Source organism: Lacerta agilis, chromosome 2 (assembly GCF_009819535.1).
Source record: "Lacerta agilis isolate rLacAgi1 chromosome 2, rLacAgi1.pri, whole genome shotgun sequence".
NCBI lineage: Eukaryota > Metazoa > Chordata > Lepidosauria > Squamata > Lacertidae > Lacerta > Lacerta agilis.
Window position 1 is genome coordinate 83573709 of NC_046313.1, and position 72089 is coordinate 83645797.

A 72089-nucleotide genomic window follows, 5' to 3' on the forward strand; every position below is an offset into this window, starting at 1 on the left:
TAACGGGATATTTTTTCCAGGTTTCTTACCAACTCCACAGAATGAGGCAAGAGGAAAGAGAGATGTTGTTGTTGTTCAGTCGTTCAGTCGTGTCCGACTCTTCGTGACCCCATGGACCAGAGCACGCCAGGCACGCCTATCCTTCACTGCCTCCCGCAGTTTGGCCAAACTCATGTTAGTAGCTTCGAGAATACTGTCCAACCATCTCATCCTTTGTCGTCCCCTTCTCCTTGTGCCCTCCATCTTTCCCAACATCAGGGTCTTTTCCAGGGAGTCTTCTCTTCTCATGAGGTGGCCAAAGTACTGGAGCCTCAACTTCAGGATCTGTCCTTCTAGTGAGCACTCAGGGCCGATTTCCTTGAGAATGGATAGGTTTGATCTTCTTGCAGTCCATGGGACTCTCAAGAGTCTCCTCCAGCACCATAATTCAAAAGCATCAATTCTTCGGCGATCAGCCTTCTTGATGGTCCAGCTCTCACTTCCGTACATTACTACTGGGAAAACCATAGCTTTAACTATACGGACCTTTGTTGGCAAGGTGATGTCTTTGCTTTTTAAGATGCTGTCTAGGTTTGTCATTGCTTTTCTCCCAAGAAGCAGGCGTCTTCTAATTTCGTGACTGCTGTCACCATCTGCAGTGATCATGGAACCCAAGAAAGTGAAATCTCTCACTGCCTCCATTTCTTCCCCTTCTATTTGCCAGGAGGTGATGGGACCAGTGGCCATGATCTTAGTTTTTTTGATGTTGAGCTTCAGACCATATTTTGCGCTTTCCTCTTTCACCCTCATTAAAAGGTTCTTCAATTCCTCCTCACTTTCTGCCATCAAGGTTGTATCATCAGCATATCTGAGGTTGTTGATATTTTTTCCGGCAATCTTAATTCCGGAGATAAAGGCATTCAATTCTCCACATTCATTTGCAATTCCCCCCCCCCCAAAAAAAAGTCCTCATGAAAATTCACCAGCATTTTAGCCCAAATCTGTCCTAATACACAATTTTTAGTATACAGTTTTGCCTAGGATACAAGCAATTTCCCCTCATAGAATGTATTTCTATATGGTACTGTCACTAATGTGGGCATTTGAAGGGAAGCTTTCCCAAATACACAGATTTTTGTTCACATTTCTGGGTTGAAACGCTGCATTTCAAAAGTCAGAGAAATGCAAATTTAGGATGGTTGTGTTTCAATTAACATATTGGTTCAGCAAGTGTGAATTAGGTAGCTCTGCCTTTAAGTGCAAACTGAACCAATTTTCTCCCCTCGAAATGTCTTGAGATAGCCCTGCAGCCTACTTTTTCCTTAGTTGCTTCAGCTACATACCTCAGCTCCCGCTGTTGTTTCTCTGGGTCCTGAAGTAACCGAAATGCAGCCTGCAGCCCCCTTCTGGTTTGGATCTTCTTCCTAGTTAGGGTCTGCAGAGAGCTATTATGGAATCATGAAGCTATTATGGAATTCTTTTAGAGAAGGCATTGTTCCTGTTTTCTACAATCACATAACTAGCTTTTCGTTGCCTTCTAATTCAACACACATGGAGAATTTTGCACAGTGACAACAAAGTGTGTTTTGTTCTGTGTCACCCGATAAATAATTCGCCATCAGAAGGCTTGGATGCTGTTCTTAGAGTCAGGGATCATTGTTCCACTTGATTCAGGAAGTTGGCAGCCTTCCTTTTCCTTCTTCCCAAGAGAATTGGGTCACTCGAAACATTGAGTAACAGTCAGCCTAGTACCCCCAACAAGATGTTCACAAAATGCCGCTGACTGGCGGGGAGGGAGAGGAGAGCGGTAGCTTAATTTGCTTAATTTGCTATTCGGCAAATGTTTACAGACAACAGCTATTTCTTATTTTTTGCAATAGGTTTGTAACTGTTACTGCTGCATTCCTCCCAGTCTTATCGCTCGTAATCATAACACAATCACTCATGTGATTAGTGCCTGGCTAAACGTCTTGGGTTTTGATGAAGTAATATGTGTAAATATGTGTAAACACCTGTCTGAAGGAGAAGTCTAATCACCGCAGAAGTTGACATGCTGTTACACCGGCTGTTTAACACTATTTAATAGATATGCCTCAAAGTCAAGGCTGAGCTGTCAAATCTTCATGGAACCTAGAGTTTCCTAATGCTCCCAAGGAGCTAATCTTAAATCTCAAAGTCAAGCTAATCCACCTAGATTTCCCCCCAATTCCAATCCCTCTCCTTCATCTCAAACAGAAGTGAGTTCTCCCCATGTTCCGCTAAACGCATGAACAGCTCTTGCATGTTGCATGCATTACGACCTGCATTATTGTATATTTAATATTATATGCACACTGACACATAATATTCTCAAATAGCACATAAACAGATACATGCAAAATGAATACACAGGGTGGTAGCCAATTAAGTTTTACTCAAAGTAGACCCATCGAAATTAATGACCATTAATTTCAGCGGGTCCCCTCTGAGTAAACCTCTGCTGAATACCACCCAGTTCTATTAACGTTCTTCTAAAATTACGCAGCAGAAATATGGCATAGCATGGGGCTTGACTCTTTTATGTGGCCTTTTTTGAATATAATTTTGCACGTAATTAGTCAGCCTTTTTATTTATAACTGGCAGAGTGACAGATAAAAGCATATAGTCAAAATGGAACGGGTGTCGGTGGGTGGTAGCCAGATAATATCAAACAGCATTCAGGTCAAATGGGTGCAATAACAGCAGCAGCAGCAGCAACATGTGGCAGCAGGATATCACCAAAGATAGGTCCAAATGAAATTACCAGGGCAGGGAGTTTCAAATACTCCCTGATTTAAATGACAAAAACAAGTCTGGGTGGGAAAAAAGAGAGGTTCTACTGTGTTTTCATATTTCGTTTATCAGAAACCGACCTCTCCTCTTCAGGGTTGTTGTTTTTAATCAATTATAACTATATCTTTTTAAAGCAAGCTGTTCTTTGACAGATAATTCGCTATCCTTTGTGCTTTGCAGTGCATTGCTAATGTGGCTGTGGATTTCCTCAGTGTGCTGAGTTAGAGGCCATATTTTGAATAAATCTTTTATCTGAAATGTAGCCTGTTCCACACAGTAGGTGTATTCATTAGTATCATTGACAGTATACATAAGACTGGATATACCCTGGTATGTACTTTAGAGCAAGGGTGGCCCTCCAGATACGGTTGGACTTCAGTTCCCATCAGCCTTAGCCCAAATGGCTGATGGTTAAGGGTGATGGGCGTTCGAGTCCATCAACTTCAACACAGATTGCCCCCGTGCCTGCTTCAGATGCTGCCAGTGAACTAACAATTGAACTTCGTTGCTTAACAATATCACAAATGCTAAGTCACTTGGCAAGTATTCTTGCTTTTTTTTTTTTTTACATCAAACATGCAAGTTAGTTAGCATATAGTTTTGTTTGTTTGCATGCCGCTTGGGCCTCTGGTGAGCCTAGGAGGTGATATTGTGCAACAGTTGCGTTAAAACATCCAGTACATTTCTGATAGCTCTGGCTCTTGTTTGCCAGAACAATTGACTCTGAGCGCAGACACTTATCGGCAGAGGCCTAAACAAATTAACTTTATTATTTTTCGCTGACTGAACGTCAAGGTCTTCCAGGGCTGTGGTTGCTGTAGCGACACAAGGGCGCACGCATTAAATGATCAACATCAATGCCAAAGCTATCAGAGTTGAAATGGCCAAAAGTTAAACATTAACTTCAATCTTCTGTTTGCTTTTTTTTAAAAAAAGAGGGAGGAGAGGGAGAGTCCAGATTCATTTAGTTATCAATTGCTCGATGGAACCACTTTGGAAAGAGCTGTGGAAAACATGACCATAGGAATTTTTATATGAATGGCTAACCGCTGACTATACTATTCAGGTATCTTCTCTGTGACAGTAACCAGATACTGCATGGCAAGGTGCAAAAAATAGCCATAATGGACTGTTATGCAATAAATATGAAACGTGAGAATTATGACAACTACGCCCTATAGCGTAAGCCGGGGATTTCATAATGTTCTATCTTAGGAGCATTTCTGTGAGGGATTTGAGAATGACAGCTATATGAAGAAAGATAATTCCTTCCTTATCTTCTATGGAGGCCTCACATCTTCTCAGGATCTGTTGATCACCTGCAGATCCTGCTCAGCGAAAGGGCATTGCTGGTGCTTCCAGTACCATATGGTGTGCATTGCTAGAGCTATACGCATGATAAACAATTAGGGACGCTACTAGCAGCACTGTAACCACTGCTACATGATCTATCTCAGCAGCTCCCGTAGCGCTGTCACTAACTTTATCATGCGTACAGCTCCAGCAATATGCCATACATGGCAAGGTAGCTGACAGGAAAGGGTACAGGTTCATCCTGGGCTTGTTTACTTACTCAAGAATCGAAAGGCCTTTCATCTCCTGATCCCCAGGGTTATCATTTGGAGGCAGTTGCAGTCTCATTGCAATGCCATGTAGAAATCCAAACTTCTCCCCAGTGTCAGCAGCACAGGGCCAACCGATGCTTGTGCACTGCAGTGTCATGTAGGAATCCAACCCTTAATAAGAGATACATGAAGGTGGTTGGCACCATTTTGAAGGGTGTGTTTTTGTAAGCCTCCACACATATGCTGAGTGGTTGCCTGCTTTCTTGTCAAAGACCATCTCTTAGTCAGTACAACATCTGTGGAGGTGTCACTCCACAGTATTGTCAAGCTGGGGACTAGGCCCCATACCACACCTTGACCATTAGGTCTATTTGCATGTGGAGCTGGGTCCTCACAAAACAAGATTGTGGGTTATTCTCATGTTAGGTTTTGTAGTTGCCTCCTCTGAAGGAGAAGGTTAGTAGTTTATGGGTGCTCCTTGCTCTAGCATTGTCACTGGTAGTGATGTGAGGTGAGAATATTATCCGGAGAATATTCTCGAGAATATTCTTTGCGAGCAAATTCTCCAGAGAACATTCTCCACAATCTGTGTTGTGTACACAGCTGCTTTAAATGTACACATCTCAGTAATTGAGAATATTCTCCAAAAGATTATTCTCGAGAATGTAACATGACTAGTCACTGGGGACCCAGGAGGCCTCAGTGGCAATGCCTGTTTCCACGTACAGCTGGTTCACCAGGGGCTGAAATGGTCTTGTGACACTGGTTCATGAACTCAAGTAACTTCACATTTAGACTACTGCAATGTGTACTGCATAGGGCTACCCTTGGAGACAAGCAACTCAATTAGAGACTTATAAACAGGCCATGCTGGTCAATGGCCATAATAAAGATCTGGATTGGATTGAATTATAAACAGGCTAGTGGCAGTGTTACCTACAGTAAGGGTCAGTACTGTGGATTCCTGACAGTAAGGTTATAAAAACCAGCTTTCTATCAACTCAGATAAAGCAGAACTATTTGAATTAGTCTGCAAACAATCTACAATGCAAAATTATTTGTGGAGAAGCAAGGCTGTGAGACTCAGCTTGGTGCAATTCAGCTTATACTGCTGAGTAAACAGACCAGGGGAAAGGCAAAAGCCAGCTTTTTCAGTGGGAATGAGGGAGACGTGCCTTTTAAGTCAGATGTCCCCACTTAAAGAAGGAGGCTTGGAAAGTATGCCTGTTCCAACCTAACAGTTCAGTCAAGCATTTTTAGGTAGTCTGGTGCCAATGCCCATCAGTTTCAAATCAAGAAAAAAAAGAGAGATCTTCCTTCTTCTCCTCATGCCCTGTCCATGGTTCTCATTTTAGCACTGCACATCCAACACGTTCAACTTAGCAGCCTGACAAACAGATGTGCCCTTATCAGCTGTTGGCTCTTCCTTTTCTCATAAAACTAGAAAGAAATGCTTAGCTGATAGTTATGAGACCACCCTTCTTCCCAGTGCTAAAACTCTGTTTACTTGGGTGTTGTTGTTTTTTAAAGGACATAGCTAGAACCCAGGACTTCCAAATTTCATATCTTTCATATAGGAAGTATAAAATAATCAGTGGTGCTTTTTGGAAGAACCAAGAAGTAGCCCACTGTTTGCAAAGACATTCATTCCTGGAACCCATTTTTTAAAAGAAAGAAAAAGGAGAGAAATGCCAAGAGTTCAGTGCCTCTCCATTCCAAAGAAGCACTAAATATAGAGGGTTTTTTAAAAACTATGTTCACAAATAAAACTAGCTATAACTGGTAAAAAGCCATTATTTATCACCCATGTTCTGATGTGAATGACTGCATTTAAAAGTTCTGTGAATCCTAAATGTTTTACAGGTGAAACACAGATGTGTAATTGTTCACTGGAAATGACTTGCTCTTTGCTCTTTATACCTTGGTCTCCTATTCAGCAATGCCTCAGACATGCAGTCTAGAAGCAAAAACAAGAACATGACCTCAGCTGTACAGTCTTGTTTTATTTTTTAGAGTAACAGAAGATGTGTAGCCAAGTGCAGCCATCTTCTCTTGCAGACATTTCGACAGTTTTTGTTAGTTCCAGTGGATGCAGAAATTTCTCACAACTCCTCCATCCGCATTTTAGTGTAAATAGGCCCCGATAAACACATTTTTTTATCATCAGTTTTAACTAGTGTACACATTTATCCTCAACATTATTCATTTTTGTATGACGGTTTCACTAAAATCTTCATTTCTAATCACACTTCCCCCTAATGTATGCATTTTTGTAAACACTGGTTACTCAGACAACTGCAACGCAAAATTCGGCGATGTGCAAATTTCAAAGGGTGGCTGGGAGGTGTAAATTTGAAAGATTCAACTTTAAATGTGTGCTGAATCCGATGTCTCCTCCATCCCTATCTCCAACTTAACACCAGAAGCAGCAGCAGCGGAGTCTTAGCGCCTGCTTCCACCTCCCTCTGCATTTTGAAAGCAACCCTCGGCTCAGCAAACACAAAATATGTTTACTGCAGAAACTTTGCACTTCAACCACTGCACTCAGTGCCCTGCCATGTGTTTGTTCTTTTTATACCTCCACAAGGAACAGATCCTTGCTCTTCTGAGATCGTAGTGGTATAGGGCATTTATTTAAGGCAGATGGAGGGATACTTAAACCCGCTGTCTCATTAGGCTGATTTATTCACTTATTTTTAGATGGGTTGGAAAGACGACATGTGAGCTAGCAGGATCAGGAGGCAAGCCAGAGTGTCGTTCATATGACATGGCCTCAGAGGTGCTAAGGGCTTCCCTATCTGCTACAGGCAGAGAGAGCTCTGAATTCGGAGCACCTCTGGGCTGGCCACCACTAGCTCCCAACCCCAGGGCCTTCTTTTCATTGCAATGCGCAACAGAATATTCGATGAAAATGTGCAATGAAGAGCAGATCATAAATGCTCAAATAATAACAACCCCACTGAGTTGATTTCCCAGCTGCTGAATTTGCACCATTTACATGCAAAAGAGGATCAGAAGCAGGAAGAAGGGCACAGAATGAGCTCGTCCACACTTCTGCTTGTCCCGTGCCTAGAAAGCATGGGTCTGAGAGGTTTTCCGCTTGACCCACACTGCTTAGGCATGGGTCCAAGTGGTTCCCCCCTTCCCCGCTCCTTTCCCATGGAAAACCCACTGTTTAGTGCTTAACTGGAGGATACGTCAATCTGGAGAAAACCCAAATTGCTGTTTGCTCTGATTGAACGCTAAAGAGCAGTTTCCCCCTGAGGAAGAGCAGCAGGACAAGAGGAAGTGTGGGTGTCTCTGAATGCCAGTTGCTGCAGAGAGTGCGGGTACGCTCATTTCTCAATTACAGGCTTCTCACAGGCATCTGGTTATCCACCATGACAACAGTATGCTGGACTAGATGGGCGACTGGCCTGATCCAGCAGGACCTTCATATATTCCTAGTTTCAGAATGCCTGTTGCAAGACTGCCTGGTTAGAGCAGAATCCCTGCAATACCTCTAGGAATGTGGGAGCTGCTTTTATGAGTTAGATCAAATGTCCGTGCACTCTGTCCTGGACCCTCAGCACTTCCAGGCAAACTGTTTACTGAGCATTCGTCCTGATTTAGCGATCACTGACCCTGTCACCCTTCAACCTGTGGAGGTTGACAGGGTGGAGGGGATTCTCTTCCTCATTCTCCCTGCTTCCATGCTCATTTTACACACGAGTATGATGCCTGGATATGATTTTACTAGAGGATAAGCCACACTGGACACAGTGGTACCTAAAGCACCTTTGGACTACCACAATGTTTGCACGGGAGTAAACTGTAATACAGGGAAATACCGGTTGTGCAATTAAAGGTGATTTGGAGCTCTTGCGCAACAAACCTACTTCCCCAGAAGATCAGACTTTTTGCTAGAAGGAAAGGGACAGGGAAATGCAATGTCATCTCAGCAAACGAATCAGAACGGATTCTCAATAAAACAGGTCATCTGGAAGCAACATTAGTTGAGAGAATAGTGCTGCATTCACCACTAATGTCTGTTATTTTTTCTTTATCTTGATTGTTTTGTGGATTTATATATACCCTGCCTTTTAAAAAGTCTTATCAGGTTTTTTAAATAAAAGTACATTTTTATAGAAGCATTTCCTAGAATGCCAATGAGAATAAAAGCAACAATGAAACACATATATAATTAAAATAGCACAGCTAAAGGGATTTTTAAAAGCCAGTCTACTATACATACTATACATAGTTGTTTTGGGTTGGGTTTTTTTAAAAATCAAATCATAAAAGGCTTTTCCAACTATTAAATAAGTTTTCAAAGTGTGCTTCAAAGCACACAGAGAGGGGAACAGTTTCCCCAGGGAAATGGTTATGAACAACTAAGTGTGTGAGTGTACGAGGTATACATTCCAAAGGCAAAAAAAAAAAAAATCCTTTTTGCTTGAAAACAAACAAGCATAGGGCAACTATTTGACCCGTGCTGTTGAAATTGCTATAATTATAAGGTACAAAAAAAGGAACCACAAAAATGTTCTTAAAATACAGTGGTGGTTCCTCCCCTACCCTGGATTTAAACTTGGAGATTTTCAAAAATGGGTGCTTAAACCCAAGACACTCACAGCCAAGAAGAAAGCTATTCCCTCTCGTTTGATTTGGCTATCAGCAGCAGAGTATCACAGAAGTAAGTGGGCATTCCATTTACATACCATAGCTAATAGTAGCCATTGGCAAAACAAAATAAAATAAAAAAAAATTCCTTCCAGTAGCACCTTAGAGACCAACTAAGTTTGTTCTTGGTATGAGCTTTCATGTGCATGCACACTTCTTCAGATACCATTGACAGATACTCCCTCCAGGAACTTGTGTAATTCTTTAAAAAACAGTCTAAGCTAGTAGCCAAACAAGGGTGCCAACTTGAATAAAATATGGGGGGCCCAAGTCAACCCCATCCTACATAAATGATCACAAGACGCAGTCCATGCACACCAGTCGAATGACAATGTGCAGACAATGTCTGGGGAGAAGAAGGGACCTTGGCCCCTAGGAGTTGGCTCCTATGTGGCCAAATGAAGTTATGTGTGAATTCTGTGCATCAGTGATGAGGAATCATTTCAGTCTAAGAGCAACATGCCCTTCTGGGTAACATTCTGGGGGCACCTACCAGTGGGGGGCAGGACAAGAGTCAAGAGTGGGTGGAGCAATACATGTGAATTGCATTCTTATTATTAGTTGTGTGGGTTTTTTTTGTTGCAAGAGTAAACTCAAAGAGACTTACAATCTCATACAAACAAAAAAACAAATATAAAGTAGGCCCTGGAGCAAACTCCTACCCCAGTTGCATTCATTCAGCCAGCAATCAAAACCTAACCCACACGACGAGGAGAACAAACACTCTGACTTGCAGCCAGATATTCCACAGGTCAAACAACTGCTGCAGTGTAAAGCACACACACTTGCTGGCTGGGAGAACAGACCAGGCGAGGGCCAGGATGGTTCAAAGCCAGCCAGCCCCCCCCCCACCGCTTCTCTGTGGGCCGGGCCCCCTGGCGGCTCTGCTATTTAATATCTACATGATATATCCGGTGCTATTTAATATCTTCATCAACTATTAGGAGTGGTCATTAGTGAAGTACCACGGGTATTTGGATGACACTCGGCTCTATTTCTCCATAAAATCTGAATCAGGAAACTCTACTGTACAATCCCTGGGCCACTGCCTGAATGCAGTGGTGAAATGGATGAGGAAAAACAAGCTACGGTTGAACCTTGGCAAGATAGAAGCACTGTGGGTAAGTAGTCCGGTGTCCCAGAAATCGACCAGTTGCCTACACAGAAGGTGGCCTAACACATCCTACCCACTAGAGAACACAATAGCCAAGACTCTCCAAGTTAAAGGCCAAAAGCTTGGCTGAAAAGAAACATTTTGTATGGCTCCAGGCATGCCTCCCCGAGGAGGATATCCCACAAATGGGAAACTACTACTGAAAAGGCCCAGTCCCGTGTTGCCACCCTCTGCACCTCCCTCAGAGACATTTCATATGATATTATTCATATTATTTTACAGCGCCTAACTGCCCTAACTGGTGTGCTGTGGACCATGGGGACACAAAGAGTCAGACGTGACTAAACAACAACAACCGCTCTAGACCTAACTGATCTGCTTGCACCTACTCTTACAAGCCACAGAGCAACCTATCACCATGTCTTGACAAGACAGCACATTGCAGTAATCCAGCCTAGATGTTACTGAGCCACATGTGGCAGTGACCACATTAGCCTTCAGGCTCCTGGATGGTACAAGCATGTTCTTGAAGCCAACCTGACAGTGTCAAGGAGATAAAGTGGACACACACCCCTAATTACACTGGGCACATTCCCTCTGCGATTGGCAGTTGTAAAGATTGGTAGATGAACAATTGGACATGCAAGTGATTCTGTGTAACTCATAGCAAAATATGGCCAATTCATCTGGATACAGTAGTTAGTGTGAGTGCTATGCAGGACGGCTGAGAGCTGTGGTTCCCCCTTCCCCAAATTGCTCTCCAGAGAGGGGTGATCATTAGCCTTTTTGGCACCAGTGTTCCTGTATCTTTTGAGGTGAAAGAGGATTTTAATGGTCAGCATTGCTTGCTGTCATTATTACTATTATGCTATTGAAGCAAACCAATCTGCATAGGGGATTTTAGCCAAACAAGCCCAACAGCCAACAAAACAAAGCATTACATACATCTCTCGTCTGGAAGTTGCTTTTATTTATGTTATTGGAAGTTGTCAGGGTGATGTCTGGGCTCGAGCCCCAAGGTGGAAAAAATCTGGAGGTTGCTACACAGTGGATCTCTTTCCAGTTGGGCGGACTCACGCCTGTTATGCTGAACTGCAGGCTGGGTTGCCTCACAACACCACACATGTTTGGAAAGAGACGGAGGGTTGTCTGGTGCCCTGTGGTTCATTGTGCCAAGGGAACCAGCCATCACTCTTCATGAGGAGAAAAATAGATGATGGCTTTTCATAAGAAAAATTTAAGTCAACCCTGCCCACTTTTCAAATGGGCACATAATGTTTTGGGTTCCCTTGGTACCAGAACAGAGTAATGAATAGTATGTTAAAAGCACATGTTCTTATGTTCTTATAAGAAGAGGCCTGTTGGATCATACTAAAGGCCTATCATGCTTCCTGTTCCCTACAGTGGACAAACACTTGCCTTTGAGAGTGGCTAGGGAAACCCAGCCAGATGGGCGGGGTATAAATAATAAATTATTATTATTATTATTATTATTATTATTATTAGAGAAGTCTTTAAGCAGATGAAGGCAATGGTCCTCCACCACTGTTAACCCAGAGAGTGGTATTCAGTAGTAGTATATTGCCTCTGAGGTTCTGTAACCACCAAGGCTAGGAGCCATTGGTAGAGCAGAGATGAAACGTGATGTGAGAGAAACAGGTTGATAGCTCAGACCAGCCACATGTTCACAGAGTGGCTCCAAACAAGCTGATGTTTCTCAGCCTTGTTTCCATATTTATAAAGCATGAGGTCTAAGTCCATGCTGAAGAAGAAGAAGAAGAAGAAGAAGAAGAAGAAGAAGAAGAAGAATTTTATTATTTATACCTTGACAGCCGAAACAGCATCTTTTGCTAGAGAACTAGCACAGAGTCATTTCCCTAGCCTAGAGAAAGTGAAGACTTTTAAAGGAAGATTAAGCACACTTACACAAGACAGGCCTAGCAGTGAGCATTAGCCATAAAAGTTAAAAATGGAAGGCCCCTCTTTAGAAGCTGTATCAGAAGCCAAAGGGTATAGTCATTACCGTGGTGCCTTTATGGGGTGGCAGGAGGCAGCTTTCTCACAATCTTGGATGGCCACCACTGAAAGTAGATGATGTTCTCAATCACTGAAAGCCTTTGATGGTTCCTTTCCCATACAAAATTCAGCACCACACATAAGCATTGAATCCATTGCCAGTCCTGTGGCTCCTTTGGAACATATGAAAGAGAGCCAGTGTACTGGTTAGACTGCTGGAGTAGGATCTTGAGCCAGTCACTGCTTCTCAGCCTAACCAACTTCACAGGGGTGTCGTGGGGATTATAAACAAGGAGGAGGAGAACCATGTTCACCACCTTGATCTCCTTGGAGAACAAGGTGGGATAAAAATGCAACAAATGCAATAAGTAAGTTTCTCTGAGGCCTTTCTCTGAGCATAATGAAAGCGGAATTGAAACTCTACCTGAATTTTCAGTTCTCATACAGCCTTTGGGTTATTGCCTTAATTCTTAAATCATACAGAGCCACCATCTGCCTTGTTTACTGGGTAGTTTGCCAGATCAATAAATAAACTAATAAATAAACACATGCTTTATTGTTTATACTAAGAAACTCATGGCCAACTGGCAAGCTGCTACACTCCACAGGCCCCTTTGGAGCGGAAAAGTTGTTCAAACTGGACTTCAAATGCAGCAAACACACCAAATCCCAATTCAGATCTAGATTCTGCTTCCCAAAGTTGCTTCCAGTGAAATGCCTGCCAGCTGAATTTCACTGAGAAGGAGAAGTCACACTCGCACAAGCGCTCTACTTGTCTGAGCAGTACAATGTCAAAACCGTAAACTCACACAAAATCTCAGTTTCCCCTCTCACTCTCTGCAAAGGAAAAAAAGGGGCCCCCACAATCCACAGCAAAGCTGACTTGAAAAGAGGGAAGTTGGTTGTTTAGCAGCCATCCCCACATCTAGTGGAATAAAATTCCATTATTTAGTTACACACTGCGTGAAAAAGTTGTATATTCTAGTATTAGTTGATTAAATGCAGTGTGGGTCCCAAACCTCTGTGTTTCAGGCATAACAGTTTCACCAGCACTGATCCCTCAAAAGACCCCTTTTGACCCCTACTCAGTACCTCTCCTCTTTCCTTAAAAATATTGTTCATCAAAATAGTATTATTATTATTATTATTATTATTATTATTATTATTATTATTATTATTATTATTATTATTATTCAGGTTGTTCTATCTAGTTTGTATAGGGGATTGGTTTGGTCTGTGTTATATCCCAAACATTCTCTTCAACCATTAATCCATTTATCCCACTGAAGAAAGAAAGTAGGTTAATTGCACATAATTTGCTTTCCACAAATCTCTGTTGACCAACTGCAGTCTTTAAGCCTTACAGTCGAATCCTGCGGTCTGCTGTGGAAGACAAAAAAATAAGATCTGTGTAATATTACAAATATCAAAAAATGCCACAGATGTTGTATTGGTGTAGCAGCCTAGAATGGTGAAATTGAGTTTGTGCAATTGCAGCATGAACCATTGCAAAAGGGAGCTTATAGTCTTCACAGAGTCTCCACAGAGGATTGTAGTACGCACAAATGGGAATGTTGTTCTATGCACAAACACTATGTGAAATAGCTACGTTACTAGGCATTGCCATAGATCTTATCCAGCTGAAACATTCACAGGCCTGGATAGAGAAATGGGAAGTCATCAGAGAAGCAGGAACTGAGAAGCACATCAAACAAGAGGACAAGTCTGCAAGACCCGTTGTGAAGCACTAAATGATAACCTGGAACCCTACAGATATTGAGACATGTTTCTTTCAAAACTGAACAGCAGCTTACCACATCAGGGTTACTTTCTGTAGTGTAAAAAAGCTCCAGAAGGAACATTCACTCCACGCATGCATGCACAGATGATATTTTTGGAGCTCAGCCATAATCAAGCTGCAAAAATGCCACACTAGTAAATCCATTTAAATTGTGCGTTTCTAAACGATCCTGTCACATAAAGCAATGCCCCAGAAACTTTCCTTGAAAATGATAAATGCGTACTTTCCTGTGAAAAACCTGTAATTTACAGACAAAACAATTGGTTCTAATGGACTGAACATTATTCCTGTTAACAAACCAGAGCTACATTGTATTATAATAGCAGACATTAGTCTCACAAGGAATTGGGGGGGGGGGAGAGACTATTAAAGAAGAGGGAATAAAGCATCCAAATTTAGCAGTGACGATTTCAAGAATGCAGAGGTGCAAAACATCTGGATAAATCCCAGTGGAGTTTTCTGCTACACAGCTCACCAGGACATTTGCAGAAGACGGGAACAGATAGGGTAGCTTATGTGCTGCCCTCTAGCTGTTGACACCTAAACAGTTAAGTCCAGTCAAAGGTGACTATGGGGTGCGGCGCTCATCTCGCTTTTCAAGCCAAGAGAGTCGGCGATTGTCCACAGACAGCTTTCCGAGAGATGTAGCCAGCATGACTAAACCACTACTGGCACATAGAGGATCCTGACGAGTGCCAGAGCGCATGGAAATGCCATTTACCTTCCTGCTGCAGCAATACCTATTTATCTACTTGCACTGGTGTGCTTTCGAACTGCTAGGTTGGCAGGAGCTGAGACAGAGCAATGGGAGTTCACCCTATTGCTAGGATTCGAACTGTTGACCTTCTGATTGGCAAGCCCAAGACGTTTATACCACAATGCCACCCATAGCCTGACAGCACATGAGGCCACTACTCTGCTGAAGCTAAGCAGATTTTATATACTTATATACATACCTATATACCTTTTATACATAATTTAGTCTACCTATTCCCAAAGAGTTTGCAACACTCCATGCTACAGAAATGGAAAGGACTTTTAACTTGAGAACTGTGAAACAGATGGAACAGAAAACCAGAAATTCATCCCAGTTCCCAAACAGGGCAATACTCTGCCTAAATAGGTTTATTGGCTCTAAGTTAAATTTTGCCCCTCAGCGATTCAGTGATCCAATAAACCTGCTGAAAAACAGAACCCTTCAAACTAAAAGGACAGAATGTTGAGCATTTTAACATACCCTGTTTAATTCCAGAGGTCTGGGGGAAAAATTAATGAATGACTAAATGAACAGGAACAGACCAAATGAGGACCACTTTACAACTAGCTTCCAGAAATAGGAAGCCAACCCTATTCAAACACAGCATCTTATATTAATGGGTGACAGTTTCAGTCACTAGATGTAGTGAATGAATGACCACTGCTTCTGTTCTAAAGATGTGTTTTTGAGAGTTTCCAGTTATGCAAAGACAGTAGGCTGGAAATGATTGGCAGACTAAAAGGAAGGATGAGTGAACTATAAGAGCTGTCCAGGTGATCAAAACTTGCCTTATCCATCTCCTGTGCCACCTGACAGTTTAGCCTTCAGGTGATGGTTCTACACACATCCAGTCTACCTAAAATGGTTTGGGCTGCATCTCCTGAGCACAGAATACAAACATATTACAGTGTCCATCATTTCTTAAAAAAATGAACAAGATTCGCACTCCATAGCTAGATAGAAAAACCATATAAAGAATTAGATAAAGGAAATCAATAACCCGGTCTTGTTTTATACAGTGTTTGAGGGAGGCAGGGTTCATGAACACAGGTGACCACACAGAATGGGGCAGGCATAAAACCACACTGGAATGCGGTCACATTGTCTAGAGAACTCCACCACACACCTGCAAACAAACAAAAACCTGAGTCAACAGAGACATGGTCAAATCCTCCTCACCACATGGGCGATTCCTACAGGCAACCAAGTTCCTCACCCAGTTGAATGTCCACCACAGGAAGTTCCTGTCTGGTACACAGTCCTTGTATTGGCACATGTCTCCAATTTCAATATGCAAGCTTGAGGTCTGGTACCTTGCACAGGATTTGACAGGGTGAAACATGATTTTAAAGTTCTAGTCATGGCTTCAGATAACCCCCTGGGTAGGTAATACCTACAAAGTCTGGGAAAAGATACGTTTGTTGGATCGCCTCAGCCTATATGGTTGCATTGAGATGGGGAGTTGGTTGTAGAATAGATACTGCCCAGGCACGTAAGTGTGGCATCCCCATGGCATCATTATCAAATTACCCACAGTACTTCTTTTTGTAACATTTAATCTGAATTTGTCTTTATTGCGGGGAAATCTGATAACTAAAAATAGCCTGTTTTACATCGGCAGTTACTGCCTGTGTGAAAACACATTGTCTTCGGGTGGGTAGATTTTTACAGGCGTGGGTGGCATTTTGGTGGGTGGCATCTCATATCACACCCCTACATTTGCTCCTCACCTGGGCACAACCTGGCCAATTTTGTTGCTGCTGACCCAAACCACCGAGCACACTTGTTTCCACCAATTGCTGCATGCTGAAGGGGTATTCAAATTTTGACAACCTAGTCAAGAGGAGCTGGTTTCTAAGCACAGCACACACACTGGGTTTTTTTTAAAAAAAAAATTGACAAGAGACTTTTTGCAAGACTTTTTTATCACTCTTGTGCAAGCTGTAGTCAGGTAAACGGCATCACTCTTGAACAAGACCTCAGTATATTTTTTTTAAAAAAAATGGAAATGGATATTGCCCCCTGTCCCCAAAAGCACATGCTTCTGTTTTGTCCATTGTGAACCCTGATTGCTAAGGTTGGTTGTAGTATAAACACCGACAACTGAGAAACACTGGCCTATGAGTGCTCCAATTGGAGAACAGCCTTTACAAAAGGTGTCATGGGTTTTGAAGATGCTCGAACTCAGGACGAAAGGGAGAAACACGCTAAGAGGAAGGCATGTTTGGCAAACCCTCACCACGATCAACTCCCGCCCGGATACCTATGTCCCTACTGTGGAAGGATGTGTGGATCCAGAATTGGCCTCCACAGTCACTTATGAACTCACTGTTAAAACTGTGTTTATGGAAGACAATCTTACTCGGCTACGTGTGATCGCCAAAGAAGCAGCAGCAGCAGCAGCAGCTAAGGCTGGTAATCAGTCCCCCATCTAGAAGCACCTTCTTTCTCTGCCTCTTATACCATAAGGCAGGAAAAGAAGTGAAAAGGACACCAAGGACTCAGGCCAAAATAACGATTTGATGGATATAAATTATTCAAGTCTCTTGTAAGTTTTATTCCTTGAGGTTTGTAATACAAATGAGATGACAACGCCAGGACAAGGCCTTGTTTCGGTATTCTTCCTCAGCTGGAAAATTAAGAGACCCTATGTTAATTATCATATCGAAGGTCTGAAGTTGTCTACAGATTTAATCATCTACAGATTTACAAACACATATATGAAATATCCAAAGAAATGTACAAGGAAAGTTAATCTTACCTACTAGTGTCTTAGAGTTTTCAGGTCAAAGTGTACCAATTATTTCGAGTTGAGTGACTCCAAATGCATTTGTGGAATTTAAGTCACTGGTGAAGATTGCAGGACTTCTTCAGCAAAAAGAAAAAGATCGCTCCCTGCATCAAGGAACTTAAGTTTAACATCACTGTTTCTAGGTGGGATTCAATCTCATACCAGCAAATTCAGGTTGGGCAATTCTAGTTGATTAGGAGGTCGTGTGCGGACAACCCCACTTCCCCTGAAAGATCAGGCTTCTTGCATTCAGGGAAGCGACAGGGAGCTGGGTATGTTTAGCCTGGAGAAGAGAAGGTTAAGGGGTGATATGATAGCCATGTTCAAATATATAAAAGGATGTCACATAGAGGAGGGTGAAAGGTTGTTTTCTGCTGCTCCAGAGAAGCGGACACGGGGCAATGGATTTAAACTACAAGAAAGAAGATTCCACCTAAACATTAGGAAGAACTTCCTGACAGTAAGAGCTGTTCGACAGTGGAATTTGCTGCCAAGGAGTGTGGTGGAGTCTCCTTCCTTGGAGGTCTTTAAGCGGAGGCTTGACAGCTGTCTGTCAGGAATGCTTTGATAGTGTTTCCTGCTTGGCAGGGGGTTGGACTGGATGGCCCTTGTGGTCTCTTCCAACTCTATGATTCTATGACAGGGAACTGCCCCGGACAGTGTGGAAGAACACTTGCTTCAAATCAGAAGCAAATCAGAATGAGTGCTGGTGACATCTAATCTCCCTGCAAGCAAATCAGGATGGATGCTCAATAAACAGGTTGTCTGCAAGTGCCCAAAGGGAGTGAGGAATGTGAGCAAGAACCTTCACATGTACCTAAGCTTGCTCACAGTTTGGAATGAGAACGAAGGGGTGCTGCTAATGACCTTGAGGAAAATGTGGCTTTTGTGGAGGGATTGGGTGGGAGCAGGAGAGGGGGCACCCCATCCATGCTGTGGTAGGGGGGTTCCTCACACCAGAAGCCATAATGGGCCAAACACCCGGCGGCCAGAGAATGAGCACTCGTGGCCTTAAAAACCCTCTGCATGTTTCTTGCATGCACTGCATGCACTGCTCTCCCATGGGTGCCTGGCTTCCATTTCTTCCCGACTCCCATCCCCACTTACTTTACCCCCAAACCTCCTGTTCTTATCAATGGATCCCCTATAGCAGCAGAGCAAATTATGCAAAGAAGGAAGCCCTGGGATGCAAAGGCAATTAATTTGTATGATTTATAGGGAGCCCAGATTTATACTGGGCGGAGAGGGTTATTTTGGTCCAGAGCACATACAGATCCAACTGTGTGCGCTCTCAGCTTGTAAACGACAGGGGGTTGGCACCTCTCCCAGCTGCTGGGTCTTTTCTCTTTCCAACCAGCACAGACCCACTCTTCAGTCTGAACTGGTGGACCTGTGTTTGTCATCCCTTGGCATAATAATATTTGCAAAACACTTTGCTCCCCTCCCCCCCCCTTCAGCCCAGGCAGCCACCAGGGACCATCTCTCTGTTTTCCGCTCAGTAAGGCCTGGGACATGCTGTCCATGGAAAAATCACACTCATCAGAGAAAGAGAGAGAGAGAAAGAGAGAGAGAGAGAGAGCAGGAGAGAAAACGAGGCGACTACCTGGCTGCCATTTATAGAATCCTGAATAAGTGCCAATTTGAAAGCAGCCAAGCCCTGGTGTTTATGTCCCTCTTACATTTGCTACGGGATGGTTGATTAAATGCCCGGCGTCCATTTGGCACAATCCCCTGATATTGTAATTATGCTCCAGGGCCTCAGCCAAGCTGTGGCTGAAGACAATGGGGGCAGTGGATGCTGACAAACAAGGTGCTTGAGGTTTTGGGGGTTGTTGTTGTTTCACTGTGTGGAAACCAATGAGAAAATTTTTCGAAAGAGAGACACTGTGCAACTGAAGTGCTCAGCTCTATGGATGTCCAGGAAGCTCAGAATGTTCTGTGAGGTGTTTGTTATGTTCTGCAGGAAGAGCGAGCAGCGTGAAATCCATGCGTGTCAAAAGGAGGTTGCCTAGTTTTCTCTCGTTCGTTGCAGTGTGATTAGGCTGCAATCCTAGACACCATTATTGAAAAGTAAGCCTCGTTGAGCACAATGGGACTCACATCTGAGTAAACAAGCATAGGATTGAGCTGTTAATATATGAGCTTTCGTGTGCATGCACACTTCTTCAGATACACTTCTTCAGTGTGCATGCACACGAAAGCTCATACCAAGAACAAACTCAGTTGGTCTCTAAGGTGCTACTGGAAAGAATTTTCTATTTTGTTTCGACTATGGCAGACCAACACGGCTACCCACCGTTAATATAACTGTTAATATATGTCATTTTTACAGCATGCTGGATAACAAGCTGCAGTGGGTATATTGTTTTCCAGTACTGTACTTTAAACTGAGAAGCCATTGTTAGAAGAAGAAAAAACCAGCCCTACTATCAGGCAGAATGAGGCAGTATCCTCAGGTGGCAATTTCCAGGGGAAGGAGAACAGCAGCGAAAGGTTGGAAGGACAGAGCTGTGTCTGCCCTGAGCCAGTCTTTTGCCCTCAAGCGCAATTTAAGGCACTGCCCCATTACCACTGTTAAAGGGAGATTCAGTTGCCAGCCTAGTCAGCTTCTGACCATGGAATGAGAGGGGACGCCATCTTAACCTTTGCCTCAGGCAGTAAAACGTCATGGATCAGCCCTGGTTCCTAGTCCGCCCTCAAGGGCAGGGTGGTAGTGGTGGAATGGGACAAGAATAATAATTTTTAAAAATGCTAAAAGAAGGTTATTTTAGAATGATTACTTGTCTCCATGGCACCTTCACAAAGACAAACACAGAAAATGATTCCCAAACAGGTGCCAATTTTTTTCAAAAAATTAAGTGGCCCAAAGTTTCAAATTGTGGGTTTTTTTGTTTGTTTTTTAATGTCATTACGAGAGAGAAATTTGCTTGTAGCAAAAAGTGCTCCCATTCAAGCCACCACAGCACAAACCTTTCAAGCATCTGTTCGGTGCAAAGTAAGTTAGTTCCGCTGAGATCAGTGGACTTATTCCCAGATTGGTGTATGGAGCGGCACAGCCTTAACCACTTGAGAGATGAGGGACAGGGGTTTTTGAGAACTTTTTGAGAACTTGAAAGAGAGGGGCAGGACTGTGCCTGGGAGGAGATGTGGTCTCCCACTTGTGTTGGGAGGGTGTATGCCACCTACCACCAAACGGTCCTTCCTTCTTTGGAACTGCCATTGGAAAACCCAGCAAGGCTGTCACCCCTTTGCTCCTAATCTAATGCCCCAAAGCCACTCCAAACTCCACAACCCTTATTTATGTTAATTCTCAGGCCCACAACATTAAACTTAAAGGTAAAGGTAAAGGGACCCCTGACCATTAGGTCCAGTCGTGTCCGACTCTGGGGTTGCGGCGCTCATCTCGCGTTACTGGCCAAGGGAGCCGGCATACAGCTTCCGGGTCATGTGGCCGGCATGACTAAGCCGCTTCTGGTGAACCAGAGCAGCGCACGGAAACGCTGTTTACCTTCCTGCCGAAGCTGTCCCTATTTATCTACTTGCACTTTGACGTGCTTTCGAACTGCTAGGTTGGCAGGAGCAGGGACCGAGCAACGGGAGCTCACCATGTCGCTGGGATTTGAACCAATGACTTTCTGATCAGCAAGCCTTAGGCTCTGTGGTTTAACCCACAGTGCCACCTGCGTCCCTTCTAACTTCCTAGCAAATGCACTAGGGGCTGCAGTTTTAGTTTTGGTTGCGACTTCTATATCATGAACCATTTCCTCACTTAACATACAACAAGTGTACCTCTGTCAGCTTACTGAGGTCTTATAAAACACCAAGGCTTCAGCTTACATAACACAGCAAAGGGTTAGCGTAATCATTAACCTTGCCCCTTTTCTAGTTCACTTTGTTCTCAAGTAACCTGTTTGCCTGGATTAAACATATAGCAATATGTCAGGAGGAGGAGAAGCAGTCCCACAGCGTTCTTCCTACTATTGATCCGGCATGGAATTTGAGGGAGGAAGGACAGGCATTCCCAAGAAAGGTGGCTTTAAAAAAAAAAAAAAAGGACCAAGATCCACTTTCTTCCCTTCCAATAGTTTCAATATGCCCTGATAGGTTCCCCAGGAAATGACCTTAAAAAAAAAAAAGTGCTGTATCACTGGAAAGACCGGAGAGGCTCATTAGCAACATTTAAGCAAGAACAGGAATGTTGCTGGCATTTGATTGGCATCCTATTCTTAAGTGTGTGTGTGTGTGTGTGTGTGTGTGTGTGTGTGTGTGTTGCTAGTCAAGGCAATGGTCATAGAGTAAGGATAGAATTTTGTTTTATGACCTGGAAACTGCAACTAATCCAGAATGTGGCAGCTAGACTGGTGACTGGGAGTGGCCACCGAGACCATATAACACCGGTCCTGAAATACCTGCATTGGCTCCCAGTATGTTTCTGAGTACAATTCAAAGTGTTGGTGCTGACCTTTAAAGCCCTAAATGGCCTTGGCCCAGTATACCTGAAGGAGCGTCTCCACCCCCATTGTTCAGCCTGGACACTGAAGTCCAGTGCCAAGGGCCTTCTGGTGGTTCCCTCCCTGTAAGAAGTGAAGCTACAGGGAACCAGGCAGAGGGCCTTCTCAGTAGTGGCGGCTGCCCTGTGGAACGCCCTCCCATCAGATGTCAAGGAAATAAACAACTATCTGACTAGAAGACATCTGAAGGCAGCCCTGTTTAGGGGAGTTTTTAATGTACCCTCCTGGGCAAGGTGTGTGGGTGAGGAGGAAACTCACTTTGTATTCTGAACAAGAATGCCCTGGAGAAAACTCACAGTTCAGATGTGATTCCTTCTTCTCAAGACATTGCTACATTGATATGCTCAGGATATTATTTTGCATGCCACCCCAATCCCAGAGTGGTACGAGATTCCAGAGGTTCCGGGTGCTTACCCAGGCTTTGTGTTTCCTTCTGGAAATGAGGCACAACGGAGACTGCGGTGTCTTTATGAGATATGGTTTATTTGCACATATTTACAACTTGAGCCTATGATGGAGGGGTTCACAATGTCTTGATTCCTCCATAGGCACAGCCCAGGATTCCAGCAGAGATCCAATATGGTGCTGCCTGCTGCTTTGCTTCTCAGTTGCATCACTCAGTCGCATCACCTCTCTAAGCTAAGCTCCGATTTTATCTTCTAACTCTGAGCTGAGGGAGGGGCCCCAACCATATGCCATCTCACATCGAGTTTCTTTGACCCTTTGTAGTCTTAATGGCTTGTCTCCCAGGAGATTTCCTGGACCTGGGAAGCTTAGCCCGGACGTGCATCATTTTACGCTTGTCTACCTTGAATTGTCATAGCTTTGCTTTCTGTGCAAATGCCAGTGCTAGCCAGTGGTCATACCAGCACACTCAAAGGGGAATGGGCTGTAGCATTTGCTTAGCATGCAGAAGGTCAATCAATGGCATCTCCAGGTATGGATGGGAATGTTCCCTATCTGAAACCCAAAAAAGCTGCAGCCAGTCAGTAGAAACATTAAGTAAGATGGACCAATGGCCTGTGCCGGAAGTGAAACAGCAAAGATCATTCTGTGTGCAAATTAATGGTTAATTTTGTTTAATGTTGTTTGTTGTCAACTAGCGAAGAGGGGAGTGGGAGGAGGTGTTACTACTTAGCAACCATGCAGAGCGACATGTTTACCAAGGTTGCATGTGCTCTGATTGGCTGTGTGGTCCTGAGGGATTTTTCCTCTGTATGTTTGGTTGTATGTCTCCCTGCTATGCACAAGGTCTGAAGTAAGAAATACAAAACCTCTCTGTTATTGTTCAATTTTCTCAGTAAAGTGTAATCAGGGTTTCTTTTCTCTTTGGATTTTGTGTCGTTTAAGTTAATTTCCTAGCAGCCCAACTCAGTATAAGGCAGCTTCCTATGTTTCGAAATGTTTCGAAACATTACTATTCTTTCCCATCCACACTGCCAAGGGGCTCCATGGACTCCTGAAGAATAGGATTGTAAAAACCAAGAAAAGCACATCACATCACTTGTAAAATTTCAATTTTCTTTTTATTGTCAAAGTAAATATATTTTATGAAGAACAAAAGAAAAAAATATACAGGATTGTAACTTATGTACACTGGCTTTAAAGATATTCTTTTGTTTCAAATTTACACAATTTTCTCATACGTTATTAAAAGATATTTTATATAGATATGCAATATGTACAGTTTTATTTACATACATTCATAGGATGTGAGATAAAAACCAGTCAATAGAAGAAAGATTTGTTTATACTTGTTTCTAAGACGACAAAAGGAATGCATTCCTAGATGAAGGTAGTGAGTAGAGCTCTTGCTCGAACATGGCGACGTGGTCTGCATTTTGACCTGGTACGAACGCTAGAATTGCAGTGTTTTATTTCCCATTTGGCTAACAAAAAAGTTGACAAGACAGACAAGGCTTAACCCTACAGAAGTTAATTGCAACCAAGACCCATTGAAACCAATGGATCTTCAGGCAGGAGCTACTAATCCCGTCCCATTGCTTTCAGAGGGCTTGGGTCACGGCTAACGTTTGCTCAGTTGCGCTGACGGACACAGGCACCGTCTATGATCAGAGAAGAGATGCAACACGCTCAACAAACATTCTCTAATCACCAGATTCTATTTTGCTAGAAAGCTTCCTACGATCAGCTCAGTACATAAAGAAAAGGGGAAAGAGGGGGTGCAGGGGAAAAATGTTTCCTAACACAATAATTTTGCTGCCAGCATTGCATTATAAGTATATATATATACTGTATATATTGATATATATGTGTATGTACGTATTCCCTTTTTTGTTGTTGTTGCTTAGCCCTTGAGACAGCTACTGCACCAGCTGGCTAAAACGCACGATGCCCCAGTTGCATTGCTCTCTGAATAGCAGCCCATGAGGATACTCCACATTTGGGGGGGCACCTGCCTCCTACGGCTCAAAAAAAAGTGCTTTCGCAAAACATTCAATAAGTCTTTTAAGTCCTCCCTCCCCAGCGACTTGGGGGGGGGGGATAAGGATTTCATTCCATGCTGTAAACCGGGGGGGGGGGGGGGGGGGTGAGTCCAGCATTTCTTCACGCACCCGTCTGGGAAGATGCAAAGAGCCATCCCAGTTACTTCTGTGCCCGTCAAAAGCCACGTTAGGAGGAGGTTCTAACTTTTGGCAGGAGGTACCTTAGGCTCCTGCAAGAATGGTACGTGACGCAGGCTGTATGCATGGTGAAAATGCAGTGGCCCAACAAGCGGCAAAAACAAGGTTTCACTCATACATCCAGTCCTCCCACATCATGATCACCGGACTATGAATCTTTGCCAAAGAGCAAGCATCATTTCTACAGGCCTATGAGCATCACTCCTCTCCAATGAAAAATCTTTTATAGAGCACATTGGCTTGGCTATATTTTGGGCTCCATAGGAAGCCAACATTCAACGCTCTGCCTTAATACCAGCCACACTCACACACAAACACACTGATCCGCTATTGTACCATCAGCCTGCTTTGGATTCTGGCTGGACTGTGACTTTGAGACCTATGAAGCAGCAGTCAAGAACTGCTCCCAAAGATGGCGGGGTTTTTTTTGGGGGGGGGGAGGCAGAGTCTGTTCCTGAGATGCACCTCACCCTATGCATATTTATCATCCATGAACTGAATGACTATAAGATACTGGTGTCTTTTAGTAATCTGGATGATTGGGCAAAGGACATACATTCCACATTTTATCCTTTTGTTTCTTCCTCCTTTGGTTGCCAGCTTTTTTATTTCAAAAATACTGACCTCAGGAGGGGCAGGGTGTGGAGCCAATACACACTGGTGGAATAGGAGATAACATGGAGGACTCTTGTCAGCCTGGAAAGGAACCAGGGAGGATTTTATTTGGTGGCTTATGAGAACAGGCCCTGACAAGACTCCAGCAGACTGTGTACAGAACTAGGAAGGATCTGGACCTTATGAGTTTTTCAGGCCACAATTCTGGCAACTGACAGGATATGGTGTGGCTCTGCTCAAGAGCCACGAAATACCAGCTGGTTTGCAATTTCCCACACAGAAACACAAATACACACATCATACACCCAATATGCTCCTTTTGCCCTTCCTCATTTGATAACCTCTACAGTGGGGCAGCTAGATCATTTTAGACTCTGGACCTAACACTCACATGAGGCATCCCTCTTTAGGTGGCAGTCTGTATGACTTCAAAATGTGTGCTGCATTTGGGGGCCTTCCTGCTCATAAGAAGAGCCCTGCGGGATCAGGCCCAAGGTCCATCTAGTCCAGCATCCTGTTCTCACAGTGGCCAACCAGATGCCTGTGGGAAGCCCTCAAGGAGGATCAGAGTGCAAAAGCACTCTCCCAACCTGCGAGTCCCAAAACCCGGTATTTGGAGGCATGTGTTACCTCCAACAGTGGAGATGGAACATGGCCACCATGGCTAATAGTCATTGATGGCCTTGTTCTCCATGCTTCTACTGCTGAGTGGGCCTTAGTCAGCCCTGACAGGACTACCAGGCCTCTACAAATGCCTAGCTAAGGAACACCATCACCTCAACAAAATATATAAGCCTACCAACCCAACCCAACCTTGCCAAAAAGGCATTGTTTTAATTTCAAAAGGAATTTGCTGTTTCCAGACTGGACAAATAGGCCAACTTAATAATAATGCTTTTTATAAAAATAAAAATTACCCCTCACAACGAATAGCCCGGTACATGAGCAAAGCCTTCAGGAATGCCAGAACTATAATTAACTAGCAGCAAGTAGCCCATAAATTATCATGGTGCAGGAGAAAACAGCTAAAAATAAAACACTGTAATTTCAAAAGGAAGAAGCAGCAGCAAAGGAAAAGAAAAGAAATAAGGTAAAGGTGGTGGGTGGTTTTTTTTTTTCCTTTTTCTTTTAAAAAAAAAGATGTGTGTGAAGTCATGGCATCAGCTGTTACAGCGAGACAAATAAATTATCGTGAGGAGGATACCGAACAAAGTTCTGCCAGTTCCTGTTTTTGGGTGAAGGGGTGGAAAGGAGCAAGTAAGACCCCTCCCCCCCCTCAGTTCACTGAGCGCATCGAGCGGCTGCTTCTAGGAAACCGGTGGACTTTGACGTGCTTGGACAAATGGTCGCTCCGAGCAAACTTCTTCTCGCACACGGGGCACTGGTACGGCTTCACTCCAGAATGCGAGCGCCTGTGCCGGGATAGTTCATCTGATCTTGAAAACCTGAAAGTCAGTAAGGGAGGGGGGAGGGTTATCAGTAGGTTGTTGTCTTTGGTTGTCACCAATGCATGAAAAACCAAAGGGCGAAGTCACACAATGAAAACAGGACAAAAAAGTGATTTATAAGCAGACAAAACGAAATTGCATGCAAAACAAACATATACATGAATAGGAGGGCTGGATGCCGTTGTGCAACAATTCCAACCATTTCTCAAAATACCTCAGGTTATTCTCTTATTACGACAAGATCTACTGGATTTCATCCAGTTTCAACAGAACAAAATGGAGAATTTCTCGCAGGTGGCAGCTGTAAATCCCCTTTTGAAATCTTTGTTCATGTGGTATAGTTCTTCCACAAAAGCTTAACCAAGGTACTTTCTATCCTGTAATCCCTATAATTTTATTTATTTTAGTAGATACCCTGCCTTTCTTCCATCATGGAACTCAACATGATATACATGGATTTCCTGGGAAGTCTCTCATCGAGGCACTGAGCAGACTCAATCGACCCAACTTTATCAAGGTAACAGTATCATGTGCCCATAAACCACTCCCCTATGGGCCGGGGCTGCCCACTTGTCAGTCACCTGGCATCACAATTAGACTCTGTGATCTGTTTTTCCATTGCACTGTGTACAGAAACCCCAGTGATCATCAGGATATGCACACCACAGTGCATGGTGCTTTGCAAGCCCTGACAATCAGCTGATTGACAGGGATCACAGCTAAATAATCCCTGACAGATGGCCATCCAACCTCTGTTTAAAAACTTCCAGTGAAGGAGAGTCCACAGCCTTCTGAGGTAGTCTGTTCCACTGTCAAGCATCTCTTACTGAGTCATTTGTTTAAGCTATGTGTAGACCAGTTAATTGCCAATGTTTCTAAGCGGTGTGCATAAAAATTAAAAAGCATGCAATGGATAGGATTGATTAAAATTAATCGTAAAAACTGAAAAGTTCCCCTTCAATTGCCTGCTGAAGAAGAAAGGTCTCAGTTGCCAAACACCTTTGTCAAGCAAATTCAACAGAGAGGAATGAATGAATAAATAAATAAATGCAGTGACTCACATTCAACATCAAGCTATTTCCCACATGTTCTAGCAGACCTGTCCCCAAAATGGTGGCAACAGGTGGGAAATTCTCCAATACATTGGAACAAAGTCATTATCCATGAACTACTAGCGGCACAGAGGCAGATGTCGGCCACCATTTTATATCCACTGGCACCGATTTCAAAGGAGGAAAAGAGTGACACTGTCTCATACAAATGTTCCTCTCGTATCGGAAGGCACAGAACAACGCCATTTTGAACACAACAAGGCTCAGTCAGATTTTGGAGAAGGGGAAGAGAGAGACCCTCACCTAGCAATATAACTCTCTGAGCTTATACCTTAGGCAGCTCCTGCCTAACATCAGGAAAGGGGAAGAGAAAAGGAAAAACCCTAAATACTGTCAATACTGAGATGAATTCACAGAGTTGCAAGGCAGGACAATGCTGATTTCAAGCTCCAAGTAATGCTGAAACTCCTCTGAAAACTCCAAGTGTTCAGGATGCACAACTGAGACTACTGCCCCTTTGAAAAGATGGTGCCACGAAGTGGGTGTCAGCTGGAACAGTAGCAAAGTTTGGCACTGAAAAGAATTCCTAAGAAGTGCTGTCAGCTGTTTGCTTGTAGTAAATGAATGAAGCCGCAGTCATTTACTAAATGCAAATTGGAAGAGAAAGGAAATCTGTAAAATGTGTTTGCCTGAAAAGATAGTACGTAGATTGCTGTGTTTAGGTGAATGCATTTCGTTTTGTTTTTAAGCACACACAAAAATAATTCTCAAAAAATTGTCAAGAGAAATGCAGGTGTGCCAAATTCCTGTGCCATCATTGTGTGGTGCTTGGATTTAATTTCGGCGTGCGTACGCACACACACACACACACACACACACACACACACTGAGTCCATTGGGATGAGTTTTTATTATTAGCAAAATCAGGGGCAGATGCATGAGCACCTCAAAGATATGTGCTATCTGAGCCATGGAAAGCAGCGTGAGTTAATATGATAAGAATATTCTTTACCTCATGACTAAACCCTGCAGTTGATCAGGTAACAATGTCGCTATGCTGTTGCCCAGCTTGCTTGGAAAGATCAGCTTACTATACCAGCAGAAATAAACTCCCTGCTCCCTGCGTGTTTATACAAAAGAAAAGACTTGAAAGGTGAACATGTGAAGCACGTAGGATCCCTTGCAATTGCCACACACTAGCCTTACCAACTTTTGTTTGCTCATTTTGGCTGGCCTTCATGTCATGGTGCACATGGAATGATGTAACAACATATCCTTAAAGAGTTTGATTGAATCACAGGTGGTTCTCGGGCCAAACAAGCAGGACACGTGATAGATCCTGGAATCACGGTAGCAAGCTGCCTGGGTTTCACAGCAATTAGCTGAGCCCGGAAAGTGAGAAAGGGGGAGATCTTTTCCCATATGTTAATTGCTCAGAAAATCTGTGGTTTAAAAAAGTGCTTTAGTGGGGTTTAAGCACGCTTCAGTGGAGGGTTGCTGGCAGAGTGAAGCGGCTGCCTCAGGTTGGTTTGGGGGTGTCATGGAAGGGCAGCAATTTGTTAAGTTATTTAATTGGAAGTTGTGCCTTTACTCCCAGGGAGAGGTACTTGTGGATTTTCTGTCTCAAGTGCCTCAGATACTATGCACCTTGACTTGGAGGGGAGAACCCTCTGGAACTGTAGGAGGAGGGAGTGCTCCACATTATTCACATATGGAAATGTGATTCATACCACATATATCTTCTTTACTTGACAGATACCCCAACACCTTTTTATCTGAAGAAGTGTGCATGCGCACGAAAGCTCATACCAATAACAAACTTAAGTTGGTCTCTAAGGTGCTACTGGAAGGATTTTTTTTTATTTTTTATTTTTTTTTGACTATGGCAGACCAACACGGCTACCTACCTGTAACCTTTTTATTTGTTTTATTGCAGTAAGGCACATCAAGAGACACAATTTGCTTTGTGTCAGTGAATTGGAGTGTCCTTTAGCACCCTCATATTATGCACCGCTAGCCCAGCTTCCTTGTTTTTCAAAAACCCACCCACATTTTCTTATGTGATGGCGGGTGCTTTAGAGGTGTGCAGACTGCAGCTAATGGACTGCGTCTGCTTTCTAGTGCAGCTGTGCTGAATGCCTTGCGTAAAAGAAAAGGTACAAGAAGTAGCCAATAGGCATCACTGTGTCTCTATATGCCCTACATCAGTATTCTTCAACCTCCAATCCCCAGGCATTTGTTAGACTACACCTCCCAGCATCCCTAGTCAGGTTAGCCAATGGTCAAGGATGATGGGAGTTGTAGTTCGGCAGCATCTGAGGACCCAGGCTCAAATGCTTCTCAGTTAAAACTATTATCGTTCCCCACCCTTGAATTATAGCACCTTGATTGACAAACATTATTTTATTCTTATTTACTTATCAGATTTATATAAACACAAAGGAATGTTATTCTGAAGGAAAAGCTGGTATGTTTCAAGTTCCAAGGACTGATATATAGAATTTCAGGTATCACACATCCTAAAATATCAAAGATGGGAGTTAAATATCGATTTCATAGGTCAAATACCAACCCAGGAATTGGATATCTGCATTCAGCATGAAATCTGAGTTCAACTATGTGAACCGTAGCAGATTCCAAATTGGATTTTTGAATGAAAAATGCATTACTGAGTTAATAATGGTGGTCCAGCCATTAAGTATATTGATGGCTTTACAAATTATAAGTCCACAGCTCACTAACATTTTGTGTTTGCCGATTTCTTCATCCCAAGTTCTGGTAACACTCAGCTCTTGCTAACCACATGCTGCATTAATATAATATTTTTAAATGTTTTAAATTTTAAAATTGTTTTCAATGATGATATGAATGTTTTATTTTATATTTTTTGTAAACTGCATAAGAGGTTTTCTTACAATCATGTGGTATATAAATTTTGTTAAATAAACAAGCAAATAAACACCTTGAAATGCATTCATAGAGGAGATGGAGTGCAATTGTGGGAAAGTGTCTGTTCCAATGGGAGATATTTGTCATTTGCCTGCAGGGCTTGTTTGATTGCTTTACACAACAGGTTATTTATTTTGTAGGCTCTCATAATGGTACAACAGTAACAAAGACAATAAATGGCCCCAAAGTATGGTCTGAAGGCAAGGGAGGCTACCACCCTGGTGAAGCGAAACTGGTCTGGCTCTCAATATAGGAAGCTGCCTTATTTTGAGTCAGACCAATGTTCTGCCTACCTCAGTATTATCTACTCTTGACTGGCAGAAGATATCCAGGGTTTCAGGCAAGACCTGGAGATGCCAGGGATTGAACCTGGGACCTTCTGCATGCAAAGCAGATGCTCTGCCACTGAGCTATGGCCCTACCTCATGTATGCTGCCTTGGGTTCCATGATGGAAGAAAGGCAGGCTACAAAGTCACAGCTGGCCTAGGTGTTACTTTATCCAAACCCCAGTCCAAGAGAGTTTTCAACCTTGCTGTATAACACTCACACACATTGCATGATGTGGCTATGCTCTTCCCTGCTTCCAGAAGTAGTTACTACATCAACATATCAGTTGCCTTGCATCAGGTCAGACCATATATTTATCCTACCAGTTTGGCACTGTCTGGCTAGCAGCAACTCTCTCTGGGTTTCCAAGACACAGACCTTTCCCATCACCTGCTGGGTCTTTGCTGGAGGTGCCAGGCACTAAACTTGGCTCCTTCAGCATCTACTTGACTCTACTGAGGTTTGGTCCTTCCCCATGGAGCAGGAGCAGAGAAAGACCCGTTTGATTCTGCCTTGCCTGCTTTAAACGTGTTTTGATGTTATACTATGGTGGTAATGCACTACTGTAAGATGAGCAACTGTGGTTAGATAGCAGCCTGTGGAGCAAAGTCATTGCTGTTGCTGCAGCCAACATACTGCAGGCAGAAGGAGGATCATACCACACAGCAGAATGGGGTAGCCAACATGGTGGCTCCAGGCATTGTAAGACTCCAGCTCCCAACTTCCCTGAGCACTGGCCAGACTGACTGGGGCTGATGGGAAATGGTGTCGAAGAACATCTGGAAGGCACAACACTGGCTACCCCTTCAACAGAAGAATGGAGAAATGGAGACGCCAATCTGTAGAAGATGTATTAGAATACGGACACATCGGATTTCCTGGTGCATTTTGAACACCCAGGTTCTCTTTTGAGGGAAGCTATTCAGCAACATGACATTTTGTTTTTAATCTCACTAAAAGAAGGAGCAGCTTTAGTGCTGTCCATAGCTAAGTTATAAGAAAGGAAATTCCGACCAAACTTCGGGGGGGGGGGGACTTCTGACAGTAGGAGCTGTTCAACAGCAGAACGGACTCCCTCAGGAGGTTGTGGTCTCTCCTTTCTTAGAGGTTAGATGGCCATCTGTCATTGATGCTTTAGGCCCTTCAGGTCCCTTCCAACTCTACAGTTCTTTGATTCTAAGTATTGTGTTTCCATTTACACAGACTAGGGTAATTTTCTTTAATTGCTCTTGATGCAGGGTTTTTTAAACAAACAAACACCTGAAATGCATCTGTTTGGCGGGGAAAGGAATCCTACACAAAGAGGAAAAGAAAACAACTAAAGGAAAAATACCAGAAGTGTATCTCTTGGGCCTGTGTGTTCAATATGGGGCGATAAAGAAAAATGGAAAAGAACAGAAGCTCCAGGTGTACTCAGCACACACAAGTCATGTGAGGTCCCAGCACTCTCTGAACTTCTGGAAAGTAAACATTCTCTGCTGATAAAAGGAAAGCTGTGCAATTCTGGGCTCAGTTAACTCCAGCTACTTGCCAATCTCACTTTGATGGCCAAAAACACCACATAAGGCTAATCCTAGAGAAGTATACTGAAAGAAGCAAACTCCTTGAAAAATGGGCAGGTGCCTCTTCCTTCCTTCTAATAACAAATACCCATTGCAAATGTGGGGTGGGGAACTCTCTCTGGCCCTCAAGACTCTCTAAAAGCTATGTTCCACCCAAACCCTGCCCTTTACATGCAATCCACACCCTGCAGTGGCCGTACTCTGCCATCTCCTTGAATAATCTTGCCTGCCTGCAATGTGCCACTGATCTGTTGATCTGCTGTCTTCCATAAGTCTCCTCCTCATAATGACCATGAGCTAGAGCTGTCAAATGTACATATTGGCTGATGCAGTTAACATAGGCACTGCCTCAAAATAATAGCTCCCACCCAAAAAGATTAAAGGGCGTAAGGATCTGCAGGATGTGTAGTTTCTCGAGTAAAGAAAGGGGAAGACCTCTGGTGACGTATGTTATTGATCTCCACAGCACTTAGACCCTGGATGCCTCAGTACCAGGCCTACACAACTCACGATGCACCAAAGCAGATCACAGCTGCACACTGTGGACTGCAAGGTGCAGGCTGTCCCTTCCCCTGCATTTTGCAGAGGCAGCAAAAACATGAGAGTTCTATCAAACCTCTGGCGGACAATCATCCATGGCTGGTGTACATCACTCATGTTATTCAGCTGTTACTCACAAGGACACAGGCAGTCATAAATGCAAGCACATTCCCCATCCCAGTACAGTGGTACCTCAGGTTACAGACGCTTCAGGTTACAGACTCCACTAACCCAGAAATAGTACCTCGGGTTAAGAACTCTGCTTCAGGATGAGAACAGAAATCACGCGGCAGCAGTGGGAGGCCCCATTAGCTAAAGTGGTACCTCAGGTTAAGAACAGTTTCAGGTTAAGAACGGACCTCCAGAACGAATTAAGTTCTTAACCCGAGGTACTACTGTAATACAACATATCGCCTGGGACATATCCACTGCTTTCTCTCCTGTGATAAATGTACAGCTGCCATTTTCTGAACTTTGTGACATTTCACAAAGCCGAACCTCATAAAGAAGGTATCTTAGATATTGGTTCTTACTCTGTTTAAGGGTTAGGCACTCCAGGCCTCTCTCTCTCTAGCCCTCAGGCCACACATCCTGCCCTAGCCACAAGCCATCTTCTCATGGGCGCTTTTGCATGGCTGGAAAGTGCAGTCATACCCTGGATTGCACGCGCTCCGGAAACGCTTCTGGGTTGCGGGCGTTCTTAACCCGAACGTATGCAACACGGAGCGTGCGCTTCTGTGCACTTCGCTTCTGTGCAGAAGCGCTCAGATCGCGCTACTTCCGGGTTTTCGGGTTTTTTTTATGCGTTCGGGATACGAACGCCCGCGTTACGCACGGCGACCCAGGACGGATCGCGTGCGTAACCCGGGGTTCCACTGTATCCTTGAATTCTGTCAATGCCCCTTGCTTGTCTGGACAGAGGATAGATTGTGCTGTGTAAGCGAGTGTAGAAACTCACCTACTGCACAAAGGTAACATTTGCATTTGTTGCTCCACCCAATTTGCTTCCAGACTCACCCAACACTTGTATGTGGCCTCTGAACAGTGGCCAAGAAGGGAATGTGGCCCTCAGGCTGAAAAGTGTTCCTCGTTCTTGCTGTAAAGCAGGGGTAGGGAACTTTGGGCTGCCTGGATTTTGCTGAGCTACAACTCCCATCAACCCCAGCTCAAGGCCTAAAGCATACTAATAATAAATTTTAAAAATTGGTGATTTCAGGCTCTTCTCTACGACTTGTGAGTTTCACCCATTGCCCTCTTGATATCTTTTGCTCATGCTATCCATGCTCACTTCCCTTGAAGTTAGGAAAATGATGCACATTTGTGGCTTTCACAAAATACATCCTCAGAAGAAAAGGATGGAAAAGCAAAGAGGACTGGGGAGTCACTGAGAATCTTCAGATAGGCTTGCTGGCATTTCAAGTCCATTTGCTACTGAATACCAAAATCATTTTCCTTCACCAGCACTTTTTAAAAATCTGAACATTTGTCATAATTTCCTCACATCCCCCGCTCACAGAAACAAAATTTTCCACAAAAATATTTGCATTAGGGTTCACTGTTAGGGAGAGCAAATATTCTAAATGCCATGACAGGAAGCCATCAGGACGGGAGGCCAACTGCGTAGTTAATAATCAACTATTTCCCTAAAAACCACGGGTGAGAAATGTTATGAGTCGTTCCTTGCAGGCACAGGGCGATCAACCTAGGGAAGTGTCACAAATATGGAAATTGAAGAACATAAATACTGAGTCAAGCCAAATGTCCAACCGAGAATCTCATGCCTCCAGGCATGAACAACATTGGATCCTACGCCATAGGAAAACCACAGCAATTACACAGCGATTCGCCTGTCTAGCCTCTCTTACTTACAGCCTGCGTAAAACAGAGGGCTTGGAGGCATTTTGACTAAGCCCTCCCCATCCTGAAGAGAAGCATGCCTATTTCATCCTCAAGTACCCATGCCCAACTGCAACGTGTAGTAAGCACCACCCACTGCAAGATGGCATTTGGCATCGCCTCACAAGCGCAGGGGTGGCAGCCACAACAAAGATGCTCAGCACATGGATGAGATGTAGGTCAACAGATATTTAGCAGACCAGATTTGCAAAGTCTTGCGGAGTTTGTGTTGATTCAGTCAGAAGGAGTGTCAAGCCATTCAGAAATCAGAGATTTTCATGGGTCTGATTGTATGCATTCACTTAAAGATAGTGAATATGGATATATAATTGATAATTCCCCCCCAATCTTTTTTCACTATCTGTAATTATAGGAACATATGAAGCTGTCAAAATACTTTGCCCATGTAGCCTAGAACTGTCATCTCACCTGCCACCCAACCATTTAACAGGAGAGGCCCAGGATTGAGTCTGAGACTTTTTTGTATTCAAATCCTGTGCTTCACCACTGAACTCTTCTTGGCACCTATCCTTTCCTTTGGTGCCGATTGCGTGAAATGCATCGCAACCAAGCCCATAGTGTACAGCTCGCAATGCCTGTTCTGACAAGTTCAATCTCTCTTTTATGAGCAGAGATGACAACTGTTTTTGTCGAAAAACAAAACCTTTTCTGCCACTAAAGCCCAAGAGGTTGTGCCATTTGGTTCGTAGGTGTTCCTAGCGTCATCTCATTTTGAGAGAACGTGCTTAAATTCTAATGGTAGCCAGGTACTAGAGAAGAAGGCACATCCTTCAATTAATTTGGTTCCTAATCACCGGCTGGCAAATAACGTGGAACAAATGGCAGTATTATGCGACCCAGACTGCCACCACATCCCAATACTGACCTCCATCCACAACCGGGCCACGTACACGCAAAGGGTTTCTCCCCCGTGTGCCTCCTCAGGTGGGCTTTCAAGTGGCTGCTTTTAGTGTACATCTTGGTACATCCGGGGAAAGTACATTTGTGCATTTTAATGAGTTCTGCCGCAGGGTTCTTTTGAAACTTTTGACCCATGATGACCCCCGTTTGCCCCTGGATCGTACCTCCAGGCCCCATTGGTTTTGCAGCGATCGGAACTGGGGCAATACGGACAAATTTGGAGGAGTTCAAGTTGGACGACGGAACAAGCTGTGGCACAAGTGCAAACGTTTGCCCTTGGATGTTGACCAGGAGCTGTGCAATTTTAATGTTCTCTTGCGCCGGTCCCTGTGAACTAGGGCTCGCGTTTGATGCTTGCTTGACTTGCACTGGTTGGATTTGGAGCATGACTGGGATCCCCCCATCGAGGGACATGGCCCCATTTGAGGCATCCATCGTGCTGCTTGACTGTTCGCTTTTGCTATCTTTTAAACTAATACTGGGTACCATATGATCTTTGGGCTGCATGGAAGCCACAGTTATCTGGCCACAAGCTCTCATGTCTTTGGTCTCACTTTTCGGTCCTTCCTTGAACTCTGTCTCCATGTTCTCTTCCAGAAACTCCTCGATTTCCTCCAGGGTGGGCTGAAATGGTCCCGAATCCTCCATCTCCACTGTGAATTCGGGCATCCTATAATGCTCCTCCTTCACAATAGGCTGAAGTCTCCTTTTGTCCCACCAAGAGGCATGGCCATTCCCCAAGGATGCCTGAGACAACAAGTAGTCCAAGATGCTGTCCTGACTCTCGGCACTTGACGAGCTCCCGCAGCTTGAGCTAAGGACCTGGGAATCGGGACTGGAACAAGAGCAAAAACTCGAAGAGTCGCTGTCATCTTCCGACAAGGGGGACGGCAGCATGTGGTACGACCTGCCGATTGCTGTCATGTCCCCAAAGTATCCGAGAAGAGGCCTTGCAGATGAGAAGGACTCACCCGCAGGAAGCAAGTGATCCACCATCCCGGGATAATCTCTTTATAGGTCTCCCACCAGCATGTACCAACAGAGAGAAAGCCTGGATATGGGAAACATAAACACCGAGAGTCAGAAGTCAGGTTTAATCATTCATCTCAATGCACTAAAACTACAAAGCTTTCTCCAGCCTGGCCCACAATCCTTGCTGCGTGCTCATGTTGCTACATGTTTTGATATTGCCTGTTATCACCCAAGAGGATTTCTTGAGCGCTCTTTTTCCAAGATTGCACCACATGCTTGCAAAAGAATTCTCTTTGAAACGCCATTTCACAACTATGTGTTCTGGAGAATTACAGCAGCCTACTTATTTCCAAAGGATTGCTGGTGAGGAGAAATATGTCCTTCAATGTCCTTTTCCTTAGCCGTGGATCTTGCAGCCAATGCTAAAGGGTTGAGAGAGCCGGGAACGAGGCCGAGGGAGGAGAACTGTTGAAACTTTTACCATTCCCAAACCTCCATATCAAGCAGAGTGTTTATTACTGGGTTGCCGCTTTCCACTGGCTTTATTTTTAACTTTCCTCGCATATACAAATATAGGCTAATCAGCGTAATGCAAAGCTTGGGGCAGCAGGAGCTAAAAATATTGGCTAGACTTTGACAGTGAAGATTTTCCTCTCCCGGTTAATGATTCAAATTTTCTACTGCCATTATCTGTTGCGCTGCTCTTGATACAGGCTTGAACCAAACCGGGTTATTTAATCGCCATACCTTGGCAAAGAGGGGGCCGTTCCCCACCCCTCAAAAAAAAAAAGAGAGATTACTAGCAAATTTTAGCTCTGGTCTGCATGCCCACAAGTCCAGTGTAAAAACTTCTCTCCAGCATATTCTCCTGCCTATCGTTTGAAGCACTGCCTTGGGATGAACTGAACCATGTGACAGCTTCTAAATTTGGAAGACTCCCGTCAGAATTAGCATCTCAATTCTGGCTTTGGATTTCAAAGCATTGTGACCAGCCCCATTTGTGCCATGTTCCTGACAAGCACCATCAACTCACTTAGCCTCAGGAAGGCCTGGGAGTGAATTTCCTACAGAAGCGCATCTGGGTGAGGGGGGGGGGGAATCATGCACAGGCCTTTCCCGCTCTAGCTGCCCCCAAGCAAAACTCTCACAGCAAAACGCCCAAAGCTTGTGCTCTCAGTTGTGAAAGGGAAAAGATACAGTCTTGGGCAGACAATTATTTGCTCTTCCGGTCAAGGCAAACCTACTTTGCCTTGGGGGAGAGTATATGAATTGTGGTGGCAGATCCTTTAAGAGCCAGTGCTGGTGTAGTGGTTAGAGTGTTGGACTATGACCTGGGAGACCAGGGTTCAAAGCCCCACTTGGCCATGAAGTTCACTGGGTAGTCTTGGGCCAGTCACTGCCTCTCAAACCTATCCTACCTCACAGGGTTATTGTGGGGATGAAATGAGAAGGGGCAGAACGTCTTGGAGGAAAAGGTGCAATAAACTTATAAAATAAATGGAAAACCTGGGTTTGGGAGAAAGTGAGTGATCGTGAGAGCGTAAGAAGGGGCAATGGAAAATAAAGGAGATCTCAAACACACCTTTTGCAAAGTCATTTCTAGCATTCTCGTCTGCTATTGCTGCTGCAGCCACTTTGCCACAAACCGCTGTTGATATTGTCCAGGGGTAGGCAAAAGATGCTTACTATTCCCTGTCTAATCCGTGCTTTTCCTGCATCTTTTAACTCGCCCCATCTTTGTTTTGTTCCGCTCAAAGAAATAAAATCCCAAGCACGCACCGCGCAGCTGAGATGGCAAAAGATGAATTTTGCACACATCTTCCATCAGCACCAGCCCACTGACATTCCACAGGAAGCCTGAACAAGCGAAAGTACATTTCTTTGAAAAGCAGCTTCCTGACTGATGCAAGGCTGGGGACGTGGATGGCGAGTCCTGAAGCAAAAAAGCATTTGCTGGCTTCCCAAGCTGCACACTTCCCTAGTTTACACACACAAACGCCAGTCATCTCTTCTTGTCAAATGACTACACTTATGAAATGTTCACAAGTGCTGAATGGGAGGAAGTTCAATCAAAGGTTAGGCTTCACGGTGCAAAAAAGAGAGGAAGGCTAACAAAGTTACTATGACAGAAGCTTTCATGGGTGACTATCATTAAGTGCTATGCTGCGTTCTAGATACATATGCGGTTGCAGCAGAATGGTATACTGTGAGATCAGAAGGAAAGGTAATGCCCCCAAAAAGGACAGGAGGTAATAATTATATTTTATTAACAGTGATCATTCACACATATAAGTAGTTAAGTAATGCATGTAGGGTGATTTATTTATTTTTTTAATCCATTGTGTTGGTTCAGCTCACAAGAGAAAGTTTTGATCCTCTCAGGGTGTGGTGATTTATCCATTCCACAATGCATTTTCACCTCTTTTTGCATAATAATTACTTTGAATGGTAAAGGGGATTCTTCGCCTACACAGGTTAATTGTCTAAGGATGCTGCAGATCAGATCTGAACCTCCGGAGTTTTCTCCCTTGTACTGCTCCAGGTTTATAGTTTAACCCTGTTCATGTCTACTAATAAGTGAGTTCCATTGAATCAAATGGGATTTGCACCCAGGTACAGGACTGCGGGTTTAATCGGTTTGATAGATTAATCAACTAAAGCTTTAGTTGATTAACCGGTAGGGAAAGGTGTTTATTCATGTATTTATAAATGTGTTTATTCAGGCTGTGGTATATGTGTGTAATAGGGATTGGGGGGGGAAATACAAAAGATGGCATTTCCTTGTTAAATTATAATCTCACACTCCCTTTAATATTGTGGGGAAAGGGGAATCACCCTGATAATGGGCATAAGGAAAGTCTTCTGAGTAATATCATCCTCCTTATTCCCTGATAGAAGTTTTGGTAATACACCGTCAATGAATTGATCAAATCAGTCAGCAAGCAGGTGATTGATCAACCAGCGATATCATTTATTTATTTATTTATTTATTTATTTATTTATTTATTTATTCGTATCTCGCCTATCCGGCTGGGCAAAGTTCACACAAGGGATTGTCTTAATCTATGATGTCCTAAGGGAACTTTGCCAGCATACACAAGTGAGTGTACACACCAGTTCAGTATGTTCAGATCTTTGGAAGACACCCTGCTCTGAGTGCCATGCTTTCTGGCGTAAGGAAGGTCTTCTGAGTAATAGCATCCTCCTTACAGAATCTCCTCCCCAGAGATGCCCAGCAAGCTGCCAGCTTGTTCTTTTTCTCGTTTTGAATCAAAGTTTGTTTGGAGGGAAACACATCGAAATGCAGCGCTGGGCATTTTAATATGATCTTCATTAGCTGCTCTGCAGGCATTCGAGTGCCACGTGGTGGGACAAAGCATTTCAAAGCAGAGATACATTAATGAATCCTGCCCCCAGTTTGGTCACAGTCCAAAGCTGCAACCTTACCAGGGAGGGAGCCCCCCACTGAAGCTAATGGCACTTGCTTCTGGGCAGATATGCACAGTTCACAAGTTCTACTGGGGTGTGCTGCAGATGGCATGCAGGAGGGAGGGGGGAAATGGAAACATATGTCTCCAAAAATGAAGGGAATGCATGCTGGGGGAGCCCCGGCCTTAACTCTCAAATGGCAGTCTATGCCTCACCGAAGGAGGGCACGCATTTGATTTGCGTAAAATCTGCATGAATTCAATTTATATGCATAGATACAAAGTAATAAACCATTGTACTATAATTTAAGTAGAAATACAGTACCTTTTACTACAGTGGGGAAGGTGGCCTGTTTGCCTGCTCAGCCTGCTGCCCAGGCGTTCCCTGTTGACGGGCAACTTCAAGTCTCTTCCTGCTCTTCCTTCTGATGGGTTCTTTATCTTTAAACTTGACTCGGACGCCTTCAACAGAGGGCTGTCCTCCGTAGGACATGTGGCCTCCCTAGTATTTCCTGGCAAGGGCCTATGATGTGTCCCAGGGTATTTGGCTTGCACATCTCTCCTTTAGACTTCCAAGCTTATGCCCATTCATGCAAATGGACTGAAATCTTACCTAACTCTGTGCTGGACCAAGACCAAAGTGCAGAAAACAGCACTGTATCCAGGTAGCTATGCAGAGGGCCAGGAGAAAGCAGCATTTTAGAAGGAAAGTGTGCATGCCAAACATACAGGAAGTGGAGCGAAGATGAATGGAATGGACAGGCAGATAGGTAGAAAAACAGGCAGAAACTACTAGGTTTGCAAATCCTGGGAGCAAATGCTGTAGGGATTAGTCCTGAACAGGTATGTATAGGATTGCACCTTCAGGGCACATTTTAAACCATGAATGGCTGATTTGCAGCCCTCCATATATTGCTAGACCGCAGCTCCCACAGCATCCCTGACCATTGGCCATGCTGGCAGGGACTGAGGGTACTTGGAGGCCAATCACATCTGGAGAACCAACCCCCAGCCAACGCTGTTTCGAATTGTCCTTGTCAGCTCAGGAGCTAGCATTTCAAGCAGTGATAAGGGCAATATTAATCTCCGTGATTTCATCAGAATGCAGGGTCCTTGAATCAGGTTCTGGGGTGGGGGAGGAGGGAGGGGGAGGAATGACATGAGAGTCGGCAGATGACGAGAATGCTTTCTAGCGCAGGGCCAGCTGCTATTCATCTTACATTCCCGTATCCATATGGCGCAAATCAGTGCTCTCTCCTTCAGTGAAAGAAGAAATGCTAACAGGAGGCAGAAGGGTGAAACCCCAAAGGCACAGAGGTCAGTAGGCAGATGTGAGAACTTATACCACTTTCCTTGCCCTATCAGAGTTGTCACTGGAGCCAAAGGGAATTCTGGGTATTGGAGGAACATGCTGGATTCATCACTTGCCTGCTAATGACCAAATCCTTCTTTTTTTCCCTTTTCTCTTTTGGAGATTCTTAAAGAAGTATGTAATAGTAATGTTACAGCCATGGGGAAAATACATAGCTGTATTTTCATTTACTGAGGCCTGCCCACTTTCAACGGTTTATCCATGAATAGGTTTTGTGGGGGTTATTGCTATGGTTTAGTTTGTTCTTGTTCTTCTTGTGTATTTTTATAGGGTTCCCTCCCTCCCTCCCTGCAACTGAAATGCAGTCAGCTCTGGGGTGAAGCACATCGACTCTTCCACAGTACACAAGTAGCTCTCCAAACCTCCGCAATATCCTCACAATATTGCTTTCTTGCTACTGAACTTTCAGAGCTGCCTTGTTTTGGGAACAACAGTTGCCTGTTTAGGTCACCAGCTAAATATTAAAAGGGCAGCAAATGTACTGCATGCCTGTGCACTGCTGTATTTCAGAGTAAGCACTCAGAGGAGAATGCAGAAAGCTATGCAAAACTTGAGCTGCTTGTCACTCCAGGGAACATTAGAGGACGACTGGGGAGCAGAGAGATGTTGCTGCTAACAGTATAATCTGATTTGGTGCCTTTTAAACAGCTGTGGATATGCTGACAGCTACTTCCTAGGGTTGCCAACATCTCCTCTCTTTGATGCAACGTAATCCCATAAACCTATGTTCTCCCTACTAGAACCGATTACACAAAGAGGGATACCTTGCTGATGGAATGCACAAGTCCCATTGGGACATCATCAATGCGCCTTCAAGAAAGTCCTTGCATCAGGTCAGTGGAATGCCACAGCCCAAGAAACAGCAGAATTACTTTGCATGCAAATGTCATTGCTTCTGTATAGGGAACGTGCCAAGTCAAGAAGCCAGTGTGGACGAGTGCTGGATTTGTTTCCACCAAGGGAACTCGAGTCCCAGCCTCTGCTTGACTGTAGAGTGGTAGACCTAACTCCCTCCATCCCTTGTGATCTAAAGGTGCTGCATTGCTAGCTCTGCTTCCCTCCACTGTCCTAACTGGGCCCTAGTATCTGTGCACAGGTGAACATCCACAGGGCTATGGGGACCTATGTGTGTAGCTCTGCATGCACAAAAGGGCCTATTATCACTCCACATGGCCTGTAGGATACCTGTGATCTACCTGTGATCTTAGACCACATCCCAGTCTCAATTCTTCCTCTGCCTTCTCATACATGCTCTGTATATACATACCCTCCAACATTTCTCTGATGAAAATAGGGACGTCCCATTTCATAATGATAATCTTACTATTTATTCCCCACATATCTTACTGGGTTGCCCCCAGCCGCTCTGGGCAGCTTCCAACATACAGTTATACCCTGGTTTGCGCACACTCTGTGTTGCGTACGTTCGGGTAAGAACGGCCACAACCCGGAAGTGTTTCCGGAGCGTGCACAACCAGATGCGCAGAACACTTCTGCGCACTTCGCGCATACACAGAAGCACTCAAATCGCGCCACTTCCGGGTTTTCTTCGTGCATTCGGGATACGCACACCCACGTTACGCACGGCGACCCGGAACAGATTGCGTGCGTAACCCGGGGTTCCACTGTATATAAAAAGACAGACACCTGAACTGCTGCACTTGCATGGCAGTAAATAAGGTTACCAGGTGTCCCCATTTCCCAGGGACGGTCCCTGGATTTACAAATCAGCCTTCATACAAAATCCATTGAAGTTGAAAAGATGTCCCCAGAATTCATTGAAAAAAATCTGGTAACCTTACAGTAAGAGCCAAAGCTCTCTTCTGCTGTTGAACCTGGATGGCTGAGATCCTACAGATTCCTCGGGGAGCAGGCACAGAGGGGCAAGTGTGTGTGCATAGACACATGTGTGCATCTATGACACAAGGACAGAGTGGACCTCTTAGGAAACTTTCCAAACACAGACCCTCTAGAAATAATCTTGCCTTTGATAAAGTATTGTAATGCTCTGTAGGATTTTACGCCCTTGAGAAAAAGCCTACAGATCAAAGTGCAGAATGGACGAGAACTGCACTACCGGCAGCGAAGAAATGCAACAGGATAGAAAAGTTGCAGCAACTGTGAATGATGAGCCAGTTTTAATTCCTCGATTTGTATCCCAGTCTTATTCCCATCAGCTCAGGGCAGCAAACATGAGGCTATCCCATTCCATCCTCACAGTGCCCCTGAAAGGTAGGTTTGTCTGAGAACTACTGACATGTTCTGGGGGTACTCAAGGAAAAGCAGTACCGGCGCTTTCCCTCCCCTCCCCCATGTTAAAAGTGTGGCAGTTACTACGGCAACTTCATGGTGAGTAGAGGCACCTTTTGTTTCTTTAAAAAAAGTGACTGGGTATGCCTCGAACCACCCACAGAACTTCACAGCTGAGCAGAGCTTTGAGCCTAAGTCTTTCTGTTGTTTTTGTTGTTCCAAATCTAACTTCCCAGACTACAGATTGGGTTGTTTTTAAACCTAGCTGACAATCTGGCAGCAAAAGAGGTATGTTTACAGCCCCATCATAAGCTCTGCTGTGTGCACTGGGTCAGAATAAAGGGATGAAGGAGATGCATATAGCATCTAATCATCATCAGTGTTGTCGTCATCCTTTACTGTCATCTGCCGTCAGGCTGGTTTAAAAATACACTTGCTGTTAAATGCGGCAAGAAAGGTTTCCCGATTAAGAAGCCTCCAGCCTGCATAGCACATGACTGCTTGGTGGTGCCAGTTAAATGCTTAAGAGAAAAGATGCATTGGGCAGCGCACAGCAACAACTTCAGTATATTAGTTCGGGGTCTGCTCTCACTGCACACGGTTGCAGCCACACAGAGTGCCAAGGGCAGCTTCTCGATTCCGGCCAGCACCAAATATCATTTTACAACACAGGGCAAGTTTCTAGATCTCATGGCTGGAAAGATTAAAAAGAGCACACCTGCAAATTGAGTTGTATGCAGTGTTGGTCCAATTTAGAGTAGACCCATTGGAATTGATGGATATGGCTAACGTAGGTCCATTAATTCCAATGGATCTACTCTGAGACAGCTGGATATAAAAAATAGTTCCTTGCACACACAAAAAGGTTTAAAGTATTTCCTTTCTCTCCATGGGAAACCCTCCCAACACCTTTATCTCACCTTACTGTCCACCAAAGAATCATAGAATTTTAAAATTGGAAGGGACCACAAGGGTCATCTAGTCTAACCCCCTGCAATGCAGGAATCTTTTGCCGAACGTAGGACTCGAACCCATGACCCTGAGATTAAGAGCTTCGTGCTCTACCAGCTGAGTGCTCTCTCTCGGACCTCTTCCCTTCTCCTGATTCCCTCTATTCGCAATTAGACATTAAGAATACATAACCTATCTATAGGCCGGTAGCCTTGCAGTACGTCAAGATCCCTGATAATAAAGGAGAGGAAGGTGCTCCAGTGTATGAGATGAAAACATCGTCCGGTTAGCCATGTTTACACACACACACACACCTCTTTTTCACAGCCTTGTCAAAATTTCTGCAGGAGCAGAGGAGGATCGGTGGAAGGGGGAAGGGGCAAGAAATCCCCTTTCTCGCCAAAAGCCAACTGGCTTTAAAACGCATCCATTCTCCTTTGTTTTCCAGAGGAGGACTGACTTTGTTTACAGCAATAATAGCCAAAGACTTTAATCCCGGGCTCTAGATTGTGTACATTCCGCTTTGACATTCATGCTGGTCACACACACATGGAGTCCCAAGCCTGTCTGTGCTAATCTGTCAAGAGGTGAATGGATAAAAGCTCCAGGATTCATTGCACTAAACATGGGGGGGGGGGGCGGAACAGAAAGGGAGAAGGGATACATTTCATATCCCTTCAAGAACCAGGCTGTGGTTTTAGTGCGCAGAGTGGTGTGTGTGTGTGTTTCCTCTAAATAGCCGAGTGTGTTTAACCCAACCTCAGCTTCACAAGGCTGGGTATTAAAGAGGCTGACTGAACACACTGTGACTGGTGGAGCTCTCCCTCCCTTTGGCCTCTGAAGTTTGCAATGACCGACAGTAACCCTGCAACCATCTCTCTCTCTCTCTCTCTCTCTCTCTCCTTTCTTTCAACATTACCATAACAGCCATAGCAGAGCAAAGCGCACAGCTGCCTCCTCCTGTTGCTGCTGCAGGAGGTTGCTTCCCCAACATTACATCCTCAAAAGCCACTCAAAAGTTGCTCGGGGAAACCAGTAAACAGAACCGTGCTGTGCGCTGCAGAACTTCTCTCTCTCTTTCTCTCTCTTTTCAATATGTCAAATATCTCACACCCTCAAGTTGAGAACATAGGAAGCTGCCTTGTATTCCAAGTTCATCTCGCTCAGCATTGGCCACACAGACTGACAGGAGCTCTCCAGGGTTTTCAGAGAGGGGGTGTTCCCATTCCCACCTGAAAATGCCAGTGATTGCAGCTGGGGCTTTCGGGTTGCAAAGCAGATGCCCTGCCACTGGGTCGCACCCCTTCGCTGTTACAAAGAGGTTGGCGCAAGAGGCAGAACGTTGCAAGAGAAGGGAAAACCTTTCCTAATTCTGACAGCAGTTCGGGAACAGAACTGCACCCTTCATCCCCATTAGAGTCATGCTCTCTTCCAGTCACCCAAACAGCAGTTTGGCAGGCTGGGAGGAGCATGGGCTATACATGAGGAGGATGCATGTTTCAATCTGGATAGCTCCACCGGTAAGAGCACGAGACTCGGAATCTCAGGGATGTGGGTTTGAGCCCCACGTTGAGCTAAAGATTCCTGCATTGCAGGGGGTTGGACTAGATGGCCCTCATGGGTCCCTTCCTACTCAACAATTCTATGATTTTATAATGCTCCCCATGTGCCTCCCTGCACATCACACTCACGCTCTCAAGCAATTTGTGGCAGGTTTTTTTGGGGGTGGGGGTGGCAGTGGGAGCAGCTTGGGCATGCACATCAGGTAGTGCCGAAGGCCTTCCAGGGCCGCATCATGTGGCCCCTGGGTTACCCACATGTGCCTCAGAGGCAAAACAAGGGAAGTTTTTCGATTCACCATCATGTGCTAAAAGTCAACGTGTCTTTTGCCATCTGCTTGAAAGCCACGCCATGGACATGTGGCCCAAATGAACCCATGATTTTCTCACATGATGGCATACAGTGGTCTCACATACCCATGCCTTGCACTCCCCATGGAGAAGTTCCAAATGGGAAACAGTCCTGGACTTCCTAGGAAGGGTGTGCAGGGAGGGGTGCTCAATAGGTATGTGTTGGGATACAGCTGCTCCAACTTTGCCTGCTCCTAAGACAGGATTTGAGACTGACTATAGGACATGGAGCCCCATCCAGCTGTCAGGTTGCATGATTTGCTTCCCAGTGAGAAAATGTCACATCTTTTCTTGATTCAGTTACCACTATTGATGTCAGACTGTGCAAGCTTTGGAATCGCACAGAATCCTTCATCCAAGGAAAGGTTCTTTGCAGCTCGGAAGCTGCTGCCCTACCACACCGCACGACACAAATTAGCTCCACGTATAAAGACAGCCTCCTGTTTATTTCGTCATCTCTGCCCTGTTCTCGACTTAACACAGCAACCTTTCTAGGCGCTCCACGTTACCATAAACTCCGAAGCCACAGCCATCAGCAGCAGCCCCCATCCATTTGTCCCATAGTCATGCATTTGCGTTTCACTTTCACCCTCTGGGAGAGCGGGAGGGGGTTCAGAGAGAAAACCAGGAGTGAAGCTTTGAAACAAACCAGAGTCACTTTAAAAACAACAACAACCTGCTTGAAGGAGTCAAGCGTGCAAGTTAAAGGCAAAGCGGCGTTGGGGGGGGGGCGAAAGGGAGGGCATCCCAGGAGGATCAGTAACCGGATCTTTTCCAGTGTGGCAAGCGAAATGCACGCCGTGGCCTAAGAGAGGAAGCGGGGAAGTACCTGCACGTTTATTTCTTATTAAAGGGAAAGCGCTGGCCGCCAACCCCGGCGCCGCGAAGGCATGTTGCCTTGCCGCTGAAACTCCCCATATGGTGGGAAGCGCCGCCTCGCCCGCGCCTCCGAAACGCGCCTCTCTCCAGCGCCAGGAGCGGAGATCGGGATCCGCACAGGCGAGGATCTCTCGCCCTTCACGGCCAGGATCCGGAATAGGAGTCTCTGCCCTCTCTCCCTCTCCCACCCGCTCACTGTAAACACCTGAAGGCGCGCACACGCGCCCAGGCACCCACAAGCACCCCGTCCTGCCGCAAAGAGGACTCGCCTCGCCTCCCTTCCGTCCACATTCCTCGAATTCTGCGCGCAAGTCGCCCCGGCGGCCAAGCCAGCTAATCTATCCCTTCGATCCGGCGGCGCTCTACACTGATCCGCCAGGCTAGAGCCGCCGCCGACCGATCGCCTTCTCGCTTAGCGTTTCCTGCACGCGCAGAATAAAGCAAGTATGCTGCTGGGTCCCTTGACTAGAAATTGGCTGCTTCTTCGTTTTCTTCCACTGAGGTTTACTCACACACACACACCCGTCCTCCTCCTTTCCTTCTCCCCCCCTCTCCCGTCCCGCATCGTGCACCCCCCCCCTTCAACCCCTTATTATGGGTCACAATCGTGTCATTTGCTTCTTACCTGAACTTATTCGGTCAACCCCCGAGGGTGAGCGTGAGGAGGGGGACAGCAAACCCCACACAATTTAAACTGCAAAAAAGATCCCAGTAGGCAGCAGCTCCTCTTGACATTTAATTCTTTAAAATAAAATAAAAAGGAGATGGAGGGGGAAGAGAGAGAGAAGCAAAAAATAAAACAAGGATGGATTAATCCCCCCACATTTCTCCCTCCAAGGAGATGATGGGCTGGGTGGCAAGCGGCGTCCTTGAGAATCGCCCGCAGGCAAACAGGGTCCCGATGGGCGGCCAGCAACCCGGCGGGTGATGTGTCCTTTCGCTCTCCTAGCGTAGTACTATATCCCCATCACATGACTGCCAGGGAGGTTATCACAGTAAAAGGCAGGGGAAGGCTTGAAGGAGGCTCGACCCAAAGTGGCCCCCTCATTGGCTGAGGGAAAGGCAAGGGGCGGGCCTGAGGTTTTGTCGTCAATGGAAGTATCTGGTATGCTCGCTTCGCTTGCCTTTCCTCTCCCTGGTTGTCCCCCCCCCCCACCGCTCCTCTCCTCTCCCTCCACCCTCCCCTCCCCACCGCGCGGTCCATTTTTGTATCAAAGCCCAGGCAGGAATGTTTGGCTTCTGCTCCCCTCTGCTTACTCTCTCTGAGCCATGACAAAGAAGATCATGTGAAGGCGAGGTAGAAATCCCTCAGGCGTATATTTAGAAGGCTGTTCTAACTTGGAAGGAACACCCTGCCAGGGGACAAATGTCCTTCTGACAATAGTTTGGCATTTGAATTGGTCTAGTTTCTGCCTCCTCCCAGGTTCGATCCCTGATGTCTCCAAGTAAAGCTGGGAGTGATCCCTGCACCTACTAGAGGAGCCCCAGCTAGTTAATACTGTTGCACGCCACCCCAGTCTCCAAGAGATGCAAGATTCCAAGGGTTCCAGGCACTTACCACGGTTCGGTCTCCTTGGAATGAAGGGCAGAAGAGACTGTGGTGTCTTTATGATATATGGTTTATTTGCACATATATGCAACCTGAGTCTACGATGGAGGGGTTTGCAGCATAAACTCCCCAAGGAGGGTCTTGTTTCTCCCCTAGCTGCAGGCTTGGATACAGGCTCTCCCTCCACCTTTTCCAGCCTGCCACTTTTGAACCCATCTTCTAGCTCAGATCACTCCACTCTGGCCTTTGTCTTTCTAACTAAGCAAAGAGGGAGGCCCGCGCATTTGCCCTCTGGCACAGAGCCAATTCCTGGCTGGTCTGGCTATTCCACAATTGAATCTGTGCTAGATGAGGGAATTAGAAGGAGGTATGAGGGTCTCCATTTACAGCCTACCCCTCCCCCCAAAAAAACCAAACAACTCATAACACTACTGAGCTAGAAAGACCAGTTGCAGGAGGCTGATTCCAGGATGGGTGACCATACTTCACTGTTATGAAGACCTGTACAGGTAGTTTTTCCTCTGTTAAAACCTAGTGCTTTCTCCTTTTGGTTTTTGATTCACCTTGGCTTCTTCACAGTCATTTACTTTGGGTTAGTAACCCCCATATCACCCCTGGATGAAACATAATGTTGGAAAAAGCATGCTCATTTGAAATTGTAAAGCTTGCATATTATATAAACACTTCAAAAATAATAGACTTGGGTTTTGTTTTTTGCTGCCTACTCAAGAGAATTGACCTTGTGTCCACTGGTAGAGTAATTGCCTTGTTGTACCCATTTTAAGGTAGCCTGATCCCTTGTCTGGGCAAAGTGCTCTCAAATGCTGCCGTTTGGACATGATGCAAGGGGATTGCGAGATTAAATCACGCTGTGTGATTTCAAACAAACTGGGCCACAGCCCGAATGAAAGCATTTCAGTGTGGTCAAGGGAAGTGTGGCGTTTGCCCTTCCTAGGGTATACATATAGAAGAAGTAAGTAAGGGGTTAAGTGGCTGGCCCTAGGCTAACCAATAAACAGAGGGGGGGAGGAGCTAGGGGCAGCTGAAGGAGTCAGTTAGAGTTAGAGAGCGGGGAGTTAAAGGGAGTTGATGAAGAGCGGTTGATCGAGGGAGTTGGTTGGTGGGTGGTTGTTGATTGTGAGGGTTGGTGGTGAGGTCTAGTGGTGAGCGTAGGCAGGGTTGTAACCAATTTCTTAAGTTGTTGAAGTTTTTAAATAAACACTTATTATTTTGTTTAAAATTGCACCCTGACTGTGAAAGTTATTACCAGGGAGGGGATCCTGGTTGGTGGCAGCGAAGCGCGTGGTGGCACAGGGATCAATAGTCCGTCAAACGACCGGGGACCCTGTGTGATCGCTACAAAACTGGCGGCAGCGGCGGGATAAGATCAATACGCCGGCAGGAGACATCAATAAGCCCGTGGAGGGATATTGAAATCGTTGTGCCTGTTCACCACAAAATTGGCAGAAGCAGCTGGGGTTAAACAATACACCTGGAAGGGGAAGGGTAAATCTGTGAAGTGATAACCTAGCCCGGGGGTGTAGTTGTGGGTACCCAAGGACGCTGTAAGGCTAAGATAACAAAAGGAGAAAAGAGAGCTCACAAATCTGTTCTGGCAGGGGGTTTTGACTTGGGGTCCGAGGAAGTAAGCTTAACGGGTAGAGAGAAGACCCATAGCAGAACTTTGAGACCCGAGTCTGGAGAAACCTAGCCAGGGGGAACAGTGCTGAGAGGAGATTTCTCTTATTTTGTTAATTTAACTGTCAAATCCTCAATCACACAATATGCCACCTAAAAAGACAAAGAACCCTGTGAGGGAACCAGTGCAAGATAGCTCTGAAGGGGAGGAAAATGGGAATCCTCTGAGGGAAGAGCAGAGCTTAGAAGATGAAACTAATATTGTACCTGAGGCGAGAGAGCCACAAGTTTCTATAGAATTAGAAAAGTGGAAACTAGAACAACAATATAAATTTGAATTAGAGAAAGTTAAGGCTGAACAAGAATTAGAAAAAGAAAGAATTCGAGCTGAGCAGGAAAGCAAAAGGGAGAGCGAAAGAATTCGAGCTGAGAGGGAAAGTGAGAGCGAAAGAATGCAATTTCAGTTGGAAATGAGGAAACTAGAATTAGCAGCAATGGAGAATCAAAACAACAGTAATAACACCAGTAGTCAAATAACAGGGAAGGTAGATTTAAAGCGATTCCCTGAGTTCAAGGAGAAAGATAGCCCAGAGGCTTTTCTGATATCATTTGAGAGAGCCTGTAAAGATTTCCAAGTGAAGGATGAGGAGAAAATGGTGATCTTAAGGGCTAGAATTAGTGGGGTACTGGCAGAAATATACGCCCAAATGACAGAAGAACAGTCAACAGATTTTGAGATGTTTAAACAATTAATTTATACGAGGTTTGGAATTACCTCAGAACAACTAAGAAAAAAATTCAGGAGTGTGACAAAGTTGAGAGAAGAAACGTATGCTCAGTTGGGGGCAAAAATTACAAATTACCTCAAAAAATGGTTAGAGCAGGAGGGTGCGGATTCAATTCAAAAAATCAGAGAGGTTATTGCGTTGGAGCAATTTTATGCCACCATAACTGGGGAGCTGAAATATCTTGTAAAGGAAAGAAGTCCTAAAACCATCCAGGAGGCAGCAACCCTAGCTGACCAAATTAATGAAATTAGGGACCATGGATTTGATAGTCCAAAATTTGGCGGGAAATTGTGGGGGAACCCCAGAAACCAATTTCAATATGCTAAAGGAAGCTCTTCTCCGGCAATAAAAAAGTCAAACATACCACAGTCAAAAAGCCCAAGTGACGTGGGCCAAACTAACACCCATACCTCTGAGGTAAAAGAAAATAAATCTAATTATACTGGGGGAAGAGATATGAGGTGCTGGTCGTGCAATAAACTGGGCCACAGAAGCTTTGAATGTAAGACTGGTGAACAAGTTAAATCTGGGAGCACAAACACTCAAAAACACTCTTATTGTATCCACTCAGTAGGGCAGGGTGAGGCTAAGCAGGTTACCACGGAAACCGAAGCTCTAGCTAGGCCTGAGACAGAGGAGATTCCTGAGGCCTCAGTAATACACTGTTACTTGATTAAACAGAATGATTTGCTCTTGAGAAAGTCCGGAGAAAATATTTGGATTGAAAACAAAAAATATCTAGGGTTAAAAGATACCGGTTCCCAAATCACAATTGTTCATCCTGAGGTAATCAGTCCCGATAAAGTAATTCCAGGAAAAACTATAGAATTAAAAGGAATCGCCAAAGAGCCAGTTAGACTCCAAATGGCTGAGGTAAACATTAAGTTACATGACTGGAGTGGAAAGTGGCAAGTGGCCATTTCAGAGGAAATCCCCACTGCGGTGCTTATCGGTTGGGATCTCCTGGAGCATGTACAGAGTGCGTTTGTTATTACCCGCTCCAAGGGGGGCCAACTGTCAACTGATACTGAGGGAAGCGAAACAGTTGCCAATGAGGGCAGGACTCAAAGTCCTCAAGTTGAAACTTTGAGTGAGCCAGGCTTCCTAATACCTTTTAAAACTACTCAAAAGACTAATTTCTCTCAGGAACAAAAGAATGACATAGGACTAAACAGCTGTTTTGAGGCAGCAAAATCTACTGTTCCATTAACCCCTGATTGCCCAGAGAGGTTCTGCCTAGAGGAGGGGCTGTTATATCGTGAAGCCCTTAGCACACCTTATAAAGGGGGAGGAGGAAACCGCAGACAACTAGTGGTTCCTCACATGTATAGAGAAAAAATCATAAAGCAAGCCCATAATAGTATTTTTGGGGCACATATGGGGATAACTCGGACCAAACGAAGAGTGGCACAAAATTTCTATTGGCCAGGAATGGGGAAGAAAATTAGAATGTATTGCCAAGCCTGTGACATTTGCCAAAGGCAGGGATCAGGTCAGGACAAAACCAAGGCAAAACTGTGTCCTTTACCTGTAATCTCCACACCATTCCAGAGGTTAGGACCCTTGCCTAGAGCAACCAAAAAGGGGAATGAAATGCAACTAGCCTGGGAGGAACCATCCCAAATCGTGTCCAAAATAAATAATGTAAACTACCTTATCCAGCAGGGGGATGAGGGGCGCAAGGTAGCTCACGTGAACATGATTAAGCCTTACCAGAAAACTGAAAGCTGGGCTCCCTGTGCTATCCGAGAGGACCCAGAAGAAGCAGAAATACCATGCTGGGAGGGGAGAGGGGAGCAAGAATGTAATATACAAGAAGTTAAGCTAGCCCCTACCTTAACCCATTCACAGCAGGAAGAAATAAGAAACATCCCACAAAAATTTAAAACGATTTTCAGTAATACTCCAAGACTAGCAAAAGGGGTAGTCCAACACATTGACACCGGGATTGCAAAGTCTTGTGATTTCATATTTGTTATGCCGTACGATGAACAGAGTCAGGTGTGGTCGCAATGCATAGCCAGAGCCAATGCTCCGTATAGCCACACCATAATGGAATATGAAAAATACATTCACATGGGCATTAATCCAAAGAAGATTGTGATGGGTGTTCCATGGTACGGCTATGATTATACCTGTCTAGGCTCAATTAAGGCCCATGTTTGTTCAATTGCAAAAGTTCCTTTCCAAGGGGCTCCATGCAGTGACATGGCAGGATGTCAGCGCCCATATAAAGTAAACATGGATCTAGTAAACAGTCTCATTTCCGGGATCCTGTGGGATGAGGAACAGGAAGCCCCATATTTAGAATGCAAGGTCTTTATATTTGACATTGGGGGGCAGGCCTGGAAAGCTTATGACTGGTCACATATTACCACAGTGGCGATTTGTGAAAAATATGACCCTGAGCTTATGGGTTATGCCCATTCAAGAGGAGTCAGAGTTGTTTTAAAAGGAGACCTATCTGTGAGATCAGTTAGAACAACTATTCAAAGTTATGATAAACCATTCATCAGTTGGAAATATAGAAAGAAAAACATACTGAAAGTTATAGTTGCCAGGGTGTCCCATCAACTTTTTATGAAAGTGAAAGTGTTTCCTACACTAGAGATTGTGTGGTGGGAAGTTGGGTACCCTGCTGCTCATGCAACACAAATAAATGCCCAAGATGAACGTGGTTACACAGCATTAACATGGCCACCACGTCAAAGACATAAAAAAGTCGTCTTCAAATTGCTTGAAGGGGGAACTGATAATTCAATACAGATCAAAGATGGACTGACAGCAAGGGAGATTGCTAACAGCAATAGGCAATCAGAGCTTTTTAGTCTACTTTCATTAAGTAAACCTGATTGTCCAAAAAGCTTCAGCAAGCTGACTAAAAAAACAGCTATCCACGAACTTCTGAAAGCAGTTCCCAATGAATTAAAAAGCCAGACAACTAGTTCTAATGCAGTTTTTGATGACTTGGAGACGTTTGTACAAGGCATCGAGCTTGAACACTTAACAGAGATCCTGAAGGAGAGCAAGTGTGATCCAAGAGAGCTTTTGACCCTGAGAAACAAAGACTCTACACAGCTTGGAATCCATAATCGTTACAGACGCATCGACTACAGGGATCGGAGTGGGACTGTGTCAAATAGCGGGGGAAGACAACTTGCATCCCATCACGTGTGGCAGAGAAAAGACTGGTGCCCAGAGAAAGACACTTCTTGTGGCGGTTAAGGACGATAAGGAGCGTGAAAGGATCCAGGACATCGTTGCAGATGCCTTATCATGAAGACCCGAAGGCAAAGATTAAAATGGACAGTTACAAATTTTCTTGCAGTTAACTAAAGGTTTAATATTGCATGATCTATTGTATATAATGTGGAAAAAAACAATTATTAAGCCAGTATAAGATGAGGAGTTAAGGTTAGTAAACATAGGAAATGTTTGTTTGAATTAATGTGTCCCGCAGTTTGATCAGGAGTATAACTCTGTGCAGTTATCCCTCCTGAATCAAACTTATTTAAGGGGGGAGGTATGTGGCGTTTGCCCTTCCTAGGGTATACATATAGAAGAAGTAAGTAAGGGGTTAAGTGGCTGGCCCTAGGCTAACCAATAAACAGAGGGGGGGAGGAGCTAGGGGCAGCTGAAGGAGTCAGTTAGAGTTAGAGAGCGGGGAGTTAAAGGGAGTTGATGAAGAGCGGTTGATCGAGGGAGTTGGTTGGTGGGTGGTTGTTGATTGTGAGGGTTGGTGGTGAGGTCTAGTGGTGAGCGTAGGCAGGGTTGTAACCAATTTCTTAAGTTGTTGAAGTTTTTAAATAAACACTTATTATTTTGTTTAAAATTGCACCCTGACTGTGAAAGTTATTACCAGGGAGGGGATCCTGGTTGGTGGCAGCGAAGCGCGTGGTGGCACAGGGATCAATAGTCCGTCAAACGACCGGGGACCCTGTGTGATCGCCACAGGAAGCACACATGCCAAAATGTAGAACACAGATATGACTTTAAGACTGTCATAATACACAGTGATCCGGGAAATGCGAGGTGGGGGAGAGGTTAAGAAATGGTGCAATGCTCACACAGTCCTTACTACTTAATCTTATGGTGTCATTCACTATTGTTTTAAAGATTTAGTCCCCTAAACCAGCAAAAGTTAGGTGTGTCTATCCTGTGCATCTTTCATCAGAAGCAAATTCTTTGTGCAGTGGAGGCCTGAGCTTGCTTTCTCAGCTGTAGATCTCATTTCGTTCCATAGTGCTTACTCACTAGTAAGTTGGTGCAGGACAACACCCTTAGGGGCAAATCATACATTCTAAACGTGTAGTCTGCCACTGAATGGGGGTGCATTTTTTCCTTTAAAATAAAAGTTGGGGTGAGGTGGATCTGGACCACAGCACAGAGGATTGGGTTGATTCCTTCCTCCATGCTGCAATCCAAATTAAAATTCCCTCCTTGAAGCTCCGCCCACCCTGCAAATGGCAGCCTCTGGGTTATGTGATTCCCATTGAGAGTGCAGTGATGGTGTGTATGGCTAGTATTTTAAGGGGCAGGGGTGCAATGGCAAACTAGGAGTTTTAAATAGCACAGAGTTTGGCCATTATTTAGGTTCTATCATTTTTAGATGGTCTTAGACTTGTAGAATCATAGAATTGTAGAACTGGAAAGGGACCTCAGGGGTCATCTAGTCCAACCTCCTGCAATGCAGGAATCCTGCCACAGACAACCCTGGGTGGGTTCAAACCACCAACCTTCTGGTTAACAGCCAGAGACACAGCTCCATACTTCCATATTCTTACTTCCACTGGCCCATATTCTTAACCATGACCAGAAGTGTTCATCAGATCTGGTGAATTGGGGTGATTTGGGGAAGATTTCTGTTACTGAGGCAGATCGTGCTACTCACTAGGCATGTTGAGGTAAGAGGAAAGGGAACATCCAACTTGGCAAGTAACCCTGTTGCCCTGGATTTTCCATTAAGTTTGCATATAATAATATTATAGATTGTAAGTGTTACAAAAGTAACACTTCAAATGTCTGTCCTTTGCAGAATAACTGGATCCATCCATAATCCTAATGGGAGACAAATAACTTGTTCTTCTTTGAAACATTGTTCTCTATAGCTCATTTTTTCAGTCAGGTGTACCGTGTACAACAAAAGTATTATCAATTACTATCATCATCTTATCTGACGTTCATCATAAGGCCATACAAAATTCTACTTCAAAACTCTACCTTTGTCTTCAAACTATCTCAGAGCTTGAGCAGGGGCCCCATCCATTTGCCCTCTGGCACAGAGCCCCATCTCCTTGGCTTTCTAATGGCTCTTCACCTTTCCTTTGTCTTTTTAATGGCTCATCTCCCAGGTGATTACAGTGGTACCTCTGGTTGAGTACTTAATTCGTTCCGGAGGTCCGTTCTTAACCTGAAACTGTTCTTAACCTGAAGCACCACTTTAGCTAATGGGACCTCCTGCTGCCGCCATGCCACTGCCGCACGATTTCTGTTCTTATCCTGAAGCAAAGTTCTTAACCTGAAGCATTATTTCTAGGTTAGCGGAGTCTGAAACCTGAAGCGTATGTAACCTGAAGCATATGTAACCCGAGGTACTACTGTACCTCATTAGGAAACTGGCCTGGCTTATATTTTAACCCTTGCTGAATCCAGAAGTTCGTTGTCTGGCACCCAGGTTAACACTCGGAGCACTGAGTAAATTCTAACACATACTAGACCCAGGAGAGACTGGCACCCACAAACTCATAACAATATATATATTATATTATATTATATTATATTATATTATATTATATTATATTATATTATATTATATTATATATGCATGCAAAAATACCCAAGTTCAATTCCTGACATTTCTGGAATGGTCTAGGAAAGACTTGCAAGCAATGCTGAGCTAGTTGGTCCAATGGATTGATTCAAATCAGTGAGTTTCCTGCCCTTGATATGCACTGGTGTACAGCAATGCATGCAGTCAGCAGATGGATATGCCTGAGGCATTAGGATCTGCACTGTGTAAGGAACAGCACTAGCTCAGCATCGTCGTACATCAGTTTGTCCCTCATTGAAAATGTACAGCTTGTCCCGTGATCTTTCCTCTTTCTCGAGTCTGCCTGCACTGGACTTGTCAATAGAGACAAAACATCAAGCAACCTGGTGCACATTGCAAGCCCAGCAAAGGAAATTGCGCTTGATGATTCACTTCTTGTGAATGACCTGTGTCAAAAAAAGAAAAAAGAAAAAGAAAGAAAGGACAGGAACCTTAAGTCATGTGTTTCCTAACTCTTTTTCTTCTTCTTTTTAGCAAATCTCTTCTCCATCGGGTTACAGTCTGGACTGTGGAATTTCCCGTTCCCTTCTCCCCCTGCTACTCACAATCCTAACTTGCAGTGCAGTCTGCCACGCTGTCAGAATCAAACTGAAAAATAAAGCCTTAAAAACTGCCATGGTTCTGTTATTCGAAGGACCTTCTCCTGACAGATGAAACTGGCCACACCTTCAGGACATCGGGGAAGGTTCTTCCATTCATTTCTTCACCTCCCCAGACATTGGGAGAGATGCAATGGAGAGCATTCTCCATAAGTGCTGCCCAGGATATGGAGCCCTCTGCCCCAAGAGATCCACTCAGGTGCCTCCAGGGTAGCTTTTAGGTGCCATCAGAAAATGTGGTTATTGCAGGGGGCTTTTGGTTTGGCTGATGGCATTTCCACTACCCAAATATCATATCCAATGCATTATTTTGCTAAATTATTCAGGTTTTAGTTTACTTTAAAAGCTGCTGTTTTGTAGTTATTGGTGCTTTTCTGCTGTATACCACCTTCAGGGCAGGGCTGGGGGACTTCCAGATCTTGTTGGAGTCTCAACATTGTCAGCCCCAGGCAGCATGGCCAGCAGTTAGGGATTATGACAACTGTGGTACAGAGGTATCTGAAGGGCCTCAGGTTTCCCTCTGCAAAGCAGGTTATCTAATTACAAATAGATCAGGGGTAGGCAACCTAAGGCCCATGGGCCGGATGCGGTCCAATCGCCTTCTAAATCCGGCCCACAGATGGTCCAGGAATCAGCATGTTTTTACATGAGTAGAATGTGTGCTTTTATTTAAAATGCCCCTCTGGGTTATTTGTGGGGCATACGAATTCGTTCATTCCATATATATATATATAGTCCAGCCCACCACATGGTCTGAGGGATGGTGGATCGGCCCATGGCTGAAAAAAGGTTGCTGACCCCTGGAATAGATAAATAAAGTAAAATATCGTCCTGCCTTCAACCTACCGAGGCTCAATATTGTTTCACCTGCGTTTGTTTTATTTATTAGATTTATAAACTTCCCTTTCTCATAAGATCTCAGGGTGGTTCACTGAACAAAATACAGGATAAAAACAGTGCTGTTTTTGTAGAAGAAGAGGTGCCAGAACTCACCACGAATGCCTCCCTTGTTGTCTTATAATGGCAATGGCACCTACCTGAAAGGTGCCGGAATTGTGTTCCACTACATTCCAGCTGGGGGGAAAAGCCCTGGATAGAAACAAGTAAATAAGTAAAACCAAACAGCAAACCAATAACCCCTGCTTCCCACAGACACATTTAAAAGGCTGTAGAATACAGTCGTACCTTGGAAGTCGAACGGAATCCGTTCCGAAAGTCCTTTCGACTTCCAAAACGTTTGGAAACCAAGGCGCGGCTTCCGATTGGCTGCAGGAAGCTCCTGCAGCCAATCGGAAGCCGCAGAAGCCGCCCCAGACATTCGGGTTCCAAAGAACATTCGCAAACCAGAACACCCACTTCCGAGTTTGCGGTGTTCAGAAGCCAAAACGTTCGAGTCGCAAGGCGTTCATCAACCAAGGTACAACAGTATTAATCAGCCAAAGGCCTGATTGAAGAGGGACATTTTCACCTGGCGCCCAAAATTATATAATGAAGGTGCCAGGCAAACCTCCCTGGGGAGAGCAGCCCACACATGGGGAGTTACTACAGAGAAGCCCCGTTCTCGTGTTGCCACCCTCCGGATCTCACATGGAGGAGGCACATGAAGAAGGACCTCAGAGGATGAATGCAGAGTCCAGGATGGTTTGTGCATCTGAAGCCTGACTTGGGATGGTGTGGGCTGACAAGACAAGCATTCAGTGGCTTCCCCTCCTCCCCTTGCCAAACCCCTCCTGATGACACCACCCTTATTCAAGCAAATGTGCCTTCAAAGTCAGTGGCAATTCTGAGGAACAGACCAAGGATCTGGCTGATGAATTTATTCAATACCAAAAGCACAGGGGTGGAAATTTAAGCAACAGATAAACACTGAGGGTGTCAGTTGAGGGGGGCATCTCAACACATGCTGTGTGAACTTCTCAGCTGCTGTTCTCTCCATCATTGAAGGGAGATATACCGTTGCAAGCGATAAATTAATACATTGAAACAGCTTATACAGTATTTCAAGTCTGGGTGGTATTTCAAGGATAGCCAGTGAAGATAACAGTTTCTCTTTCAAACTGGCAACTCAAGTGCTCTTTGGGAAATCATCTTACATGAGCTGCCAAAGTTAGGAGATACGGATGCAGCTGGTTTGCAACACACTATCAGCGCCAGAACTCATTCGCAGGCGAAATCTCCATTCAAACTCATTTCAAAACGACATTTGTAATTCATGAAATAATTGAAGTTGCCATTTTGAATGAACATGCACGGAAATACGGAAAGGGGCAGCCGGATTCAGACAAGAAAAATGCACAAACTGAGATCCAAAACAGATTGGGCTGTTTCCCGATGCTGCAGATACAAGGCAGATCTCATAGTTGCTACACACCCCTAATAAATGCATTTATTAAATAAACAAACAACATGATTTAAAACAGCCACTATGATAGTGGCTCCAAGTGTGTAACACTGTAACCCTAGGCCAAACTAGATCTGACCAAATGTGTCTTTTCAAATTAGCATGCAAAACTGCAAATAGCATTTGCACCTGGAGAGAACCGATCTTTTTTAGACTCAGAGCAGGCAATTTAACCCCTGCCTCTTCTCCTGCAGCCCTAAGAAAAATCCTTTTTCTGAAGCTTCAATGGCTTTAAAATGGGATTGGACGAATTCATGGAGAACGAGGAAATGAATGGCTTCTAGTCACAATGGTTCTATGTTACTTCTGGTATCAGGGACATTATTTATGACACTGAATTCCATGTGAGGAATATTGCGCTCATGTATTGCTTTGGGCTTTCAATGGGCATTTGTTTGGACACTCTGGGTGAATATACAAATGGGCCATTTTAGCTTCAAAGAAGGGATTTTCCCTTGGTACTACAACAGGGATAAAAAGGTAAAGGGACCCCTGACTGTTAAGTCTAGTCACAAACGACTCTGGGGTTGCGGCGCTCATCTCGCTTTACTGGCCGAGGGAGCCGCTGTTTGTCCGCAGACAGCTTCCGGGTCAGGTGGCCAGCATGACTAAGCCGCTTCTGGCGAACCAGAGCAGTGCACGGAAATGTTGTTTACTTTCCCACCAGAGTGGTACCTATTTATCTACTTGCACTTGATGTGCTTTCGAACTGCTAGGTGGGCAGGAGCTGGGACCGAACAATGGGAGCTCACCCCGTCACAGGCATTCGAACTGCCGACCTTCTGATCGGCAAGCCCTAAGCTCAGTGGTTTCGTCCACAGCGCAACCCATGTCCCATACAACAGGGATAGAAAGGGTTAAATGATCCCCTTTACAACTACTTTGATCCCACTAACTATTTAATTGTGCTGCTTGCTTATTCTTTTGTTTATTATTTTTATTAAATTTGAATACCACCCTTCAGCTGTAGATATCACAGTGGTTCATACTTGCAATAGTTTTTAATATTTTAAATATTATTTTTAAATAATACAGGTCCTGTATACCTGAAGGAGCGCCTCCACCCCCATCGTCCAGCCCGGACACTGAGGTCCAGCACCAAGGGCCTTCTGGCGGTTCCCTCACTCTGAGAAGTGAGGTTACAGGGAACCAGGCAGAGGGCCTTCTTGGTAGTGGTGCATGCCATGTGGAACGCCCTCCCAGCAGATGTCAAGGCAATAAGCAACTATTTTACTTTCAAAAGACAACTGAAGGCAGCCCTGTTTAGGGAAGTTTTTAATGTTTGACCTAGTATTGTTTTTAATATTTAGTTGGAAGCCGCCCAGAGTGGCTGGGGAAACCCAGCCAGATGGGCACAGTATGTATGTATGTATGTATGTATGTATGTATGTATGTATGTATGAATAAATAAATAAATAAATAAATAAATAAATAAATATTATTATTATTATTATTATTAAAAAGAAACCACCATTTGTGCTAAATGCAAGGAGCAAAAAACAGCCACATTGTTGTGCTTAAAAAATTAAGATAGTTCTTTCAGCCCCTGGTGGCAGGAACTCACAGGAGGCAAAAATGACCCTCTTCCAGGGTTCCTTGGCAGTCAGGCCAAGATGTGTGTGAGACAGGTGGGTGGACAGCTGGCCAAGTGAAAGCATTCAATGTCTTCTTTCAGTTAAGCCTGTAATTCAAGAACCACCTCCTGGCCGAGAGAGGGGGGGGAAGAGAAAAATAACCACAAAACACCTTTCCTATTGGCTCAAATTCATATCTCCAGAAGGAATAGCCTTCCTCCAGTAAGATCTTGTAGCCCATTTTTATTCAGCACAGTGACACATATATTTCAAAGCTAGGAGCTTCTATAGTTTACTTACATCCCATTTGTACGTAGGCAGATGGGCTGTTTTGACCGCATTCATTTGCAGTCCTTGAACAGATAAGAACTCCAAGTCCTCTTAATGCTACTGAACTATTGACACAAAGAACATGTTTATCCTCTGCTGCCGTGCTGCAGCGCAAAGTAGAAAAATCGGCAGCTACCCAAGGGTCCATTGTTTGTAAGGTTTCTCGAGGGCATTCGGGTAACCTGGCTGTTATGTTTTCACTTTGACACCTCTTATGCAATTTGGCAATCAACCAGCCTAACAATACCAGCTCGCAACACTAGATTCCCCTCTGCCCCAAGACGCATGTTCATCTTGGGTTGTGGTGGGAAGGGGGGGGGGAAGAGATTGTACACAGACCACATAGCAACAATGGGCAATTTGGGCCCCTCCAGATGTTGCTAGACTACAACTCCAATCATCCCTGACCATCAGCTACACTGTTTGGGCTGATAGGAGTTGAAAGTCTAAGCACACCACCTAGACAACTGCAGGTTCTTCACCCTAGGATAGGGATCTAGAGGATGTGGTTGATAGCTCAATGACAGTATCTGTATGTGCCAGTTTTGAAGGAGTTTGATTTTACTTTTGCTTACAAAATTGAAGGGGGACAACAAAGTCCCTAAGCCACCTAGGACAGTACAGTAAAATAAGGTAAGTGGCACGTCCCTTTCCTTGTCTCTCACATCAGATATGCAGTCAACTTGCTATCAAAGTATGCTGTCTGCATTTGGAGCAGGTGTAAAATCTTCGCCCAGATCAAAGCCTGGGGGAAACGCTTTCTATCCATTTGGAGCCAAGGAGGATGAAAACAGCACTGATTGGTTGACTCTTGTGTCAGTCATGAAACCACCTCCCTCCCTCCTTGGGACAGCTTTTCAATTAAAAGATTTAAATCAAACAAACATGCAAAGAAAGGCACACAAAAGTCTGCTTGAAGGCTGGAAGGGATACGGTGAAGTAGAAACCAGCACCGAATTTGGAGCAAGTTCATGTATTATTTGAGGAGCAAAATCGGAGGGGAAAACTGAAGCATTTAAAAAAACTGAAAGGGGACCTCTATTTGAAGGCAAATCTGTTGACTTCCCAAACTTAGGGGACATTGGCTCTCCTTTCAGCCAAGACATTTTTAATATGAGCTGCAAGTGCTTCTCTGGCTTTGTTTCCCCCCCCCCCCTGGGCTGCAACTGTGTGACCAGGGTCCCTCTGCTGGTGAAGCCCGAGGCATCAAGGCAAATGCTGATTGTATTGGTTTTGGTTTGATTCATCCTTCCCCCATCCCTGGGCCATTGCAAGCAAAGGGTCTGTGTTTCCCACTGATCTAGGGGCAGGGATGCACATTGCAAAGTGGGGAAAGATCCTATGGGACAATAGTCTGAGGTCTGGGCTTAGGGGTGGCCACTTTTTCTCTCTGACCACACATGATTGAAAACCACTCTGATGTTTCATATCATATAAAGGAATATAATCTTTTTTAAAAAATTATTATTATTATTATTATTATTATTATTATTATTATTAATAATAATAATAAATGCTGTTATTGGCGTGGCAGTTTTAAAGAAACCACTTCCCATGGAAGCACCCAAGGTTGCTGTTTTTGCTGGCACATTGCAGCAGTGAATGGGTGCTCGGCGTGCTCCCCCCTATTTCATGGGGCTATGTAGGGCACAACCTCCTTCCTACTTGTTGCCATGCTACCCCACTTCGAGTATTCAAAGCTCATGCAATGAGCCCTGGAAGATCACAGCTCTAAATCACACAGGGAGCCTGCTTACTATGGGAGCTGAGAAGGCTCTCTGCTGCACAAGTTCAGCCCCCCAGTGCAAAGTGGTGGGAATAAGGCCAGCGGCTTCATCCCCACCTTCATATAATAACGGCAGGGGAAAAGAACGACTGAAAGGGACTTCAATGGTTTCTAAAACACTGGGATGCTCTCCTCTCCATCCACTAGGGGGCAGGCCAATTTGTAGGAGAGAGACTTCACTAGAGGTCTCCAGCACTGTCTTTATGTTTCAGATTTTCTATTTTATTGTGTTTTTATGGCATTGCTTATATTTCGCAGCATTTACATTAGCTGCCTTCCCTTTGCTAGGTCTTTGCTAGGTGCATTCTTTTCACCAGCTAATTTTTACTGATGTTGATGTTACTGTAATTTTGTATGCTGCATACTGCCTTGCTGTATATATATGAATTAATTTGTTTGTTGGTTGTTTGTTTGTTTCATTTGCATCCCACCTTTTTCTCCAAGGAGTTCGAGGTGGCGTACATGGTTCTCCTCCTCCTTCTCCTCCTTTAATCCCCACAACAACCTTGTGAGGTAGGTTAGTCTGAGAGGCAGTGAGCGGCCCCCAAGTGAACTTCATGGGCAAGTTGTTGTTGTTTTTACCCTGTTCACCCAGATCCTAGTCTGACACTCTAAGCACTACACCACAGGGGTTCTTGAAGGGAAAATGCAGTCTGTAAATATTTCAATACTAGTGGCTCACCAACCCCTCTGTCATTCCCCCCACACTAACTCTATTCCCACCCCATGGAACTACTAAATTTGCTTTTCACCTTCCCAGTCCCGTTGCTGATGCCACTTCTCTCATCTATTCTTCAGCCCTGCTTTGCTTCCCGGTTTTCACCTTCTCCCCATGTCTATGTCTCCCCCCCTTTATTTTTTTACAATTCCCCTTGCACACAAATCACCCCCAAGGCAACCTCTGCATCTTCCTCCACCCACACATTGCAACTATTACAAAACCTTTTCACCTTCTGCCCAGTTATGAAGTCACCATCCCCTCTCCAAATCTTCCAGTGCAGGATTACAGCTTTACATTTTTATGTATCTAGGAAGAAACAAAACAAATCCTTCTGCCTAATCTACCTCATAAGGCTATTGTGAAGATATAATGACATGACTCCATATATATATGTCACCTTTGAAGGAAGGGCTTGGAAGTTACGGTCTGGTTTTTGTCTAGGGCGCTCAAATGATTTTCGGAGATTGACTTGCAAAATCTCTTTCCAATGTGCTAAGGAGTTTGCAGGCTTCAGCATCCTTCTGATAGGAAAACTCTTTGCTCTGGGTCCACAAGGAAGATTGCAGGCAGATCCCTTGACTATTAGGCAAGATTGAAATAACAGAGCTGTCCAGGCAGGTTATTAATCAACTTTCACTTGCTTGAAAGGAGAAATGTAACTACAATTGCATGCACTTTTGCATAGTGCAAGTTAATGCTATGCACCTGGTTTTATGGGCTTGGAAATCCCATTCGGCCCCCTGATAACAAGGCCTAGAATAGATGACAAAAATCCTCAGTCTGGCATCTCAAAAGTAAATGACATATATGTGGAGGCACACCTTGCAGTAATTCAGTTCAGCTCTCAACAGCCTTGCAGAGAAGGCCTTATTCCCCCACCCTTGCGTAACATCCCTGTTGTTTTAAGACATCTGCCTGCAATCCCCACTTTGGACAAACACCCGAGTGTTTTTCTATTGGGATGACGTCAAAACCTGCAATCTCCTCCGCATATGTCATTTCAACACCAGCAGAGATCACAGCTTTCCTGGCAAGCTCTCCGTTGCTGTCACTGAATGACAGAAATCCCATAAAGGCGCTTCGATCCAGGCAGCATGGTTAATCGGTTATGGCAGCACGTGCGGTCCAGATCGCTTTGTCAAAGGAATGATATCTGCTTGCATTGTTAGCTGTCCCTGGTAGATTCTTTCAGCAGGAGAGGTCAGAAAACCTGTGGTCAAAAGAGAAAATTGCTTCCAAGCTGGGAAATGTTCTGAACAGGGCAACTAGAAGATCAATGGGATGGAGCGGCTCCCTGATGAAGAAAGGGTGCAATGTTTGGGGCTTTTTAGTTTAGATCAGGCCAATGGCCCATCTCTATAGTATCCTGTTCACACAGTGGCAAGCCAGATGCCTATGGGAAACCAGAAAGTACAATAGCAGCTTCCCCGCCTGTGGTTTCCAGTAACTGGTATTCAGAAACACTGCACTTTCAATTGTGGAGGGTAAAGCTGGTAGCCATGGACCAACCTGTAGTTCTCCAGCCAAGCGATGTGAGCAAAAATACACATGCTAGAGTAAGAATGTACAGATTCGTGAAAACTGCACACAAAAGGCATTTTATTAGGGGAAATGACTTTGCAAAAAAAAAAAAGTCCATATTAGGGGGAAATGCACACAAAAAGTGTGTATTGGGAGAGATTTGCTCTAAAATGCCGGTGCATTTCCATGAGGACCTTAAAAAAAGAAAATTTGCACCAAAGTTATCATATTCACCCATCTCTACCTGTCACACATCAGCCAGGACTGATGGGAGAGGGAGTCCAATAACATCTGGAGGGCAGCAGCTTCCCCATCTCTGCTCCAAGTTATACTTTTTCTCAACTTCTAATAAGTTACTGGGTTGGTGGCTGTGGGACAACGACAGTGGCATAACTCTGCATCCTCTCCTTGTAATGGTTCCGTGACAGTTTGATTCTTTTTCAAAATCAACATATTGACTGAATATAAGGAACTTGCTTGGTGCCCAGTTGCCCAAGGGCAAACCCAGATTCCACAGAGCGGTGAAAGTCAGTAAAGACCCATTTCCAAGCTCCCAGGCATCCATGTTTTGGTTCTGTATTGAAGGACAACATTGCAGAACTGAATATCAGACTGTACAAAACTGGGAAATTTTTTTGCGGCATCCCATCCCTAAGCAAAGTCTAACGCTTTAAGGACATTTTGATGTAGTCAGTAGAGCTGCAGGACTACAGCAGGTGCCGCCATTCTATTTATAGGCTTATCAGATGTCAGCTAAAACTGTTTGCACTTTCTATAGATTATACATCAAGCGCAACAAAAAAACACTTCAGAGTCAGTGCTGGTGGAGGGGCAGGTGCGTTAGCCCAGGTTAAAGGCATCTGCTTAATTGAATGCATCTGGGAAAGGACACATGCTCTGGCCCTCTGCCCAGAACTTCTCTCAAGCTCACATAAAGCCGAGCTGATTGCTTTACAAACAATATTGTGTCAGGAGGAAAGTTGGAGGTATGTGCGCGCACACTTTTTAAAACGAGGTGACATTATTGGGCAGGAAGTCGTTTTCAGGCCCAAGTCCATTTACAGATGCCTTAAAATAATACCCTCTTGCACGTGGATTTTGCTGAAGGTATTCCAACAGCAGCCTCTTGCATGTGACTCAACAACACCTCTGAATTTTGGAGCTTGCACCTGTGTGGCTTTTCTGAAACCCAATCTGAGTTTGTTATTTCCAAGCAGTAGAATGAATGAGCTAAAATATGTGAGCTTCTCAATACGTTCAGCTCCGTAGGGGTAGTTTTTCTTCATTCCATATGCATAAGGTATTCAAGTGTGCATATTATCTCTGTAACTGAATACACATGAGCTCAGTGTTAATAGGGTTGGAAGCATCCACAGATTTATATCAGTTGTCAAACCACTACCAGCTCCCTGTTGAAGGATCCAGTTTCTCCCTGACATTCTGGGTGACCATTTTATGACAAAGGAAAGAATGGGAGACTCTACCATATAATCAGGGACAATTTTACTCAGCTACCTGCAAGTAGAAATGATTGTGTCTAGATCAGGGGCGTGCACTAACCACAAGATTCAGGAAAGACCCCAAATTGCTGCTTCAGTCTGAAGCACTGCCTGTTTGCTTCAGAAGGCTGCCTGATTTGGCTTGGGCCCCAAGGTCAAATCCACTTTGGAAGGAAAACGCAGCTTCATTTCCCCATCCCATTCATTATTATGGGGAAATCAAAACACCTATTTTTCCCCCTTTTGGCAGAAGTAGGTAAAATTTGTGGGCATGGTAACCTCTACCAGAGTACACAAATTACAGGCAGGTAGGTCCAGGGGTTCTTATGCTGGACACCTTTAAAATATATTGTTTGGTTTAAAAAGGGAACAATCTATAACTTTATTCTTTGGTGGAGCTTTATGAAATTTGCGAGCCTAGTACACCCTCCTGATGGGGTGAATTCATGTAGTGGTTTTCCTACAAGAGCAACTTCTACTGCTGGGATGGTTGGAAAAAGGATTCCCTTAAATCTCCCCTGGTGTTTGATTATAGCCATGACCTATAGCTCTCCCTCAAGGGTACTCTGGCGATTGTTCTATTTCCCTTCTCCTTCTCTTCTTCCCCTCGCAGTTTCCTTAAACGGTAAGATGAAATACAGCAGCTTAGCTTTCCGCAGACTCTTGCCTGGAGGGATTTTTTGGCACCTGAGTCGCCAAGGCACCATGAGATGCTTCAGCAGGTCCCCATTTGGACTGAAGGCAACTCAGGTGCAGACCCCGCTTTGCCTCAGACAAGCTGAGAATTCCATCGAAGCACTCCACATTCGGTTGGGAGTCATTGAAATGTGCTGCACACCCTTATTCAGTGCTATTTTTCTTGACAAAGAGGTGCTGGAACTCCCCGTGAACATCTCCCTCATTCTCTTAGAATGGCAATGGCGCCCACCTGAGAGTTGCCAGAACTGAGTTCCGGCAAGTTCTGTCTGGAAAAAAAGTCCTGTATATATTCCCTCCAGAATCAGAGGCAGTGTGCTTCTGAATATCAATCACTGAATGACAATAGCAGGAGAGAGCTAATATGCTCATGTCTTGTTTGTTGGCTTCCCACAGGCCTCTGGTTGGCCTCTGTGAAAGCAGGATGCTGGACTAGCCTTTGTTATGATCCACCAAGACCCTTCTCATGTTCGTAAGCAGCACACAAGTCCATAGACATGTAAATTTTCTGCAGTGATGCCTAGCAGTCCACCATCAATCCTAGTTGCGGGTTTAAAAAAAAATATTAATCTGCATTTGCCACCATAATCCTAATGAATAGAGTTGTAAATCATGCCCCAACATGAGTTGGGGTGGGGGAGGGGGAGATGCTCCCCTCAAATATAGGATGGCTATTTTAAAAACCACCTCTTCCCAACCAGGAAGCGCTGGATAATGGTAGGTAGGATTTAGTGCAACCATGTTTGGGATATATTGAGGCCTAGTCTGTCAGCGAGCTCCTGTGGTGCTGAGAGGCAAAGAAGGAAGGAAGCCTATTGTCCTTATAGGTATGAGAATTATTAAACCACAAATGAGAAGGGAGGGGAGATTAAAGTTATAGTGCCAAAACCCTCTCCGGTAGCAATTATTCCTTTTATCACTATCCAGGGCGATGACCTGCTGTACAAGCTGCAGATAGGGAAAACTCAGGCAGAGCAACACTAAATGCAATATTGACACAAGAGGCCGTTTTTTCTGGAAAACAGCCTTCAGGGTTTGCTGACATCCTGGTTCAGGGAACTCTGTACTTCTAAGCAGGTGTGGCCTTGAGGAGTTCAAACAATTGGCCATGTAGTTGGAGCCTTCCCACTAAATATTACTTCAGATCAAATCAAGGTTTTTGGCTGCTTAGATGTCTGTGTAAAGAAACAAACAAACAGAAAAAAACCACCCCACTTATTCCTGACCAAATGATCCACAGAACCGGCATCGGCTGTTCCTGTGCCTCTAGCATCACCTTGATCTGCCAAAATCAGCAGATCGCACTATCCTGCAAGGAGATAAATATTAGCACCTGCAAATATTTGAACATGGAGGATAACTGAGTGCAGAGCTGGCAAGTTAATTATATAGATGCTCCTGAAAAATAATCTAATCGTGGAATCTGAAGGTAGGGTGCAAAGGCCCCCTCCCACAACCCCTAATTGGTGCCTCTTAAATGGAGTTTCTCTAACTCAGCTTCTCACATGGCTAAGAAATTAGGATTCAATGTTTTCCCAGCATTCCATATTTCACTGCACAGACATACTGCCCTTATATTTACCACTTTAAGCATTTTACTCATTCCAGCAATGAGCTTACAAGGAATTCCAGCAATGAGCCTACAAGGAATTAAGAAGGAACAGAACAAATCAAAGGGTAAGTTTCTTTCAGGGTGCCAACTTGACTAAAATATGGGGGGCAGATAAGACCTGCCTCAAATGGTGGGGTGCACACACACCATTTCAATGACAATGCCCATCAACTGGGGGGCAGGGGCGAAGGAAGGCTAACCGGCATACAGTGCGGGGTGTCAGGGGTGTGTGTGCCGTACATACTGCATGTGTGTGTGTGTGTCGTACGTAGCATGCACAGTACGTAGCGGCAGTGCACATGGGCCGTCGGGAGGTTTGCCAACGGCACTGCTCGAACGCCGTACAGACAGCAGTGGGATCCTCTGCATGCGGCTGCAGTGGCGTGATGGCGGTGGCTCGTGCCACCGCACCCAGGAGTGGTGGGGCAAGCCCCCCACAGAGTGCCTTCTTGTCACCCCACTTAGAGATGGCACCCGGAGCAGACCGCCCCCCGCCTCCTTCCTCCACCACTGCTGGGGGGCTCAAATATTTTATTGGGGGGGCGAACACCCCTCAATCCCTAGGAGTTGGCCTCTATGATCTCTTTATAGAAATAAGGAGAAAAAACATTTCAATTTTTTTTACCATTTTTACAGTATTAGTGTTTATAGATTTCTTAAGTTTTCACACATCCTAACATCACTGGATGCAAAAATTTTGACCTATGGTTTTTTCTTGTTTCATCACATCTACAGAACACTGAGGGTTCCACGAAACATTTTAAAAAACCCATAGTTCAGTGGAACCTTTAAAAACTAATAAATGTATTGTTGCATCAGGATTTGTAGGCCAAAGCCCTCTGCATCAGATGCATGGAATATTATGCTCACCTAGCTTTTCCAACTTTAAAGGTAAAGGTAAAGGGACCCCTGAATGTTAGGTCCAGTCGCGGATGACTCTGGGGTTGCGGCGCTCATCTCGCTTTATTGGCTGAGGGAGCCGGCGTACAGCTTCTGGGTCATGTGGGCAGCATGTCTAAGCCGCTTCTGGCGAACCAGAGCAGCACACGGAAATGGTGTTTACCTCCCTGCCGGAGCGGTATCTATTTATCTACTTGCACTTTGATGTGCTTTTGAACTGCTAGGTTGGCAGGAGCAGGGACCGAACAACAGGAGCTCACCCCGTCGCGGGGATTCAAACCGCCGACCTTCTGATCAGCAAGCCCTAGGCTCTTTGGTTTAACCCACAGCGCCACCCGCGTCCAACTTTATGTGTATCTTAATAGACAGAAGGAGAATGTTATTACAAAGGAAAAGCAGAAGATCCAGCAATTCAACAGATAGGTGTCCCAACACTACACTGAGCAGAAATACAAACAAGAGTAAAAGATTTATTCAGAGTAGCGAGTGTTGCCCACTTCCAACTGGCATTGCTCTAACCCTAGCCCTTTTCCCTGGAATTTCTATATTTTGTTTTCTCACTTTCTACTGAGAATTCAGAAAACGTTGCCAAATCATTGCCTTTCTGTGTTTTGCTTTGTTTTAGCTGACTTGTGTGACCTTTCTTCCAAAAGTAAAAGAAACGTGATTGCAGCACCAGCCTTCCCGTTGTGGAGTGGCAATGTGCTTTTGAGGCTTTCAAGGGCTACTATACTTTTACTTTTTTTTAAAAAAAACCTACCAGTTCTGCCTCTTTCAGTCTTTCTGTTCACTTCAGCTGGGATGAGTGATTAACGGTACCACACCTCTATGTTACTTCCAGGTGTTAATCAGGAAGGGGAGGAGCCATTTCCTTTTAAAAAATAATAATAATGGAAAAGCACCCTTTGCTACAAAGGAA

The 72089-nt window shown here is 44.6% G+C and overlaps 1 protein-coding gene across 3 annotated transcripts; it reads right to left on the bottom strand.

The window, feature by feature from the left end:
* Positions 1 to 26173: 26173 nt before the first annotated feature.
* On the bottom strand, positions 26174 to 48692 carry KLF15 (Kruppel like factor 15). Of its 3 annotated transcripts, none has more exons than XM_033141081.1 (3): positions 48352 to 48692; positions 35930 to 37015; positions 26545 to 26713 (listed from the first exon to the last, which is right to left on the bottom strand). In XM_033141081.1, exons 2-3 carry the CDS (start codon positions 36958 to 36960, stop codon positions 26545 to 26547), a joined length of 1200 nt encoding a protein of 399 aa, XP_032996972.1. In that variant the 5' UTR covers positions 36961 to 37015; positions 48352 to 48692. The 3 variants fall into 3 exon arrangements, with proteins under 3 accessions (XP_032996974.1, XP_032996972.1, XP_032996973.1); XM_033141082.1 differs by lacking the exon at positions 48352 to 48692 and adding an exon at positions 40690 to 41036; XM_033141083.1 differs by lacking the exon at positions 48352 to 48692 and having other exon boundaries at positions 26174 to 26713; positions 35930 to 36960.
* Positions 48693 to 72089: the final 23397 nt, after the last annotated feature.

Excerpts from the sequence above, each read along its gene's own strand:
- KLF15 (XM_033141083.1), bottom strand. The coding sequence starts at position 36,960 with ATGGTGGATCACTTGCTTCCTGCGGGTGAGTCCTTCTCATCTGCAAGG. Across the intron at positions 26,714-35,929 it reads TGGCCCGGTTGTGGATGGAG|GTTTTCAAGATCAGATGAAC; the intron begins GTCAGTATTGGG and ends ACTGACTTTCAG.